The sequence below is a fragment of the Daphnia carinata genome, chromosome 9 (assembly GCF_022539665.2).
Source record: "Daphnia carinata strain CSIRO-1 chromosome 9, CSIRO_AGI_Dcar_HiC_V3, whole genome shotgun sequence".
NCBI lineage: Eukaryota > Metazoa > Arthropoda > Branchiopoda > Diplostraca > Daphniidae > Daphnia > Daphnia carinata.
Window position 1 is genome coordinate 7,273,130 of NC_081339.1, and position 60,948 is coordinate 7,334,077.

General features: G+C 40.9%; 9 protein-coding genes across 11 annotated transcripts; 5 read left to right on the forward strand and 4 right to left on the reverse strand.

The window, feature by feature from the left end:
- Nucleotides 1-9,190: 9,190 nt before the first annotated feature.
- LOC130700725 (myosin heavy chain, non-muscle-like) lies at nt 9,191-24,486 on the reverse strand. The gene is made up of 12 exons (XM_057522714.2): nt 24,114-24,486; nt 22,255-22,411; nt 17,803-17,942; nt 16,605-16,619; nt 16,034-16,126; nt 15,798-15,960; nt 12,351-15,715; nt 12,087-12,260; nt 10,919-11,970; nt 10,682-10,817; nt 10,364-10,585; nt 9,191-10,244 (listed from the first exon to the last, which is right to left on the reverse strand). The coding sequence occupies exons 1-12, from the start codon at nt 24,468-24,470 to the stop codon at nt 10,158-10,160; spliced, it is 5,961 nt and encodes a 1,986-aa protein (XP_057378697.1). The 5' UTR covers nt 24,471-24,486; the 3' UTR covers nt 9,191-10,157.
- A 1,196-nt stretch (nt 24,487-25,682) lies between these two features.
- On the reverse strand, nt 25,683-31,756 carry LOC130700711 (epsin-2-like). The gene is made up of 11 exons (XM_057522698.2): nt 31,621-31,756; nt 31,005-31,095; nt 30,675-30,932; nt 30,416-30,595; nt 29,750-29,994; nt 29,471-29,633; nt 29,071-29,109; nt 28,494-28,598; nt 28,132-28,258; nt 27,717-28,018; nt 25,683-27,567 (listed from the first exon to the last, which is right to left on the reverse strand). The coding sequence occupies exons 2-11, from the start codon at nt 31,065-31,067 to the stop codon at nt 27,250-27,252; spliced, it is 1,800 nt and encodes a 599-aa protein (XP_057378681.1). The 5' UTR covers nt 31,068-31,095; nt 31,621-31,756; the 3' UTR covers nt 25,683-27,249.
- Nucleotides 31,757-31,963: 207 nt separating this feature from the next.
- On the forward strand, nt 31,964-35,511 carry LOC130700710 (diacylglycerol lipase-beta-like). Of its 2 annotated transcripts, none has more exons than XM_057522697.2 (10): nt 31,964-32,329; nt 32,395-32,601; nt 32,674-32,984; nt 33,053-33,422; nt 33,485-33,667; nt 33,727-33,850; nt 33,917-34,420; nt 34,487-34,603; nt 34,700-34,833; nt 34,908-35,511. In XM_057522697.2, the coding sequence occupies exons 1-10, from the start codon at nt 32,235-32,237 to the stop codon at nt 35,086-35,088; spliced, it is 2,226 nt and encodes a 741-aa protein (XP_057378680.1). In that variant the 5' UTR covers nt 31,964-32,234; the 3' UTR covers nt 35,089-35,511. The 2 variants fall into 2 exon arrangements, with proteins under 2 accessions (XP_057378680.1, XP_059352894.1); XM_059496911.1 differs by having other exon boundaries at nt 31,965-32,329; nt 34,703-34,833.
- A 141-nt stretch (nt 35,512-35,652) lies between these two features.
- On the forward strand, nt 35,653-36,941 carry LOC130700722 (magnesium-dependent phosphatase 1-like). Its single transcript, XM_057522711.2, has 4 exons — nt 35,653-35,815; nt 35,886-36,103; nt 36,163-36,220; nt 36,280-36,941. Exons 2-4 carry the CDS (start codon nt 35,911-35,913, stop codon nt 36,704-36,706), a joined length of 678 nt encoding a protein of 225 aa, XP_057378694.1. The 5' UTR covers nt 35,653-35,815; nt 35,886-35,910; the 3' UTR covers nt 36,707-36,941.
- A 5,803-nt stretch (nt 36,942-42,744) lies between these two features.
- Nucleotides 42,745-49,622, forward strand: LOC130700712 (mucin-2-like). 2 transcript variants are annotated; one of them, XM_057522699.1, is made up of 7 exons: nt 42,745-42,768; nt 45,849-45,903; nt 47,431-47,739; nt 47,813-48,586; nt 48,652-48,827; nt 48,891-48,999; nt 49,067-49,622. In XM_057522699.1, the coding sequence occupies exons 1-7, from the start codon at nt 42,760-42,762 to the stop codon at nt 49,303-49,305; spliced, it is 1,671 nt and encodes a 556-aa protein (XP_057378682.1). In that variant the 5' UTR covers nt 42,745-42,759; the 3' UTR covers nt 49,306-49,622. The 2 variants fall into 2 exon arrangements, with proteins under 2 accessions (XP_057378682.1, XP_059352906.1); XM_059496923.1 differs by lacking the exon at nt 42,745-42,768 and adding an exon at nt 45,434-45,478.
- Nucleotides 49,623-50,943: 1,321 nt separating this feature from the next.
- Nucleotides 50,944-52,149, forward strand: LOC130700718 (uncharacterized). The gene is made up of 4 exons (XM_057522704.2): nt 50,944-50,983; nt 51,055-51,225; nt 51,286-51,710; nt 51,783-52,149. Exons 2-4 carry the CDS (start codon nt 51,055-51,057, stop codon nt 52,057-52,059), a joined length of 873 nt encoding a protein of 290 aa, XP_057378687.1. The 5' UTR covers nt 50,944-50,983; the 3' UTR covers nt 52,060-52,149.
- Nucleotides 52,150-52,520: 371 nt separating this feature from the next.
- LOC130700716 (uncharacterized) lies at nt 52,521-53,739 on the forward strand. The gene is made up of 3 exons (XM_057522702.1): nt 52,521-52,783; nt 52,844-53,253; nt 53,310-53,739. The coding sequence occupies exons 1-3, from the start codon at nt 52,535-52,537 to the stop codon at nt 53,599-53,601; spliced, it is 951 nt and encodes a 316-aa protein (XP_057378685.1). The 5' UTR covers nt 52,521-52,534; the 3' UTR covers nt 53,602-53,739.
- Nucleotides 53,740-55,458: 1,719 nt separating this feature from the next.
- On the reverse strand, nt 55,459-57,356 carry LOC130700796 (probable glutamate receptor). Its single transcript, XM_057522781.1, has 9 exons — nt 57,261-57,356; nt 57,103-57,197; nt 56,930-57,032; nt 56,701-56,859; nt 56,476-56,608; nt 56,188-56,414; nt 55,976-56,101; nt 55,767-55,915; nt 55,459-55,708 (listed from the first exon to the last, which is right to left on the reverse strand). Exons 1-9 carry the CDS (start codon nt 57,354-57,356, stop codon nt 55,459-55,461), a joined length of 1,338 nt encoding a protein of 445 aa, XP_057378764.1.
- Nucleotides 57,357-58,552: 1,196 nt separating this feature from the next.
- LOC130700835 (glutamate receptor ionotropic, delta-2-like) lies at nt 58,553-60,517 on the reverse strand. The gene is made up of 9 exons (XM_057522820.1): nt 60,410-60,517; nt 60,233-60,327; nt 60,028-60,118; nt 59,794-59,952; nt 59,572-59,710; nt 59,266-59,483; nt 59,074-59,199; nt 58,871-59,019; nt 58,553-58,799 (listed from the first exon to the last, which is right to left on the reverse strand). Exons 1-9 carry the CDS (start codon nt 60,515-60,517, stop codon nt 58,553-58,555), a joined length of 1,332 nt encoding a protein of 443 aa, XP_057378803.1.
- Between the last annotated feature and the right edge of the window lie 431 nt (nt 60,518-60,948).

The window sequence follows — 60,948 nt, forward strand, 5'->3', positions numbered from 1 at the left end:
TTTTCTTCTGACTCGGAATAAAAAAATGGAGAATTTCTTTTTTTTTTTTTTTTTTTTTTTTTGAAGCGGAGAAACGGGGGCGTTGGTATCCGTCGATATTTATTTGGATGCGTTTTGCAGTTCGCGAAATCGATTTCTGGAACGCAACTAGCGCGCTAAAACGTTGTGTTGGCAGGAGTGAACGAACCGAGTGCGACGAGCACACAATCGAAAATGCACGGAGCAAAATGCAAAAGATAAGCAGCGTACCATTAACCTCTGCGATCAAACGCCGGGTGAGTGGAGTGGCTCTTATTCGTTTTTGAAATTTGTTGACGGCATCGTTAGAAACATAAAAGAAAAATCAAAGTTTAAACCAACAACTCGTTTCCCACATTTTTTGTTTTGGTTTTTGTTTTTTTCTTCTTTGACTTCCTAAGAAACGCAAATGTTTTGAACGTCAATAACAAATTTGAAAGAGGAAAAAAAAAAAGGAGGAGGTGGAGGACGCACGGAAATACCGAAAAGCAGAAAAACTGGACAAAGAAGACGGACAGGTCCGCTTTTTTCTTAGTCGTTTTTGTTTTCGATACGTTTTTTAAATAAATTAAAAAAAAAAAAAAAAAAAAAAAAAGCAAATTGCTACCGAGCGTTTTAGAAAAGGCCAGCGTTTTTCAAATGCTAGTTGGTAGTATGCCCAGGCCCTCGTTTATGTATTTTTTTTTTCCTAGAACCTCGAAACGCATTTGAGCCATGCAGCCAAGTTATTTCGTTTGAGAGGAAAAGAACAAACATTTTTTTTTTTTTTTTTTTTATGTTTTAAGAAAAGGGTTGAAAAAAAAAAAAAAGGAAGGAAGGGCCACGGAATTATGTTGGGGGGGGGGGGGGGGGGGGGGGGGAGGGAGGGAGAAAAAAAAACCGGTATATTTTACTTGATGTGGTTACGTAATGCATTCAAAATTGATTTCTCGTAACTACACGGGCTGTGATTGCAGACGCACAATTCGTTGAATTGCAAAAAAAAAAAAAAAACAGACATTTTTTTCGCACCGAGTTGAAAGCAAAATCGCACGCATTTTTGGGACGTTTTTCGAAATTGAAATTCCCGCGCTAAAAAGGACGGATCGAAAGAACCCTCCTGAAATTCCCCGCATCAAAACAAAAAAATGTTGCATTCTACAACAGTTCAATTATTAATTCTTCTAGCAGAGAGAGAGAGAGAGAGAGAGAGAGAGAGGCAGTTTTTTTTTTTTATTACAGTTGTCTTGTTATTTATTTGGGTTATAATTATTCATTTCTTTATTTCTTGGGGGAACGATTTATAATATGGACGGCGGACGCGCGTTTTTTTCTGGCCGGTCCACACACGGGCCATAAACGAAACGAGTGAAAAATGGCGTGAGGGGAGGGGCTGGCCAGTTCCACGAAGATCGTTAAATTGAAGCTAAAAAACTGAGAAAACATACAGACAAGTCCAGCGGCTCTTGCTGTAACTATTTAAAAGAAAGATATAAAGATTTATATATTTGAAAAAAAAAATAAAAATAAAAGATTTGAGAATAGCAGTCCGGCCAGATTTAAAAGTCAGCTGACAGGTATTTTCTTTTTTTTTTTTGTTTTTAAAGCAAGAAAAGAAAAAAAACAAACAACAAAATCAATGTTTTAAAACATTTTAAAACAAAAAAGGCTGTGTAAATTCGTGAAATAAAAGAATGAGGGTGTGGGCAATGGATGATTGAGAAAAAATCGATTCAAAACATATTCAAGGCTGTGAAAAAAATCAATTTCGGTCAGATTTGGGCTGCTCAGGTGATTGCGTCATTTGCATAGACGTCAAAAAGAAATGACACACCTCAACTATTTGGCCGTCCTCACGGCTGGCCCATTTAAAAAGCCATTAAACATTCATTTTTGTTGTTGTTGTTATGTGTCTGTCCCCACTTAAGAACTATCTGATTTTGCTACAGACAATAATAGACGTTACGCTTTGTGTAGGGCTCCATTCCTAGAAGAACGTCTGTTGCTTGAATAAGTTATTGACCGAGAAGAAAAAGGGGATCATTATTTCGTACGTGCTTCGACAAACAGCACGAAATTCTATTAAACTATACATTTAAAAAAAAAAAAAAAAAAAGAAAAGAAAAATTAGGGCAATGGTCATAATGAGTTCAAAGAACATATGACAGTCAATATATCCGCCTACGCACATTTTCTCCCTCAGGATCTACTTCCTGGGTGTGTTGAACCTGTGAACTATACAATTGAAATGATACCAAATACGGGTCACTGTAGTACTTAAAATATTTAAAGGTCGTTCAACCTTTTCTTTTTTTTTTTTTTTTAAATGAGACGTTTTAAATCAGAAATTCCTTCGGGTGTTGTGTGCGCATGTACATCGTGCATTGACCCCCCTCCCTCTTCAAGCAAAATGAAATCTAACGTAAATTTACACTTACTGAGTTTTTAAATGTATATGAAATGTTTTTTTGTTTTTTTTTCTTTAACGGCATTAAAAATTGGTACGGATTGCAACCAAAATATTTTGCTAATGAGTCATTCATCTATTATTCATGAATGAGTGAAAATGGAGACTTGGAAGTTGACTCGTTAGACGTCGTCGCCGCTCGTTTCCGGTTTGCCCAACGCGCTAGAAACAGCCCAAAGAAAAAGAAAAAAACCAAATACGAAGTTTTGATCCAATGAAATCAGACAAGCAAACCATCCTTGCCGCATGGTTATGGCAGGTATTGCCATTTTTTTTTTTTTATGTTACCCTTTGATTATTACTCAAAATTGGCCCGAATTACAACAACAACAGCGGGTAGTTTTTGTATGGCCTTCGAAAACGAGTAGAGTTTGAAAGTTAGAAAACAAACCATCAAGATCTCGCTGCCATTTTCATTCAAAATTGTTGGATTTGTGAGGGACAAGTGCCACGTCTGATCGATCAAATCTGACAGCGCACAGGGGAAAATTTTGATCGGCATTTGAAACAGCTCACGCGTTCAAATGTAAACACAATCATTCCTTTCCCAATTCTTTTCTTTCTTTTTTTTTTCACGAAAATTTGTAGCGCCCATGTTGTCAAACATCTGCAATGACACCGACGAATTTCGGCAGGGAAAACCTTGAAACAAACATTTTTTTTTTCTTTTGTTTTGTTTTAGACGTACGAACACGTATAAGGACATCGTACGTGATGACGGTATTGCGTGTACCTCGAAGATTCGCCGAATTCGTGAAAGGAGAACGAAGGTGTTGGGTCATTTCAAAGTGGCACCCCCTGACGGGCAATCTTCCCTTGTTAGAATGCAATAATGTACAGCAAAAATTACATACGTCTTGTTTTGCGACGTACGGACATAAGAAACTGCAAACGCGTTTTTAAAACAAACGTCATTTAGAGTTAAATTCATTTTTTAAAAAGGAGATGGGGGAAATAAATTGGATATATTGCGCAGGTAGATTTCATTAATCGTTGATTGTTTGGTAACCTTTGGAATGGAGATAAAGATTTATAACCACGGGGTTATTGCTATGATTTCGTGCTAAAAATGGAGGCCATGATCTAAAAACTGTTTGTGACCTGTATGTTTGTAAAACGTTCGTAGAACTGATGCAACCATCGTGTTGCGTTTGAAACCCGGAAAAAAAAGGAATAACATGGCCAGATGGGATCATTTGAATATAATCATTCAGATTGTATACCTCTTATCTTTCGTGTTTTTTTTTTTAAACCTATACGGCTGAAAACCTACGACACAATCAGCTCATTTTCAGACATGACTGGGCCTGCCCGAAGCCTGTGACGCAAACTCGGTGCAACAGCAAACATCTTGTGTTTGGATTGTTGCATCAGTTTAAGGGCTGTTGCATTCGCTTTTTTTTTATCTCTACCACGGAAAATGATCAATTCTATTTATCGTGACTCGTAGAATTAAAGAGAAAAGATAAATTAACTTACGTATTCATCAAGGTGACTCCCGCAGTGTGCGCAAGTGAATCACGAACAAGTTGAAGGTTAAACGATTTGTTCTTTGTTTTTTTTTTCTTACTCGTTATTTATCTTTCTTATTATTATTACAACTATGAATAAAATGGAAATGATATTGAAAACAAAAGAAGAAAAAAAAACAAAAAACAAAAACAGGTTTGGTGTGGCCGCAATGGCTGTGCGATATGTGGCCGCGTGACGTCCCCATCGATCAATTTCGTTTTTCTTCGAAAAACTGTTCAACTTTTTTAAATTCAACAGTTGGAAAGGGACTAAACAAATAAAACAAAAATGCGCGTTTAAATCCCGAAGTCTTGTCGAGAAGAAAAATTGCGCAATATTCAAAATAGATTTGATTAGGCAACAGGTTCATTGTAGGACAGTATTATTAGCCAATTGGGAACGCATTCCCGGAACTTGTAAAAAAAAAAAAAAACGCGTGAAAAGAATTTGTATCGGAAACGGGAGCACAGCGTCAAGCCGAGAAAATCCGCCATTGGCACCGATTTTTTTACAACCGTAGTGGTCGCACTGATGGATGCATTTGGCCGGCGTGCCAACTCGTACAAATCGCATATTTACATAGAGAGGGGGGGGGGGTAGGGAGATTCAACTTGTATAATAAAAGCCCCACTGCCAAAAATGAAAAAGAAACGTCTGTCATGTCCTATGTCGCTTTCGCTTTTTCTTTTCAACGGATTTCGAAATATGCAAATTTTTTAAAGGGGGATGATCCATTTTTTATTTTTGCCTTCTTCCGCACGTGTGCGGGAAAAACGAGGTAAGATTCGGTACGTTCGTTTTTTGACATCGACTTCGACCACACGTCAATCAAATAATCTATTCATATGTTTAAGCGATACAATCACGTCATAACCCTCGTTTTCTACTTGTTAATGGCGCTGAATTTTATTTACTCAGCTGAGATCATCGATATTAAAGTCATGTTTTTTTCCCTTTACAATCCAACGAATCAATTGATTAGCCACGAGTTTAACGATCATTGTTTCGCTTGTTATTTATCTGCAGCGCTTCCCCGAAATGCAACATTTAAATTCATTGTAAAAAAAAAAAAAAAAAAGAAACGAAAGAAACGTGAATGCAAAAAAAAAAAAAAAAAAAAAAACAACCGCAAGAACAGGGCGTGGTCTTTTCTGATTCATAAAAAAGAAAAAAAAAGGAAGCGCAGGATTTTTTTTTTTTTAGTGACGGCCAAAAGAACGCACCTTAAACAAAAATAAATGACGTGCTTCCCAACATGCAGAAATCAAAAGGAAGGGGTGCAGCCTGTGGCGTTTCCTGCGTAAAAATACCCGAGAATCGTTCAACCGGCGGGAACTGAAAACCGCAATGATGAAATAGACATTGAAATAAATTGCCCTTACCTTGTAACACACGTAAAGAGCCTCGAGAAAAAATTCCTTATGAAACGCACACAAAAAAATCATAGCTGTTTTTTTTTTTTTTTTTGCTGTCCGATTACGTCATTTAGCGGGCACACACGCACAACTCATTCACGAACTTTAGTTTATCATAGTGTTTCATTAGTTTCCCTTTTTTTTTTTTTTTTGTTTCTTTAACGATGCCAATTGCACTTTTTCACTAGGACGCACTGAATTTTTCTCTTTGAAAGTTTCTCCTTTTTCGTGTGTGTTAACACACACACACACACTTAGATTGTAATCTTCTCCGCACTCCCATTTCTCTTCAACAGGGTTTTCTTTTTTTCCTGGAACGATCTGCGTATTCCGGGGAAAAACAAACCAAACTATTCGCCTATAAGCTTTTTTTTTTTTTTTCTTCTTCTTTCTTTTATTTTACGCTCTGTGTTTTTTTCCTGGAACTTTGGCGCTTGTCGTCGTTCTCCTTCCAACAAGTCATTTTGGCTCTCACTCCACCTTCTGTCTCGTTTTTCTTTCGCGTTTACCCTTAGCTCCGGCGCGTTCTGCGTTTGATATTTTTTAAGGTCGGATGTGTGTACAGGACCTTCTAATGATGCACGTAAAAACACAGATGCCACACTGTTACGTAGAGTATGCGTAATCGAGAAGAATGGCCATCCATCACCAACTGTCTCTATCCGATGCCCCTCTGCTGTTTACTTTGATTTATTCTTGAAAAAGAACTGGAACCCGACGTGGATACGGACAAGAAAAAGAGAAAGAAGGTTAGAAACCCGTTTTTCTCAATGATTTATTTATTTTCTTTTTTTTTTGGGGGGGGGGGGGGAGTTGGGGTTCGTAGAAAAAGGAAAAAAAAAAAAAAAAGATTCCACGCCCTGTGGCACGTGTAGATGTTCGTCCAGTCCACAAATTTTGATGTCCATTTCCCTTACATGTAGCGACCATGTCCTTGACGTTCGAATTCGAAATCAAACAAGGTCTTTTGCAAACAAAAACGCATTTCGAGTGCAGGGGTTTGGGTTCGAAAATGAATGTACGAAACTCAATTTTTCTCAAGTTCAGTGCACCACGACAAAGAGGGTCGAAACTGACATAAGAATTTCATTTGATTTTCATTTCGGACTGACTGTTTGAAAATGATAAGTTTGGATGGCCCCGAAGGCCGTTTGCAACCGGAGTCATTCCAATCATTGCAACACAGTTCTCGGGAAAAATGATTTCGGGGGACTAAAAGACCTTGTAAAAAAAAAAAAAAACAACAAAATAAAAGCACATTTGTTTTATTTTGGAAACATCCTTGCTGCCAATTTGCATCCGTACGCATAAAAACCTCGAATCGTTTCCAAAACGCTCCAGCTTTGAAATCCTGCGCGTACCCTCTATGTATTTGTTTTTTTTTTCTTCCTTTGATTATTGTGGAATTTATGCATCCCTATAAAGACAGACCAGTCGGACGAGTTTCTATCCCTTACCAAAAAAAACTAAAAATCGAAATCCCGTTTTTTTCAGTTGTTGCGTTCGTCATTGAAAAATGGATGTCTTCAACTGCGATGGTCATTAAGCCAAAGGATTGAATAATACGGCACCATTAATTGTGACACTGGTGGACATCCAATCTGCGCAAGGTTCGGCTCCGCGAAAATCAACCGCATTCCAAGAAAAACGTCACGCAATCGACAACAGGACGAGGACAAGTGCTCATGTAAGGAGCGTCTGATATACCATTCACTTTTTTTTTTTTTCTATCTTTGCGTTCAATTGAAAGAAAAAAAAAATGCAAATAATTGGCCCACCCCTCCATCGAATGAGAGATGAATTTGTTTTTTTAGAATTCAGTACAGACTTTCCTTTTTAAAATAAAAAAAATAAAAAAAAATGAAGTTCAATCTTTAGCCGTGCGTATCGATCTCTTCGATATCATTATTCCAGGTAAGTTTTTTCAATCGAAAACCAGGTGTGGGTTCCCAATAGAATCAACAAGTTCAACGACGAAAAAGGGGGGGGGAGGGATGTGGCCGTTCGGGCTAGTACCGAGAATTTTGATGTTGTATACGTCAGCCGAGCTCTCAAAGTGATTCGTAATCTTTTTCAGAAAGAAACGTGAGAAAGTTTTCATTAGAATTCGTTGAGAAACACTGGAATGAACAGTTAACGTTTGGCTGTAAGAAAAAAAAGAAAAATGAATAGAGGACAGCGTCGATGAAATGTGCGCAGCATCTGAGAATCCCGAGCTTCTCTTTTTTTTGAAGTTGATTTCTTTCTTGGAAATCGATTAAGAAATGAGAAACTGGAAATGTAAACCTCAAAAATTTGTTCATCCGTGGGACTCGACTCGGGTGGTTGTGTCAGTTAAGGGAGCGGCAAAACAGCAAACATTTATAGTGAAAAAAAAAAAAAAAAATTTAGTTTATGATAACGTCACGATTCATTGGAATTGATTTCTTTCTTTCTTTTTTTTCTACATTCATGTGACACCCACTTCCCTCTGCCGACAAAAATGATTAATACATTTTTGTTTTTTAATAAGAAAAAAGAGAGACGCCGAGCAAAGAGATTATCGCAGTTAAATTCAAGTTGACAGTTTTTTTTTTCTTCTTGGTATTTCCTCTTTCAAAAATGAATGTCTCTTCCATTTGAAATCCCAAGTCCAACTGATCTTTTTCTTTTATTCAGATGATTTCCTTGTCCTATAGACTCCCCACGTAAATCATTACCTTCCCCTAAAAAAAAAAAAAAAAAAAGGACAAGTCAGAAAAAGGGGACATTATGAAGTAAAGGAAGTAAGAAGAGAGTGGGGAGGGTTATAATTTCAAAAGAGAAACGTCCCTGCGTGGGGGGGGGGTTAAAAATTCTCCGAAAAGCGTTTCGAGCAACAACCACTACCTAGAAAACAAACATCAGTTACGTGGATATGTATATAAATAGCTTTTTTTTTTCCTGACTATCATGTCTGGACCGTTGATTATAAAGAAAAGGAAGTTATTCTGGAAAAACGAACTCCACCATGGGGGCATATGTCGAACGACGAGCGATTTGTCATTTCCTTTAACTGTCAGGCCGTTCAAGTTCGTTGCCTTCAGTGGAAAAGATAAATTAGTTTTTTTTTTTTCCGAAAATCTTCTTTTTCACAAGAAAAATAAAGATACTTGAAAAATGAACGCTGAAAGATAAATGACGTCATCTTTTTCCTGGTAAAAAAAAAAAAAAAAAAAAACTACATGAACGTCAAATTAAATAGTACACGTTGTGTGTAGCGCACAGATGAAACCGTTGGCTTTGAAACGTGTTGCAAGAGAGAAACACATTTCAATTTCGCCGAACGAAATCACGTACAAAGAAAATCATTTCGCCTTTCAAAATGATGATTGGTACATTCATCGATTCACTAGTTTGAGTTTTCTCTTTGTTTTCTTGTTTTTTTTTTATTTTCAGGAGACAGAGACGACAGGAACCAAAAAAAAAAAAAAATGGGGGGAGAGAAAGGAATGAAATTGATCACGAAAAAATTATTATTACCTTTTTTTTTTTAAGTTTTTGTGCTAAATATCTCTCTTGCTTATTAACTATCTGAATAAACAAAAACTAATGAAAGCAAAAAAAAAAAAAAAGATACCAAAGAAATAAAAAAAAAAAAATCCGATTGCGGGGCTTTAAAGTTTAAAGAGCCAAGCCAAAGATTTTGAGAGCGAATGGGAAATCAAAATGAAGGACAAAATTCAAACCACGCGCCAAATGATGGACATTCCCCCCACATCTTCAATGTCGCATCAGCTTGTTCGTTATCGAGGCCAAAAAAAAAATTAATGAAAAAAATAAGTAAAATGGAGGCTTTTCATTAATTAGCACAAAAGTGTAAACAAACAAAAAAGGAATTTAAAAAAAAATATTGGAATAAACAATCATCGCATCTCGTATGCAAATGGGGGGAAAGACACGAAGATGAAGGGCGGTTTCAAATAAAAAAAAAATAAAATAATTGAAAATACATTTTGGCAGCTGGAAACACACTCTGATCTTATCATCTAATAAGTCAACTGGATTTGTTTTGTTTGTTTGTTTTCGTTCAATTTCGCATTCTCAATATTTATTATCGTTTTTCTTTTTTAATTGCATGTTTTTTTTGCTTTTTTTTTTGTTTTTTTTTTCGATGTTGCTAAATCATTAAACAACAAAAAGTGTTTTTATTACTTCCTTCTTTTTTTTTTTCTCCTTTTTTCTTTTCGCTATTTCCGGATCAGCAAAAAATGGAGGGAAATCAAAGAATTTAATGTAAGGCCACACCGTGCGTTGTTTTTCTAAGTTGAACCTGCTTTCGTTACGCATCATTTTCTTATCGTGTGTTAATTCCAAGAAAGATTAAAAAAAAAAACAAAAAAAATGTTCAACCCCTCCCCAAAAAAATAATAATAATTGTTTTCGTCTAAATGGAGGATGCACGAGAAAAATAAACCACCCGTTAACATTTTAGAATTAGTTCAATCTTTTTTTTTTTTCTTTCTTTTTTCTTTTTTTCGTCATTCTTTTTTTTTAATCGTTTTTTTTTTTTCTTTTGGTTTTGGAATATAATTCAAGATGGAGAGGGGGGGGGGAATCGTATATAAGCAGAGGGGGATTATATCATAAAGGGATGGCCGGATTCCGGATTTTTCTCTCTTTTTTTTTTAAGGACTTCACGGTCGAATATGACGGAAGCAGGCGGAAGAGGAAGAGTAGGCAGAACATAGAAAAAAAAAAAATTTTTTTTTTATAAAATAAAAAATTGTTATCCTTTTTTTTTTTTTTTATTGCTTGGTGCCATCTTCTCCGTCAGTTTCCAGCGTGGATTCCGCATCGCCAATCATATACGACTCGTTAGTAGTAATCCCTTCCTGTAAATTCCCAGCCAATCAAGAAAAAATGGCCGTCAATAAATGTTTGCATTTTTCCCTCACTGAAAATGAAAAAAGGAAAAAAAAAAAAAAAAAAAAAGGGATGATGATGTTATTACCTGAACAGAACCGCGTTTGGTGGTACGGATAGTGGTAACCAGGACGCTGGACGAGGAGGCGACGCTGGGACCGCGTCGCATTTTGCTCTTGAGCGTCGTCAATTCGCGCGAGATGCTCTCCTGCGACTCGAGGGCGTCCTCAAAGTCGCGCTGGGCTTTGCGACGTTGAGCTTTCTCGCGACTCACCTCCTCTTCAGCTTCGTCCAGTTGGCGTTTGAGAGCCTGTCAAACGAGCGAGCAAACGATTGTAAATGGAACGCAACCCCAGAACACGACAATGGCGCAATGTTTCCACGTAAAATCAATTAGCGTCGATACCTTGACACGGCTCGTGGATTTCTCGACTTGCTCCTTGTACTGGTCAGCGTGTCGGCGTTCGTCCTCTAATTGGAGCAGCAGCTCTTTCAGGCGTTTCTCTAACTTGCGGTTGTTCTTCGATTGCAGCATTCTTTCCCTAAAAAAAACAAAACAAACAAAAAACAACAAAAGATCAAATCGAAAAATGATTAAATGCATTTCCGAGAAAAATGGAATGAAAATGAAACAAAAACAAACTTGGCTTCGTTCTCCAGTTGCTCTTCCAGGTTGGCCACTTTAGCCTCAAGGGCCGTGATCGTGGCCTTGGTCCGGGTCCTGGTCGACGTCTCCAATTCAGTCAACTTGGATTTGAGCTCCTTGTTCTGCTTCTCGAGCAGAGCGCGCTGATTCTCGATCTTGTGCGAGACGGAACGCTCCGATGTCAGCTCGGTCGTCAACTGCTCGAAGCTCAATTGAGCCTTGCGGTTGCGGTCCAGCAAGACTTCGCCGTTCGATTGCTCCTCCTCCAGCTCCTCCTCCAGCGATTGGATGCGGGCCTCCAGACGGCGCTTCTCGTCCGCCATCAGCGTTCCGCGGCTGTTGATCGTCGCCAATTCCTCCTGGAGCTCGTCGCGGTCGCCCTCGGCCGAGCGGCGGGCCCGTTCGGCCGCCGCCAGTTCCTCGTGCAACTGCATCAGCTCGGCCTCGAGCGATTTGATCTTCTTCTCACCCTCCTTGAGCTGGGCCACCAGCTCGTCGCGTCCGGCTCTGGCTTCCTCGGCGTCGCGCTGGAACTCCTTCACCTGCACTTGGAGCTTCTTGAGCTGTTTGAGAGCGTCTTCCTTGAGCTTGTTGGCCATCTCCAGATGGGCCTCCATGTCGCGCATGTCGCCCTCCAACTTCTTGCGGGCGGCCACAGAGGCGGCCCGCTGCTTCCGCTCGTCTTCCAGCTCGGCTTCCAGGTCGCGCAGTTGCTTGACAAGAGCTCGGCGCTTCTCCTCGCTCTGCTCCTCGCGGGCTTGAAGGTCGCGCTCAAATTGGGCTTTAAGGGCTTGCATGTTGACCTCGAGACGGAGTTTGGCATCTTCAGTCAACTGGAGCTCATCTTCCAGCTCCTCAATCTGCGTCTTTTGCTCGGCCAATTGAGACTCGAGAGCCCGTTTGGCGCGCTCCAGCTCGTGGACGTTCTTGTCGGCCGTTCCCTGCGTGTTGGCCAAATCGTCCAGCTCGCCCTGCAACTGGCGACGGATTCTCTCCAACTCGTCGATCTTGCCCAAGGCTTCTTCCAGTTCGCGATTCAGCGACAAGACCTATAGAAGGTACACACGTTTGCGAGGGATTCCAAGAAAAAACGATTACGTTATCAAATGGAAATAAAACAAAACTTGAATTCGTGGAACTGAACAAAACAAATGATTTTCTTCACCTTGGTCTCTTTCTCACGAGCTTCGCGTTCGGCATTGTCACGCTCGATGGCGTAACGTTCCGAAATGGTTTTCTCTTCCATGAGCACCTTATCAAAGTTGCGTTGTTTCTTCTCCAAGTCCAGCACCTTGGTCCGCTGCGATTCGAGCTCAACGGTCGTGTCTTCCAATTCAGCCTTTTTTTTTTTTAAATGAAAAGAATGACGTCATTTAATGTTAGTTTTTCATGAATCATCAAAAAATAAATAAAAAGTTTCAATATTTACTCCGAGCTTCTTGCGAGACTTGTCCAATTTGTCCAGGTTAGCCTGCAACTCTTCAATGTGCCTCTGGAGGGCGTCAATGTCCTTGATGGATTTCTTTTTGAGCTCGTCGAGTTGGATAGCGGCTTCACCTTCCTCTTCGGCCTTCTTCCTCACCTCAATCAATTGAATGTTGAGGCTGGTAATCTGCTTCTCCAGTTGACGTTTGGCTTCCTCCTCGTCTTCCAGTTGGTTCAGCAGCGATTCGCGCTCCGAATCGGCCTGGCGCAGTCTCGAACTGAGGGCTAGTTTCTGGCGGGTCTCCTCTTCCAAAAGAGTCGTCACTTCCGTCAACTGTTGCTCGATCGTCGTCTGAGACTTGAGGGCAATCGTCAATTTCGATTCGGCTTCAACCAACTGGACGGTGATCGTCTCGATCTCGTTCTGCAGACGGATGAGGCGCTCAGAGCCTTCGCCGCGACCGCGTTCAGCCTCGGCCAGACGGGCCTGAAGTTCGGAGAATTGCGACTCGAGCTGCTTGCGACGACGCTCGCCGTCCGTCTTGCTGGCCGTCAGGGTCTTGATTTCGTTGGCCATATCGGCGTTCTCAGCTTCCAGAGTGGCTTTGGCCTTCTCCAGGGCCATTTTGCTCTTCTTGACAACGTCCAGCTGTTCGTGGATCTTGGCCGTCTCCTCGCTGTGCTTGTGGCGCATCTCCTGGGCTTGCAGCTCGTGGGCCGCAGTGTCGTCTTCCAGGGCTTTCTTGAGAGCCGCCAATTCCTGTTCGCGCTTGGTCCTCAATTCTTGCTGGGCGGCCGTCGTGTCCAGGGAATCGAGGAGCTCGTTCTTCAGAGCTTCCAGCTCTTCATTGAGGTCGCGTTTCTGCTTCTCGGCTTTGGCGCGGGCAACTTTCTCGGCTTCCAAATCCTCCCCCAATTCAGTCAGCTGGGCTTCCAGCTCTCGGAGGGCTTTCTGGGCCACGGCCCGGTTGGCCGCCTCTTCGTCCACCTTCATCATGGCGTGCGTGAGTTCCTCCTCGCGTCGAGAGAGCTGGATCTGCATCTCCTCGATATAGGTCTTCTTCTCCGTCAGCTGGTCGCGGATGTCCGTCAGTTCAGTGTCCAGCTTGCGCTTGGAGCGCTCAAACTCTTGACGGGCTTGCTGCTCCTTGATGAGGCGCTCCTCCAAGTCACCGATGGTGGCTTCGTGCTTGGCCTTCAGTTTGCCCAAATGCTTGGCCTTTTCTTCTTCCTCGGCCAGCGCCTGGGAAATGTCGGCCGTCCGCTCCTCGAACAGCTTCTTCTCCTTCATGAATTTCTGCTGGAAATCTTCGGCCACGGCCAAATCCTCCTCCAGTTTCTTCTGGCGAGCTTCGACGTGCACCTTCTCCAGCTGGAGCTTCTGGCGGGCAGCTTCCTCCTCTTCCAGCTGCTCTTCGAGATCCTGGACAGTCATCTGGATCTTCTTCTTCTCTTCGTTGAGCTTGTGGCAGCGCTCTTCTTCCTCCTCGATACGGGCTTCCATATCGTGGAGGATGTCCTCCAGCTCTTGCTTCCGGGCGGCCAGACGGGCGCGCATCTCCTCGGCTTCGGCGCACAATTCCGTTTCGGCCTGGAGCTGTTCGGCCAAAATGTTCTTCTCTTCGATGATCTGCTGGTATTTGCGCTCCATGTCCTGGGCGGCCTTGACCTGGCCGTCCAGCTTGTCGCGGACCTGTCGCAGCTCATCCTCCTTCTGCGTCAACTTCTCTTCCTGCTTCGTCACCTGCAGAAGAGGCTTCACCTTGGTGTAGAGGCGCCACCACTGCCAGTTGCGCAGTTTCAGGTAAGCGGCGCAATTGCGCTGGATAATGCGGATGGCGTTCAACTGCTGGACGCGCTTCTGGAACATGCGGCGGGCCAGGCTGCCGCGGCAGTAAGCCTGGAAATTGACAATCAGATCGGTAATCTTGAAATCGCGCTCCTCCTCCAAATGGGCCAAGACTCCGGCGCGGAAGAAAATCTTCGACTGGCCGATACGGTACAAATTGGGGTCCAGCTCCAGAGAGAGGATCATCTTCTCGCAGGCCTTTTTGCCGTCCATGAAACCCTTGGGGATGACGTTGGGAGTCAGGAGCTCGTAGCGCTGACGGAATTCTTGGAATGGGATGCGGTTGGGGAAACCCTGGCGACAGATGCGGATGCCTTCCAAGACACCGTTGCAGCGGAGCTGGTCGAGGACCAGAGGCGCCTCAATCTTGCCGGCCCTCTTCTCGTGATTGGGAATGATACAGCGGACGAAATTGGGGTTCGTGTTGCGCAACGTGGCCATCAGCTTCGTCAGCTGCTCCTTGTAGAGCTGAGAGACGGTGCGGAACATGCCCTTGCGGGTGCGCGAGCCGAAAGTCGTGTCCGTCATGGCCTGCTGGGCCATACCGACAATCTCGGCATCTTTCCAGATCTGGACGATAAACGGATCTTGCGATGCCTGCAGCAGCTGGACAATGTTCTCGTTCAACGGGTCCATGTTCTTCATAAGCCAGAGGGCGGCGGAGTAGTCCACTTTGCCGGCGTAGTGGATAACGGCGAAATCGGCAACGCCGCGGAAGTCCGTCTTCATAAATTTCGGGTGTCCAGCGTGCGAGTTGAGCAGCTTCTCGACGAACGACTTGTCCGTGGCTTTGGGGAACCAACACTCCTCGTCCAGCAGGGCCATGATGCCCATAGGCTTCTCGATGAGGTCGATGGTCGGTTGAAGATCCAAACCGAAATCGATAAATTTCCACTCGATGCCTTCGCGTTGGTATTCCTCCTGTTCCAGGATGAACATGGTGTGGTTGAAGAGCTGCTGGAGCTTCTCGTTCGTGTAGTTGATGCAGAGCTGCTCGAACGAGTTGAGCTCAAAGATTTCGAAACCGGCCATATCGAGGATGCCGATGAATGAAGCGCCCTGGCGTTTGGTCCTGTCCAGGGAGCGGTTGATGCGGGTGACCAACCAGCGGAACATGCGCTCGTAGCAAGCCTTGGAAATAGCCTCGACGGAAAATTCCACCTGCTCTTTGGTCTGCGCCTTTGTGACGAAATCACGGCCGACTTTGATGCGAGGCTTGAGGAAAGCCTTCGTCATTTCAGTGACGTTCATGCCCAGCAAATGGGCGATTTTCTGGGCGACAGTGTTGTCGGGCAGAGTGGCCTGATCGGAATTGCGCTCCTGCTTGAATTTCATGTTGCCGAAGAGAAGGGTGGCCGATACAATGCGGAAAATCGGCGACAGGTCCTCGGGGTTAAGACCCATGATGAACATCGACTTGCAAGTCTGCTGGAATTCGGCGACATCGTCGACGCCTGCAACTGGAAGATTACCAGTAGACAAGAAAGAGTAGGTTTTCGGGTCCTCCAAGATGTATTCCTCTGTGGCAGCCAAACAAACAATTTTCAATTAGTTCAAAACGAAATATTGAATGCATTTATTTAAAAAAATTATGTTTTATACTTCGCTGATCGGGAGTGGCGCCGGCCAACAGCTGGTAGAAAATGTGGAAGGCACGTTCGTCTTTGGCCTGACGAATGGAACGCGATTTCTCCAAGAGGTACGTCTCGATATTGGCACCAGCGATGTAGCCCGAAGCGTCAAAGTTGATCCGGATAAACTTGCCCTAAATAAGGACAAAATGCAATTTCAACTTTTCAATTGAAATGTAAACACACGTCTGACTAAAAAAAACTTACGAAGCGAGATGAATTATCGTTCTTGACAGTTTTGGCGTTACCAAATGCCTCAAGGATCGGATTGGCTTGCAATAGTTGTTGTTCCAGTTCGCCCTGTTTACACGAGACAGAAAACAAAACAAAAACGAAAATCCATCAATCCATTTGGGTAATTGCCTTCGAACGAAGAAAAGCTAAAATAATAATTTTAAAAAAACTAAATTTTGGAAAAAAGAACAATATGCCCATTCAACTGCCACCTCGTCAAAAACACAAACATTATGAAAAGAAAAAAAAAAAAAAAAAGCTTCCATTCATTTTGTTTTCCCGTTTTAAATGGAAATTAATGAATTTAAAGCATGAAAAAAAGTTCCGAGCAGTTTGTGAATGAGCACAGAGTAAATAAAAAATAAAGAGCATTTTTTTTTTTTTTTTGGCGTGAGGAAGGCAGAAAAAAAAGGAAGGAAGCTAAGTAATAAATGTGCGTGTCAAAACAAAAACAAGAAACGCCACGAAAAGTATTGAACTTTAAAAAGGAAAAATCAACAATAAATTTGAAAGAATAAAAAGAGTATCGAGAAAGGCCACTTACGATATTAAACGCTTCCTGGATATAGTTTTTTTTTTTATGGGCAAAAAAAAAAATATATATATGTAAATATAATTCAGGCGTGAAGGTGTGTGATTTGGCGTGAAAGAGGACAGAGAAAAAGGTAAAAACAAAAAAAAAACAAAAAAAAAACGAGATTAGATGATACCAAAAAACATGTAAATAAAATAAATAAAAGAGGATCGTCCCCGCCCCATAATGTACATAATCCGACCGCTCCATGCAACAGATGTAGAGAACAGATATTACAATGTATATATTACATAAAAAAAAAAAAAAAAAAAAAAAAAAAAGAAAATATTTTTAGAAAATAAAGATCGAAAGGTTTGCGGCTGTTTTTTTTTTTCTTCTCCTTAAAGCAAATAGAAAGATCAATCTTTATGCGGAAAACAAACAACATCTTCTTGAAAACCACTTGAATAAAATATTTTCTTCTAAAACAACTTAACATAAACATATCCAAACAGAATTGAAAGCTTCGTACGAGTTCTTTTAGACTCCCTCCCACCTTCCCTCATTCAAACATTGCCTTTTTAGAGTTTTTTTTTTTTTTTTTTTTTTTGCATAATTCATTGATGTGCCTATATCTATGTAAATTTAGTTGTTTTGTTTGTTTTTTTTTCAGGGCAAAGACTTTAACCGACAAATACAACGAAACAAAAAGAAAGTGCAAAAAATGACTGCTCTATAAGGACAGCTATATTGTTACACATTCTAGAATCGTATGGTAATCGTTTTTGCATTATTCATGAGCTTGTCGATCTGGCAATATAGACGAATTTAATTACAATAATTTCAAAATTATTATTTTTTTTTTTCTTTTGCCTTTCTAAGTTGAAGAGGTTGAACTTCTACGTTTCACGCAAATCGATTTCACGTCATAAAAAATCTTTCTCTCTTGTTCTAAATCTGTCTGTCAAAATTACATCCATCACTCACGCAGTAGAAACATTGACTGATTTCTCAATCTGCCCGAGTGATTATTTCGACATTTTATCCATGTTAATTTTTTTTTTTTTTTTTTTTCATGTCTTTGTCTTCCCCACAACCCGCGTTCCCTAAACGTGAATCATCGTTTGGCAAAGGCTATACAACTCTCCCCCCTTTTGAAAATGTTCTGGCTTAATTCCACAAATCTTATGAATATTTAACAGCAACAAAAAATTCGTTTCAATATTACCGTGATGTCCTTGTGAGCGACAGTTGTGGTCTTGGGTTTAGACGCGGCCACGTACGCCAAATACTGGATCACTTTTTTCGTGTTCTCCGTTTTTCCAGCTCCAGATTCACCCGTGCACAAGATGGACTGGTCCTCACGATCTGTGCGTGCAGCGCCACGTCAAAAAAAAAAAATAATAATAAATGAATGCATGAATAACCGAACAATTTTTTGAGGGGCTTTGTGACGTGGCACGTCTGACACCATTTGTTCCAAAACATGAAAAATCGAACCAGTTTTTAATTTCCCGTCTCTGATTTCCAGGACTATAATCATAAGGATATTGATTTAAAATGCCAATCTTTCTTTTTTAAATGCATACCATTTAAATTATGTTCATTTTTTTCCCCCTTTCTTCTATCCGGTCCGTTGGAATAGACGAGAGAGAGAGAGAGTTCCCAACATAATCGCCCACGGCTATGAATTTTTTCTACCTTTAAAAAAAAAAAACTAAACGCGGGAGAGTTGAGCAGTTTGTGATCACAAGAAGAGGAACGAAGCTATTGGCCTCGACCAAGGACGTCCCGACCCGTTTGCCTTAAAAGGACAAGCACGACGGCGACGACGATCGACTGCGAGGCCATGCCACAGATTTTCGCTGTTCCACACAACAAAAAAAAAAAAAAAAAATAAAATGTAATGCGCGGCGCAGCCAAACGTTGCGCTTTGTCGACATCGTTCAATTGGCAAAGAAAAGTATAGTTGCCGAATATCAAGATAACGCTCACGAAATCCCGCACGCACATTTTCAAAAAAAAAAAATAAGGAGATTGCTATCAAAAATCAGATTTTGTGTGTGTTGTTGTTGTGGCCATTTTTTTTTTTTTTTTTTAGTAACGAAAGCGATTGGGCAAAGTCATTGGCAGACGGGAGGTCCGAACAGCAACAACAACAACGAAAAGGCGTCTATAATAGTTTTGACAGTTTAAAATGACCTCGACGACCTTTTATTTACGACTGTACCCGTAAACAGGCGGGGGCATAACATCAGCTGGGCACCAACAAAAGAGATGATCCGAGGCGGATTGAGAGAGTCACGGACAATGGTGTCAGTCTTTATAAGGGCGCCGATTGCATACCAAAAAAAAAAAAAAAAAAAAAATGTTGATGGTCGATTAAGTGTGTAAATAATTCGGGATAAAAAGAGAGAGGCAACCAAAAAAAAAAAAAAAAAACCCCATAAAAAAAAAAAAAATACGCCAAAAAAAAAGGGGGTCGCGGCCGGTCGTGACTGAAACCTTCACGAACCATCTCTCTCTCTCTCTCTCTGCTTGCTTTCTCCTTAAGCCGTTACGTGTGTTCTACGCGATTAATCCGTCTGGTTTTCGGCTTCTAAAGGTAAAAATAAAAAAGAATTTCGGCCCAAGCTGGTAAGAAAACAGACGAAACAAAGGGTTAAATGATAAGGAAACAGCCATTGACACGATCCGCTGATTGCGTCACATCGAACCCTATCGGTCAGAGACATCCGATAGCCCATCCGGATGGAAATCGAGGTCTATACGGCCGGAAAACGAACCAGATGGTCCTCCGAAAAATTTACACGCACCGTCAGGTAGGGGAAAATTCTCTCGTTTCGACAAGGTAACAACCACATCGAAAGAAGAAGAGATAAAAGCGAATAATCAAAGCTGAGCGCGTGCGCCATCAACAAACCGGCCCCGAAAATCGTTGGATTAAAAAACAATTTTACGAAGAAGGAAAAAAAAAAAAAAAAAGAGACAGGGATTTGTCCTTGTCATTTTTTTGTTTCTTTTCCAATGAAAAAAAAAAAAATTTTTTAAAACAAAAAAAAAAAAAAAAACGAGTTTTGTTAGATTTTTTTTTGGAAAAGAAAATCGGTGGCTAGTAGAATCATCATCAGCGTCATTCCAACACGATCTCCGGCTGAGAGAGAAAGTTTGTTCAGATCAAACACACGCGCAAAAATGCAATGAATCAAACGAGCTACTTAAAAACATTCCAAAAACAAGTGACGGCCGATTGTCCTTAAATGGATATTTTTCACGCAAAAAAAAAAAAAAAAAAAAAAAAGGAAATCTAGACGAGAGAATAAAAATTGCTGGAAACACGGTGCAACGTTCAAACCGGATGTTGAACAGCTTTGCATTTAACGACATCCGACAGAGAAGGGTGTGTGACACACCTGTAAAATGCCTTTCCTCACAGGCCACCCACAACGTACACATGACACACAGTGTAAACGTTTGGCTACTAAGTACATGTTGACGTCATCCATTTCATCCTATTTAGCAGTGATTTTTTTTTTAATAAAAAAAAAGTCTGCAAACGCCTACACGCAGAGTCCATAATAGCCCGCATTTGTTCATTGCCCTCGTCGTTGCTATGGAAACGTTGATACGTAAAAAAAAAAAGTTATTTCGGGAAAGTGATGAAACCGCCACCTGAGCCACCATGTGATTCTACCTCCTCGCCACCCTCCCCCCCCCCGATTGTGTTTGAATTTTCAATCTACCGCAATGAAAGCCATAGAACGGAAATTCCCTACTCTCAGATAACGCGTTGCGAAACATCCCTTTTGATTCTCATCGCAACGCTCTTTCATTTTTGAATTTCGGATAAAACGGGAATCGACCTCGATTTCCTATTCAAGTTCCTTCTCCCTCCCCCCATTGCACTTGTATGCTGACAAATGCCATGACGATGGAAGAAAGAAAAAAAAGGATTGAAATAGAAGTGCTTTTCGTCGCCGCGCAACAGCGTTCCCTCCTCCTATAGATTCTAATTGACGTCATACTCGACGGTGTCCAGATGTCTAGCGGCCAGATTCCCGCTATACTTAACATACTTGCCGCATAAGAAAAGAAATATATATATATAAAAAAAAAGAAATTCGAAATAAATCTCAAATCATTTTTCTGTTTAAGTGTGTGCCATGCATCCTCCTCGTCATATTTCACGCTCGAGAGGGCCTCCCCGCACTAAAAAACTGTAGGAGCGTCTGCTGGCTTTAATGTCATTGAAGAAATCGTATTGCATGGAAATCAAAACGAAATGTTTTCTTTTATTAAAGATAACCTTTTTTTTTTTTTTCTTTCAAAAGAAAATCATTTCCATGTAAAGAAAAATAAAATTACAAATTGACCTCGAGAGATGACATAAGGGCGGAGATGTGGGAGAATACGCGATGATTCATGGCTCCCAAAAGAAGAAGTAAACCCAACAATCGAAAAAAAAAAAAAAAACGAATCTCAAAATGTAAAAACGCAATCGCTACAAACTTGGCAACCGATTTTGGTCTATCTACACAAATTTGTTTTGACCCCTTGTAGTTTTTTTTAACAATGACTAAGACCGTTTTTTTTTTTTCAGTGTATAATGGGGAGTTCAACCGATCGCTTCTATTAAATGGACGAACGCACAAACGAAAAAGAGGAACCGGCTGTTCCACCCAAAAACTCGGATATTATAGAGACCCAACCATTTTTTTTTTTTTTTAAAGTAACACAAACATCTCGTGACCAAATTTGGATGTGTTGCAATGTCGTTCCACCCCGTTGATATCCTCCTAAACGGACACAAAACTGCTGACCGCAATAAGACATTCTTCTTTTGGACTTGGATGTTGTTCTTCTAGCAAAGCAAAAAAAATCATTCGACTCCCACGCCCCTTTTTTGCGGCCAAGAAAATCTGACAAGTGTCTCCTTCGTGATTCATCCCCGAATTGTCTTTTCGAAACTCTTCGTCTTCCCACACCCAAAAAAGGATTTCAGATTTTTTTCGTCGCCAGAAACGGACAAACTGCTGGTACTAAAAACGGGGGGGACACAACAACGAAAAAGGCCTTTCTTATTTCCCCCCTATTTTATTTCGCATGAAATCAATACCTGAAAAAAAAAAAGCAACCTAAAAAAAACATAATGGCTGCAAATTAATACTGCCACTATATTCACCTAACGTCTCGTCTGAAACGAACCGTTAAAAGAAATGCATGACCAACAAAAGCGCTTACAACGGGTCGCTGTACACCTCCTAACAGGACACAAAAATTATTATTATTATTATTATTATTGTGTATACGTTTAAGGAGAGAGCCAAGCATTCCCAAACGCACAAATCTATCAAATGCCTACTCTCTCCACTGCTGCTCGTCGACGTCTTTTACGAAAAAAAAAAAATAAGAGCCAAAGAAGAAGAAGAAGAAGAAGAAAAGAAATAAAGTCTATAAAATGGCAATTGACTCGTATAGTCTATATAAGGACCGGCTGGCTCCTTCGGAATGGAAGTTTCTACGGACCAGCGGCTTGTCACCATATATGGCCGGGTTTTACGTTACCCCAAAAAGAGCAGCCTTGGCTTTTCTACTTCTTTCTCTGCCAACAACACAGCGTTCTTTTTTTTTTCTCTCTCTTATTCAGGACGCACGAAAGAAATACGAAAAAGACGCATACCTTGCAGCATGGACCTGTAGGCCGAATCGGTGATGGCAAAGACGTGCGGAGGCACTTCGTGTCGCTTCTTGCCCTTGTACAAATCAATGATCTTCTCCGTGTAGATCGGCAGTCTCTTGTAGGGGTTGACTACCACGCAAAACAATCCGGAATATGTCTGCAATCATCATTATCCCAGCAAAAAAAAAAAAACAAATCGTTTGTTAGTTACGCATGATACAAACAACTTACAGTAAAAAAAAAAAACATAACATTTCTAAAGAGAATTGATAACACTTTTACAAGCAAAAGCACTTACTACCCTTTTGAAATGATTCGTTTTCTATAATACCAAGAAAGAAAAAGAAAATGATGTTCCGCGATGAAAGGCATCTCTCATCATTCGACCCTATAAAACTCGGTCGTGAGAGATTCTCTTCTCTGCACCCGAGGCAATTCCCGCAACTCGAAACGCTCTCATTTGTACACACACACATTCCAGCTCTATCTTTATTAACCTTCTTTCTCTTTTCTCGCCCAGTTCACTCGATTGTTTCTTTTTTTTTTTTTTTCTCCAGTTTCTGTTCTTTCTTCGTGCGTTAAGAAGAAGCAACTCCCCACTTCAAATCCACCCCCAAGAGTCGCACAGTGTGTGTGAGAGAATGAAAGAAATATACTGGAGGTCTTTGATGCGTTGTATATGTAATTGCCAGGTTCAAGTACTCCATTTTCTTTTGTACACGACGATTGAGGTTGTTGCTGTTTACTTGTTTTTCTTCTAGGGCAAAAAGAGAGAGTGAGTGAAAGAAGCACAGCTCTTCTGAAGCGTTGGAATAAGATTTTTTTTTTCTTTCTGAAGAGAAAGAAAAGAAGTCAGGACACGGCGAACGGTTCTCTAAAGAAGAAGTGAATAAAAAGGAAGAGAAAGTCCCAGACAGAAAAAAAGAGAGAGAAGGGAGTCCTTTGCGGCTTTTGGTCAGGTTGCGTTAGCGTCGGCCCTTATTTGGTGAGATATTTCTCCGTCGTTTCCCTTATATACATATACCAGGTCCTGAGCCGCCAGAAAGGGCCTCCACCTCACCTCCTCTCCCCCCCCTTTACACGACCATAAACGCTCGTGCGTTCAAAACTGGGACCAAACGGAGACCCCACGAGACCTCTCTCTCTACGACGTGTAGTGCAAAACGGGAAAAAAAACTTGTAGTCCCAGTTTTTTTGTTTAAAACCCTATCATTATACAGTGTATGTATGTCGGGAAAAAAAAGAAATGTTGAAAAATTATTGAGACACAAAGTCGGATCAAAGAGGGGAAAAAAAAGCTGACTGAATCAAGAACAAAGATCAGGACCACCCAACCCAACGTGAATATATGTGACGACTTTAAAAAACGATTTCTCTACAGATAGGTATGAAGCATGATTTCTGACTGAGAGTACAAAACTATCCGTGATCGGTTGTCAACGATTTTTTTTTCCCCTTCCTTTTGTTTGTTACTTTCCGCGCCAGAATTTCTATTCTCTTTTGGCCGAATGTCCTTCGGCATATCTCTATCCCTCGTTATCGTTCGTGAGTCACATGCAAGTTTTTTCTCTTGTTTTTCCTCTGTCCCTTGAAGCAGGGTGTGTCGGAAGGGAGCTTGACGTTTAGTCAAAAGGAAATACACAAAAAATGGGGAATTCGACTGGATATGTGCCTGTGCATTACTTTTGGAAGTTGAAAAACAGGTTGCCACTGACGGAATCTCGGAAGCTATTAGCTCGGCGTCAGGAGGGAGTAAAAAAAAAAGGTGATGACAAGAGATGGGGTGTGGCACTAGAGCTAGTGATGGCTTAGTTAGAATTTCACCGTAAAAAGTGCTGGTGGTAAGTAAGTGTGCTCACGTAGATAAGTCCAGAGTAATATCTCTCTTTGATGTTGTGGAGGACTGATGCCTCGTTGAGGCAGGTCAGCTCAGCCATGTCTTCCACCTTGTCAAACTTGGGCGGGTTCATCTTCTGCAAGTCGTCTTTGGGAACGTGGCAGCGTTTGCCAGTCTCCATGATTTCAACTTCCACTTCATCTCCCCTCTCTCCCTTGATGGAGGCAGAGACGAATCCAAAGTTTTCGTGTGGAATCCAAACCAGCCTCTTCTGGGTCCATTCCGCCTGGGTTGTTGGGTCATTGAAGGCATTCCGGTCCACCACCAGGTATTTAAAGTCGGGATCGTTGCGATCCAGGCGGGAGTCGGCGTCCGCCATTTTGTGTTGGGGGTCGAATGAGGAAAGAAATAAGGAAATAAAAGAAGAGGAGAGGGATTTCGAAAGGAGAGACCCGTCAGCAGTCCCACACGCGCAGCCTCCTCACCACAATGGAATGCCGGGTACTGTTCGAAACAGAGAGAGAAAAAGTGAAAAGCGTGAGACAAAGTCAGTACAACAACTCTCGAATGCAACAGTTTCGTGAGTCAATGTAAAGATTCTTTTTAAATTTCGGTTAGCAACTCACTTCTGTCGCGTTTACACTCGGACAGAGCTGTCAAACTGCAAAATTCTTAGGGGGGAGGGGGATTCACTCTCCAACTTTGGTGTGGGGGGGGGGGGGATAAGGCACTCGATTTTTTCTTTTCCTATTTGACGAGTACAGAGTATCCCCAAGTAAGAGAATACCCACACCCCAAGCTCTCAAGTTCTCCTATGGTGTGTGTACGGCGCGCCGTTGTCAAACTCTTGAACTGCTCCAAACGGAATCGCTCGCCACTCTGCCTGGCACCAGTGCGCCCGAGACTTTTCAAACGCTACTCTAGCGCCAGAGTTGGTAACTACTTTCGCCTCGCGGGCAGTTTGACGTAGACTCACGTCTTCCCCTCCTCCGACAATCAAGACAGACAGCAAAATCTCGTTTTTTTATCGATACCATTCCTTTTTTTTGGTGGGGATCGCCTTTTAGAGAGAAAAGAAATAAAAAAGAAAATAAATTAAAGTTAGACGATGACACCAAATGATGAATGTTCTGGAATGTGAACAATTGGATCGATGAGATGTCGTTGTCCAAAAGGAACTTCTCACCTCAATCTCAACCCGATACTTGTACCGGTTACGACAGGCAGCATTACACATCCTCTTTTTCGCCATCTCACATATTGCGTTACAGTAAGACCGACGCATTATCATTCTCTTTTGCTTTTTCCTTTTTTGATTCAGTTTTTTTTTCTTTTTGTTTTTCGGTGTCGTGAAATATCTCATGTCTTGGTTACGACCGCAATCGCGAATACACTAAAGTTTCCGGTGTCTCAGACACACGTGATTCTGAGAGCAGCAGTATGCGGCGTTGACAAGCGTGCATCAAATCAATCAGCTAAAGTTTATACAAAAATCATGTTTTTATTTGGCTCGCTTCAAATGAATGTTTTGGTTTCAATAAAAATTTTTTTTTTTTTTTCTCTCAATTAATGACGAAATTTTTAAATAGATACGGAGATAACGAACAGTTTATTATATTTATGATGCATGGTTGGTGGGAGGTTGTACCGGCGGGAGGAAGGGAAACAAGATCTTTTCATGTGTGGGTAGGCCAGATAGATAAGGTATCATAAAAGTGTAAAATAAAATGGGGGAAAGATAAAAGTGTATATGTACACATTAACTTTTTTTTTATACGATAATAAGTTTTCACAAACTAATTGATGAACCCCCTTCCCAACCAAAAAAAAAAAACATTTGCATAAAAAAGAAAATGTCTCGGGATTGGAGATCACGATCTGTGTCGTGCTTCGCGTGTTATTCTACTTTACTTTTTCTTTTTTTTGCAAACCCAAGAAAACAGTTCCGTATCCGCCAAAAAATACGAAACAGAAAAGAAAAAAAAAAACGGTAACAATACAAATCAAGAAATGCATTTTTTTCCCATTCTTTAACATCTAGTCCCTCATTAGCTTTTAGTGTTATTTCCTATTCTAAACAAGAAAGGAAAGAAAATGGGGTTAAATAATTCATTCATTACAAGGTTGTGAATAACACAAAAGAAAAATGAAGAATTTAACGACTGTAAAATTTAAAAGATAAAGTGGGGGGGGGGGGGGGGATTCTTATAATTGTTTTTTTTTTTCCCGTGTCATAAGGCATGGACTGTGTTAACCAAACGAGCAGACCGTGTACAGATTATCTTTTTCTTCTCTTTCTTTCATCTGAATTTTCTTTTTTTATCATTTTCATACTTTGTATCCGAGGCACTCAATAAACTGCAGTCACAAAGATACGGGTTACTTGTGATAACTGCCAACACGTACAGTAATATTTAAAAAAAAAAAATGTTTTTTTTTCTTTTTCTTTTTCCTCCAAATATGTAAAGACGAGAAAGAGAAGACGGACGTAAAATATACGAGGAAAGACACTATGTAGAGATAGAAATGAAGAAGACGGGTGGCAAAATAAACTACTTTGGTAGGTGGGGTTTCAGGGACAGGGTGTTTTTTTTTTACCTTTACCACACGGCTTGTACACGTATAAATTAAAAAAGATGGTAAAAGATTAGGCTCTTCAAACCCCCAAAAAAAAAAGGAAAAACGGAGGAAAAAAAAAAGAAATCAACGACAAACAAGACAGCGGTTAACATATAATATTCGCTGGTTGAATCCATTGTGAAGACAAGTGGGGACCAAAAGAAAAAAATAAACAAGGTGTGTAAATTATAAAGCAAAAATCAAAATAAACTAAAGTGGAGAGGATGTGTGAAAAAAAAATCATTACAGGATGCTTGAGAGGAGCGTTCTCTCTTTTTAATTCAATTTTGGATTTCGAAGAAAAACAAATGAATCAAATGAAAAAAAAAAAAATTCAATCGAAATCAAATAGAAATAAAGATTAAATTTTTAGCTGTTTGTTTTTATCTCTTGATGTTTTGTCCATTTGATGTGTATGATCAAAGTATTGTTTTTTGAATTTCCTGCCGTATCATTCCTTTTTTTTTCCCCATCTAAATCCTCTTTTTTTTTGTAATCCATTATCTTAGTGATGTTCTATTGTATAGGTTTTGTTATTTTCAGGCGAGGAATGGGTTGAAGGTGGGCGACGTAACGCCCGAACCAGACTGCATCATGGGAGGTGAAGGGCCCCATACACCGGCAGCGGGCGCTGGTTGGAGCACGCCGGTCATGGGCTGCAATTGTTGGAGCTGTTGCGGCGCATTCATCGCCACTTGTTGTTGTTGCGGAGCGCCCAAAACGCCAAAATTCTGCTGGTGACGCAGCTCGTTGATGCTAGGTCGCGGGGCGGGTTGCTGTTGGAACGGATTCGGTTGGCCGGCGACTCCTAGAGCAAATGGGTTAGCGGCAGGAGCCACGACGGGCTTAGTCGGCACCTGAAATGTCGTAAACAACAAAAATTAATTCAAAAAAAAAAAAGAAAGAAAAGAAATAGAAGACAAAAATAGAAACGAGAAAAGAGAAATAAAACCAAATGAAACGCAACAAGAATCAGAGATGAAAGACAAAAAAGGGGCATAATTACGTGATAAGACTTTACCAAGTTTTCCAGGTTTACTAAATTGGAATTAGGACCAAGGAAGCTTTCAGGCGATTTTTTGGGTTTAGCTCCGCCCGACGAGTTATCGCCGGCCGTCAGGGCGCTTTCCATTCCGGTCAAATCGAATGGAGAACCAGCTCCGTTGGAGCGGCCCATCGGCGAGGCCGCTTGAGCGCGGTTGGTCAACAGGTCAAAGTCGTCCACTTCGGCGGCAGCTCCGGCGGGTGACCATGGGTCGTTGGCCGAAGCGGCCGTACGGACGGGCGGTTGCGGGCTCCACGGATCTTCTATTGCAATTTCCACCCGGCGAAATAAAATAGAAATAAATGAGATAGAAAAAAACGGGACGCACGTTAAGAGCGCTATCAACGTCAAATTTCGCTACAATTTACGATATTACCTCCTGTTGGTTTCGACGGCGTTGGTGCCCACGGATCGTTCACCATCTGGCCCAAATTAGCGCTAGTGGCTGCTGCTGGCGCTGCTGGCCTGGCAGCCTGCGCAACTGGACTACCCCATGCATCAACCTGCTTTTTATTTCATTAATGAGTTAGCAACGTAAGGAAGAGAATTGAAAGAATTCTTTTTTTTTTTTTTTACAGATAAATCTAGTTCAAATGCTTTGATAGAAACTCCGTGTGTTGCAACAAGAAAGATGGCCAAATCAGGACAAACCAAAGGGAGAAAGAGAAAAGCTCATTTTGAGTTCGTGAAACAACAAGCAAATAACAAATATTTTGTTTTTGAAAAATAAATGGGGACCTGGGAAGGAGAAGCAGCTGCTACGGGCATGCCCCAGGCATCCGTCGTTGCCGTCGCTCCGACAGTTGCCGCCCCTCCTGCTGGCGTCAGGAAATCCGATTTCACCTACACATACATAGCCGGACAATGTGTAGTGCATACAAACATTTTTTTTTTTTGCCTTCCTTTCTTTCATCAATTTTTTTCTTCCCTCCCTAAAGCGTCACAAAAAGCTCCACAAACATAACGAAAAAGAAATAAACAAATAGAGAAAAGCTAAATCAATAGAAGAGAGGATGGATAGGTCGGCTTTTAAAGTGAAAGAAATTTGAAAGCAAAAGGAAACACAAGCGCTCTATTTCCATGATGTAGTCAAATGGCCACGCACGCACATTTCTCGTTAGGTTTTCTCCACGCTGGGTGGTAAATACAAGCGATCACATTTCCCAATGACCGGACCTAAACTACAAGCTTTTTTGTACGCCACCGCCCACCTACAACAATTCCAACACTACGAAAAAAAAACAAAAAAAAACACGTAGCTAAACCAAATTGATTCTAATGATTGTAATCATTGGTTACACATGGTTAGTCATACCATTGAATTAGCATGCCAGTAGTCGTGAAGATCCAAACTCTTTCGGGAGACGGACATGCCATGCAGTCGTGCACAAGAAGAAAGAAAAGCATTTAAAGACGTGCAGTTGAATCCCATTTATACAAACACCCCAGGTGAAAACGCTTTAAAAGAAATAATAATAAAAGAAATCCGAAGTCGTAACCTTTTTTGGCACACATCGACATCCGGTCAGTCAATGTCCAAAAAGAAAAAAAAAAGAACGTGGACAGAAAAGGACTGAGATGTTGGTCGTAAGGATCACCTGGAAAAGGATTGAAGCTCAGAGAGGGGACAAGCGAAATGAACCTTTTCCCAAAATGGCGTGCAGTTTCCAAAAAACAAAGCAAAGTTTTTCTTTCCGAAAAGACAGATGACTAACCTTGGGCCTTGGTGGCATGACGGGAACCGGGGGTTCGGATGGATGGGCTGGAGTACCCCAGGGATCGACCCATCCGGCCGCAGCATCGTTGACACTGACGTCCAACAAATCAAGCAGGTGACTTTGCTGCTGTTGCTGCGCTCCTGGCTGCAATGGACGGCTCCTGTGGAGCACAAACAAAAAGATAAAAACCAATTAATGAAACGTTATTTATTTTATTGTGGTAATTTCAGTCAGGCTGAAATAGACCACGAAACGAATGGAAGAAAATGGCAATACCCAACACCAGCTTCTTGGCTCTGCGAGATGGCCAAGGCCAGGCGGACATCGTCGGAGCGTCTTTTTTCTTCCTCCTTTTCAGCCTCCTCTCGCGACATGGCCAAAGCCAATTGCAATTGCAATTCTTCTTCGCCGGCCGTCTGAGGACGGGCCAGGTCCAAATCCGTTGGGGCCACAGCCGGCCTTGCTCTTGAAGCTAATCCGGTTGGATCCGATCCGAAACTTTCCGAAGGCGATCCCATAAACTGAAACACATTAAAAGATGAAATATAAATACACCGAAATTGGGTTGTTAAGAGTCATTGAGAAATGGAAATCAAACAATGTGAAAAGAACACGTTAACACTAAAGGAATGGAACAAACATGTGAAAAAGGGATACACAAAATCCACGTGCTTCAATGGGGTTACAATCTCATGCTGCAGAGAAATATAACAAACACCGACGAATGAGGCGAGCCATGACCCACTTACATCCCATCGCATCGTAGGACTTGAGGGCGACATCAGCTCCTGGAGACGGTACACACATATCCCCAATTTAAAGCACGCACGCATACAAAATCATTAATTCACGCCGCGAAATTGGAGATTAAAAAAAAACGGATTGGGTAACGAGGAGAAAACTAATTTTTAAAAAAATATATATCCATTGGAAATATCTTACATTTGAATCGGAACCGGTGCCGAAACCGGTGGTCTGCTGAGCAAAGCGTTCGCGAGCTTTTAGGGCCTTGATCCGTTCGTTCTTTAAACGTTCATCGTCTTTAAGTAGGGCTTCCAGCGCCTTGGACTTTTCTCGCACATGAATTCCTTGGTCTTTGCCCTCCTCATAGTATTGAAAATCCTGCAGGAAAAAGAAAATTAATAAAGGGGAAATGCATTAGCCCGCACGGGTATAGTTGTAGGTAAAAAATCCTACTCACCCTTAGTGTGTGAATTGCAAAGATGTTTTCTTTGCACTGCTGCGCCACTTTTTCGTTGCCCGTTTTGACTAAATAGTCTAAAAGCACCAGGGCTTTATAGACGTGACGGTAGTTTTTGCCGTGATCGTTTAATCTTTTCCAGATCATCTGCATGATCTCAGAGAAGGCCACGACATTGTAGGTCAAGTCCGAGATTTCGGACATTAGTGAACTTGGAGGACCCCATGGATCGTTGCTGGTTGCTTCTCGCACCTTGACCTGAAAAAAACGACCATTCGGTTTTATGTTACATGGTGACAAATGCCAAAGTAAACATGAATGTCCTTTTACCTGTGCATCAGTGTAATTGTGAGCAATATTTTTGATGTTCCTTCGAATCCCTGACACGTTCATTGGTGTAGTTGTGTTGGCTGTTCACTTCCTGGGTAAAAAGAAGTACTGAGTCAGACACTGTTATTATAGCACTTGATGGTTTTCCTACAACAAACAGGATTACAATGCCTGCTGACGGGTCAAGGTTAGGTAATTTTCTGATAATACTAAAGGTTGGCAAATGCAAACTTAACGTCAAAAAACAATACCATATAGTTTTAGAGAACTTCTGAAAGCCATTCTTTCAGAACAATTAGAAATGTTTCAATGAGTGGAACAACCGCTAAAGAGTCAATGAACTTGTCAAGCTTCAACACTTTTGTAACCAAAGTAATATCCCAAAGCCAATCAATGGAAATTTCCATTTGCAGCCTTTATCTCAAGGACAGGTGACTTAAAAAATAATTCTTATCAGAACTGGCGGATACGCCGCATATGGACACATAACTTCTAGAAAAATGTACTATATGTCTACATACTCGGGACGTCATCGCAAAACCGATTCGATCATGTTTAAGCAGCCTTTATAAACAAGCATTTATTCACCATGACAACAAAACCTTATTCTACTTACCAAATTATAAAAGATTATCGGCTGGGCGACGCAAACTAAAAAATATGATATTTCAATAAGTAAATAGAAAACTGACACAAGACTCTACACCCCTCTGGCACTCACTGAATGACAAAAAAACCTATACCTATAGCTATCAAAAGCTGTTGCCAGATCTAGAAATGCTTCTACATAAAATGCGTGTTTAAATAAAAATAACTTTACAAATTTGCATCGATAAACACTTATTTCATCAGAATATTCGTTTTTATTATCCAATTATTTTATTCCTCATTGATATCGTTCTAATTAATTTTAGTCGTTTTGTTATAACTAGTTACCCAATCATTTAATGAATTGCAGAGAGCAGACGGCTTGTTGACTTGTTATTTGGAGGAAGTGTCAAAGTCGAATTGGAGCAAAGACGTTGATGACTGTATACGAAAATCTTAAGTTTTTCCATTATCAAAACGTCTCATTGTATGCATCATCATTAGTAAACCGTTTTCGGTCGATTTAAGTTTTGCCATTACTCAGATGGGCGTCTCAGTTCCGTGGTAGCTGTGCAACAGTGGGACGAAATGTGTCGCTGACACACTTGTTAATTCATTTTCTTTACGCAAAACTGAAACAGTATGCCTGGATTAGTGGCCTTCGGTCGAAGATGGGAAATCGGCTCGGATGATTTAGTTTTGCCTTGCTTAGTGGAGAGCTTCACACGGATGCTTTGGTAATCATGGTATGGTGAAGAATACCAAACAGGCACTGAATTTAAATGTTTGTGCTCCATTTCAGGTTCTTTGTCACTGTAGTCATATGGATGTATCATGCCCCGTACCTATACTGTGAAGATGGACAAATCCTACAGATGTATCTAGGTGGTGTACTCTTCATATTAATCATTATTTTGATGGCCAATACCTTCCTCATCAAGCATAGCATGAGAGGGGCCATCATGGATGTCAGGGCAAGAAAATATGTCCCAACCATTCTCTATATCAGGTAAAATTTTGGCTTTTGAAAAATTCTAATAATCTGCACTTAACCCTTTTCTTCTTCATTTTCATATTTCAGAATAATTCTAGGTGTTCCAGAAATAGCTTGGACAGTTGTTGGCTCGGTTGGAGTGTTCAAACCCAATAACAGTTGTATCCAATCAGAAATAACCCTTCATGTTGTACAAGGGCTGGTCATATTCAACTGGATCTTGGTTTCCCTCTTTTTTGTTGGGGTAATGCTTGTCTTTGATCCTCTGGGCCACCACTATACCAGCAGCCCGGGCACCGATATAGTCGATGCGCGTTCACCATTAGAAGTTGGTTTCGAGCAAAGGACAAGAATATGGGAATGGCGATGCAAATTTCTGTGTTGCTCATGTTGTTCCAGTAAGAAAACAACTCAGTGGATACCCCAAGAGATTCGTTAAAAAAAATTTTTTTTCCTTGCTCAACAGGTGCGTGCTGTTCGCGATCTGGTGACAATTCAAGCGTCAACGACGCATTTAGCGATGTGGCCGAAGTGCTCACTACCCTTTTCCACGATCTGGATCTGGTTCCATCTGACATCGCAGCTGGACTGTTATTGCTCCACTTGCGAACTAAGCGGGGGAGAGAAGAGGTACGCCTTCGTCGAATGTCAAATCAAATCCGACGGCCCATTACCGAACCTCCTCGTCCATCAGCCAATAACGTACTTACATCCAGTCCGACAGCCGATGCGGCATCTCGAGCCGAGTTCAGCCCTTCGGCATTATCCGTTCCACCTTCTGCCGCATGCAGTCCCAACGTCGCCACGGGTACCATGCACCATCTGGGAAGCATCATGTACTCCTTTTTTTCTTCCAGCTTTACCGGATAAAATGTAATATAATTCCAACATTCTTTAGGGAGGAATCGCCATTAGCTGTCATGCGCTCCCACGAAGCCTACGACTGGATGAATCCGTTTACGGCTCACGTTTACATGAAGTACGCTTTGGGATCCTACGGATGGATGTGGTACTTAGCAGGAGGTTGCTGGAAAGGCCTCTGCACTTTGAAAAAGGAGCTCGTCTGTTTCTCTTGCTTTAGGTATTGGTATATTAAAGATATTTTTAAATGCCTTAACCCGTTATGTAAATTGGTTGTAGGCAAACATCGTCAAGACAGATGGATGATAACTGTTGCCACTGTAATTTAGCAGCACTCAAAACAGTGACCCAACTTGAAGAAAAGGACATCGTTTGCGTCTCGTTTCATAATAGCATTTATGAAGTACATATCTATTGAATTTATTTCATTCTTGCAAGTCCACACAATCAAACATTTCAACCCTTTCAGGTTCCTTACTTTGTTGCGCTAGATCATCAAACATCGTCGGTAGTTGTAGCCATCCGGGGTACACTTTCTGGCCACGACGCTCTTACAGATCTGGCTGCCATGACTGATCCCATTTCAGTGGAAGGACTGCCTGTCGGTTGGACTGCCCATCGTGGCATGTTACAATCAGCCAACTTTGTCCTGAGACAACTCGAAAGCAAAGAAATACTGAAACGGACTTTTACGCAATATCCAAACTACCACTTGGTCATCACTGGCCACTCTCTAGGAGCTGGGGCGGCAGTTCTACTCTCGATTTTGCTCAAACCCAGCTATCCCCGAGTGCGGTGTTTCGCATTTTCGCCGCCCGGTGGACTGTTGTCACTTGCAGCTGCTCGCTTCACCGAAACATTCTGCATGTCTGTCATTATCGGAGATGATCTTGTACCTCGTCTCAGTCTTTCCACGTTGGAGTTGCTCAAGCGACAAATGATTGCCGAGCTAGAAGCTTGTCGTCATCCGAAGGTATCTTAATTCCCAACAATGCCCTCCCCTGATTAATGATGCTTAAAGAATGTCGTTTATTCCAAGTATCGCATATTTCTCCGTGGCTGTTGGGAGGTCGTTTTTGGAAGGCCCGGCTCTTACCAGCAACCAGAAACAACTCATCCATTACTTAGCGAGACACCAAACAATAATTTGTCATATGTAGGCATTTTCGTTTTCAATTTGAAAGCTTTGCATGTTTGTCCGCGTCTGCTTTTTTTTTTATTTTCAACTCGTTCTGATCTTTATCATTCGAAGCAGGACTCGTTTAGCGAACAACCACCTCGTTTTCAATCTCCTTCGAATCGTTCTTGTTCAGTAGACGTCACACAACAACTTTACCTGCCTGGGCGAATTCTCCAAGTGGAAGAACGCGAACATGTTGATTCCGGGTACAATCTAATAGTTCATTATTCGGGAATTTCGGCTAAAACGTGTTCGTGTTTTTTTTTTTCTGTTAATTTAGAACTTACATGCACCCGACGATGTACGAGGCTCGCTGGATGCAGCGCGAAGATTATAACCAGATTCTCGTCACTCCGAGGATGTTAAAGGACCATACCCCGGACTCAGTTTGTCGTGTCCTTCAAGGCTTGTCAGCTCAGTACGAGTCTTCCTTGAGTGCTGTTGAAACTCATGAGGGCTAAAAAAGTCTAAAATGCCATCTACGTCATACGGGTTCAACCTGCCACCAGCCTCGCTTCGAACTTTCAAATTATAGTCACCTTTTTGTTGATTTCTTACGTCATTCCTTTTTTTTTTTGTTATTCCTGAATTACGAATTCTTCAATGCTCCCAATGATCTTAATGGCCTCTGCCAATCTTGGTCATTTCTATTTTTTTTTTTTTGTGTATGTAAAAACTAGTGATACCAGATCTGTATTATCTGGTACATGGGCTATAGATTGAATCAACTTTGCCTTTTGCCTGTCAGCTTTTAACTCCCGTGTCCTTAGCGAACTTTACCATATCTATTTTTGTTTAAAGAAAACAGGCTTCAAGAGTGGGTTAGACGTTGTTACATTTTGCCAAATTACCTTGTCAATATAAAACGAATCTATCCGCTGGGACGTCGAGAGCCTTTGTGGGCCAAGAATAACTTTATATTTGGCGTCGCAAAATGATGAAGTGTATGGGCGGGCTTCGTGAATGCCAACTGCCAATAGGTTTAAATATAGAAACGAGAAGAACGTAATGTAAACGAGGTACGAGACGAATGAGAAAGTTGATTTTCTCGAGAATGCAACTCTGGCAGGGAGGGTTCTTGTTATTGTTGAATTTCCTGATGGAATAGTCTGCTTGTGGCTGCCAAAAGTTTTTGACTTGTGACGCGTAGTAATGGATTAATGCCGCAGTGGCGAAGGGCTGTGTCAGGTCAGTTATTCCACTTCCGAAGTATCAGTGATCAGTATAAATGTTACACGCCATTCTGTTCTAACAACAGTGCAACAGGTTTTTTATAAAACATCATGAGCCTCAGCCGTCAACCTTCAACCCTATCGTCTGGATCCCACCGTAAAGCTTCGATTGGATCTCTCAACCGTAAGTCATCTACTGAATCAACAGAATCTGCCCGAAGACATTCAGGCGGGTCGCATAATGGACCTATCGCACTTATGGAAAATATATCAGTCCTTCCAAAGCTGATTGTATTTGATTTGGGTATACGATACTTTATAAAATGACTGTTCTCACAATAATTAATTCTATTTTGTTTCAAGACTATACTTTATGGCCACTTTGGATTGAGATGTACAATGCACCATTTCACTTGGAGAGGTTTGGCAAAATCAAACTGTTTAGTTAAACCAAAAATAATGTTTTAATATTCAAAACAGCCATAGGAATGAACCCCAAGCCAGGGACAAAGGTGGAAGGATAGTAAATCCTTACCCAGAAGTCAAAGAGATCTTGGTTGAGCTGAAACAATCAGGCATAGAGCTAGGAGTTGCTTCTCGAACACCAGAAATCAAAGGAGCAAGGAAACTGATGGAGACTCTCGACTGGGATAAATACATATCTTTTAAAGAGATTTACCCAGGATGCAAGACTACACATTTTGAAAACCTTTCCAAACATTCTCGTATTCCATATAGTGAAATGTTATTCTTTGACGATGAAGATCGCAACATTAAAGACATTACCGGCATAGGCGTTGTTTGTGTTCTAGTGGACGACCGCGGTGTTACCAGAAAAACGGTAAGGGATGGATTGCTGAAATTTCAAAGAGAACGAAGCGATGCCAAAGAGGTTGAGAGCAAGTGATGCAACAATGTCATATGTTCTAACAAGCGTAAAGCAGTGCAACAAATACCGTGCAGTTCACTAAATGTGTATGTTATTTACTTTGTTTTTGCTTTAAAAGCATCGCTATATTTAAAGCGCTTATGTCGCTTTCATATCCCAGTTAACTTTGTTATCACAGCATTTATATAGTTGCACTTCAGTTTTTACTTTCCAAAACAAATGCAAATACAGAAAATACGAAAACAGCACCAAATTGTAATCATCCAACCATATTTGTGTTGGAAATTTGGCTCAACAATAGCAAGCCCCACCAGCATCACCATATTTTTCTGCTCTATGCCTGCTCCTCATATATAGTCAGAATAGAAGATGAACGCCCGATGAGGAATTGCGCATGCAGGCGGTGAGTGGTTTTACCAGATTCCTATTGTTAATGCCCAAGAGTTGAAGGCCGCACAGAAAATCGGAGGCGCCAGCAGGACTACACCGCCTACCATTTTTTTTTTTTCATTTTATTGTTCTCAAATCCGCGATTGGCATCAATAGAAATGAAAAAACATCTTCGTTCACGTACTAGAATATGATAAAACGATTGTCTTTGGCTCAACCAGCAGACGTTGCGTCGATCTTCATTCACCCTTGAATACATTAAAGCAATATCAGTTGCGCAAATAGAATCACATACCCATTCATTCTCGTTAACAATTTGACCTCACTCCATGAAACTGACAGTTTTCGACTGGCATTGCTTATTATTAATACAAAAAACATCGAGCGCTCCCTATTGGGACCGGACGTGAATCAGGTAGAATTTTGCTTGAGGGTTAAATTATTTTTCGCTCGATATCCACGTACGCAACTTACCAGACGAGTGATGCATTTCTCAATGTTTGATACTTCAAAAAAAAAAGCTGATTGTTCCCATCGAACTGGTTTGATTACGGAATCGGAAATCCTTTTCGCAGTACGAAAACAAGGCGGACATCGTTTTGATTCAATCTCGCTTCAGTTTCTTGTAATGAACAATGACAATGCTGGTTTTGCATGTACGTGTCGTCTTGACAGGTTTAATTATGAAAAGACAACTGTAACAATGAGCTTTTGTTCTGATGAGTTTTTTTGGTCGGCGTGAGATAACCGTAACATCTGCGAGGTGAGAAACATCGCGGCGTTATTGCTTTGCAATCATTCGAAATATATTCGTGCATTTAAGAAAAAGAACACATTGTTACCATTTCTCTTTGGTCATCGTGGGAGGTCAAAGCCGACAAATACCTCGAATTCAAATTTCAATTTCACGATTGCAATTTCAAATACTTTTTTCTTTTTTGGGTTATTCCAGATCAGCTTGGCCTTCGCAGTTTAGATGGCAAAGATTACACACGGGTGGGTGGTAGGGACATTTTTAACCATTCGAAGAATTAAAACAAAAAAGGAAAAACAAACGCGTGTGAAAATAAAAATGCGATAGCGAATTGTTTCAAACCCACATATCGCTTCTACGCATTCTTCGAACGTGAATCGTTTTGTCAACAAAACAAAAGACGATCGTTGACCCTATTCGTCTTCCTCTATACGTCACGCTCTTCACTGACTTCCGGCTCTTGTCGTCTGCGATCCGCATAACTCTACTACCGGTAAACTTGCACAACAATGTCGGCTAGGTCAGTGGAGGTCATTATCGTCTCAGCATACTCATTAGCAGTCGATTAATAAACGAGCTTCCGCCTCAGGATGTTTTTGCTTTCAAAGGTGCGGCTGCTGGCATCTCTAGAATTTAACGATGTTTTGCGTGATGCGGAATAGTTTTCCAAACATCAACCGTATGCAGAGTTCAATGGAAACAACAACTGCCAACACCTATTGAAATGTCGAACACACACACAAAAAAGAATAAACACGCGAAAAAAAACTCGTTCAAATGAATTTTGTGCTCATGGACTATTCCCGGCTTGTGTATTGGCTCTGATCCAGCCGATCCGCCAACACACGACAGCTCAGGCCGACTACAGACAACCTCATGTCTCGACAGCTCTTGGAAAGCCTTTCTTCGAATGAATGCAATAATTAGGATTTTTACGCTTGGAATCAAAACGCAAAATTGTAACGGACATTGTTCACCTTGACCACCGAGTGACTCAGAAATGCAATCAAAAATGGGCACGGCTTCCGGGCGTGCATGACCTTATTGCGACACGGGTGGCATTTAATGGGGAGTATCTGATGATAGCTGTTGTGTGTTTTGTAAACATTTGTGCAGTTATCAGTGTGACAACTTCGAATCCGGGATGAGACACAGAGAACTATAACCTGAAACTCGCGACATGCATTTTGGAAATCTTCTTTCACGAATGTGACGCAATCCTTCCATGAATATGTATCAGGATTTGTCTTTTGTCTCTCTGGGTTTGAACAGCATCTTGACAGGTTGAAGTTTTTTTTCAAATCTTTCATTTCATCGATGCCTTCCATTGAAAGCTTTCGTGATGCAACGCACGTTCTGCACGATTTGTCAGAATCAAATCAAGTTTAGACGAACGCAGGCAAACGTATAGGGTAGGTCAATGCTCTTTTCACGCATCTTGAATGACCCTCCACGTTTCTTTTCTTGTTTTCATACCGGCATGTGAGAATGATTGTTTTTTTGTGTTTTAAATAAAATTAAAAATAAATGAAATGCGGCCAAACTTGAAATGAGCAATTGGCAGTCGACACGTGCAGCGTAGAAAATGCAAGGCCCCCCCCTTTTTTTTTCTGAACACGGTATATAAAAAAAACGAGATGTGTTGCATGACGGATCGTTGTTGTTCCAAGTTCAAGTTCAACAGAAGATAACGGGTTTTTTGCGCCTCTATCACGCCTACAACGATAGCGCAATTTGGCACGCGGCCTGGACATTTTCCAGTTGCCATCAGTCAGCATTCGATTGAGGCGATACCCCACTTACGTCGAAAACATCTTACTTTTTTTTTTTTTAAATTCATCAACGGACATGAGAAGATTGATAAAAAAAAACTAGGAAAAATCAAGGTCTACAGGTGGAATGCAAAATGAGAGATTGGCGTGCAATCGAGATCGTTAGAGAATGACAGCATGGACACTGTCACGCTTGTCCATTCTGCTGTTCGATTTTTTTGTGCTTTTTACAAACACCTCGTCTAGAAAAGCGTGACATGTAAAGGCGATGGCCGATGCGTGTTTACCTGGTGATCTAGTCCACCAAGCTGCGGCTGTCCAGCTTATCTTTTAATTTTCAACGGAAATAAAAAAAAGTGACATGGCAAGTGCCTTGGCGCTAAAGAAGAGAAGAATGAAATATACGTAAAAAAATACTATCCTGCTATCGGAAGGGTAACATAAAAAAAACCAATAGTGCATTTGCAACAACACCTTGGATTGGGGCGGTGGTGTTCAGGTGATTGCGTTACCTGAGGAGCTCAACAATTTCAGTAGATACGTTGGGAGGAGTTTTACGTATCGAACTGTCAACAAAAAAAAAAGTACTAACGTAAGAATAATATGAATTTTCTTGAAGGACGATTCGTACGTCGTTCACACACAAAGAGAGATAACGATGATACTAAGTATTTTGCCAAAAAAACTGGTTGGAAAATGAAAAAAAAAACGTACGTACGGAGTACACCCTGTTTAAGCGACAGATGTTTATCTGTAAGCCAGTTTTCCTATTGTTCCATAAATTCCACTTGCATTGAACATTGCAGCTAAAAACGAAGCTACTCTTTTGATCGAGATTATAAACAAGGTCAACGGGTCTCATTTGTCCGCTTGGCATATTTTCCATATTTGCATGTGCTAACCATCTAAGGATTTTTTATTCATCGCAAAGCAACTTAGAGTAATAGGCTAGTAAGTTCATACTGTATATCATTTTCGATGCGTGAAAAAAGCATGAATTTTGTTTGCGCTCACGAGTCCGATCGTTAGTTCGCATCGATTCGTAATGCCAAGATAATTGCGAACATCGACGTTCATATTGCGATATGATTGATGGCCAACATCTTCTTCCCAAAACAGCAGATGCTGTTGGCCGTTCTGAAACGAGTTTATTGCGCACGAGTTTCTTATGTACCTCATCTCTTTTTTGTAAAAAAAACCGAAAGATGAATGTCTAACGAACAACACCCTTCCCGCAGGGCTTTTTAGACCTTGTACATTTCGCATCATTTAATTCCCTTCGATTTGACGGACATTCGTCACTCGTCATCAACAAATTTGAACTTGGAATTGAAACAAGATCCACGTAAGTTTCCGGTTAAAACGCCCTTTTTTCGATGCAAATTAGTAATGGATCCATTAATTTTTCCCCATTAAAGAACAGCAAAGTTGGAATGGTGGAAAACGACCCAAAAGCCAAGTTCGATGACTCTACGCAAACGACGTTTGTGATTCAATTATTTTTACGTAACGCCAAAAAAAAACATTAATGTCCGTTTTGGTTCTCATCATCTAAAGAAGAGTACAAGAAAAAAGGTTTGTGAACCGTTAAGAGGATTCTATATCGCAAATGAAATTGATAAATTGCTCATACCACTTACGAGTCGTTTCTCTAATGCAGTTTTATAATGGCAAAAACAGATAGTGTTTTCGTGTTCGGCAAGGTCGCACCGCTCATTTGCGTCCAAACCAAACCAGAAAAAACAAATCAAACAAATGATGCATGGGAAAAACGGGGATGATGCACGCCGAACGCGATCCCGAATCTACGAGAAGACAAACAAATTAATAGCACGACGATGCAAACAAGACAAAGAATTGATTAATGATAGGGCAACAAGCGAAACGGGTTGACAGTTTGGGAAGCCCTGACGCTTTGTCGGATTCTCTTGTCACGCGTGATTCTATTCACGAATGTGAATCGTACGTTTCTTTTTCATATTCCCGCCGATTTTGTCAAGAATACAAAACGTTTTGATCGCCTAGCAAAAAAAAAAATAAAAGGCACATAGTTTTTGAATGTTATGCGTCTTGAGATGTTTCGCTCGGCGAGTGTCACGCGTAAGTTTGGAAACTAAATTCCTGCGGGAAAAATACTGTCGGGATGCGCAAGTGGAGATCATTTTGATAGATGATATGTTTCATTGAGTACGAGCTGTAAATCTAAGTTGTTTTTTTTTTTTGGTTGTTTTACATTCTTGCCATTTTTTAAAATATGATTTGCGAGATATTTCAGTCGGTCTCAGGAAATTCCAAAAACTCGAATAGGATTTCCTTCGGGGAGAAATGACACTGACCTTCAATTTTTTGTTCCAGTGGTGAAGATTGAAAAAAAACAAGTAAACTGCATTAATACTAGCATTATTAAAAATATGCAAAAATATTGGAAGGGCGAGCTGTTTCGAAAACGAAGGCCGGAATTGCTGATGGTTTCCGTTTACTGACCATGCGCTTTTATGTGAATCTTTTGTCCGCGTTTCAACATAATTTTAATGGATTTTCCGTCCACAGGTCATTTTTGCGTCTTCAACAAGCTCACCAACATTGACTCGTATTCCTGTTTTGTTTGTTGTGACGTAGAGCTGCCCCACCTTTTTTGGGGGGGAGAGAGAGGGATGATAAATAAGGACAAGTCCCTTAAAGTTCACGTATTTCTTGTTATCTTTTTACCGAACAAAACCAACCTGAACAAGCTAACTTATTTTTCTTTTTTTTTTTTGTATCCCTTTTAACTTTTATTTTTGCGTTATCTGCCTCTCACAGGTTTTTTTTTTGTCCAAGTTAATAGTGAAATTTGATGTTTCGTTGTATCCTATCAGGGCACACACACACAAAAAAAAAAAAAGGGAAGAAGAAGTAAAAGGGGATGGGCTTCACCACAAACGTACACACACTGCGGGACGAGTGTTATTATATAAAGAGAGATACGAAGCTCCGGAGTACTGTCGAATCAACTCAGTTCTTCGGACGACACAGCGCCGCAACCACCTGTAAACACCACCCGTTTTTTGCTTTGCAGCCGGTTGTCGAGTTTTTGCTCATCCCCTTTTGCATTTTTTTTTGATCCGGTCCCCAATATTCGTGCTTGTGTTAAAAGCATCAACTGATCTGAAAAAATGGCAAAGGTAAATCATTTTTTGTTTAATACAATTAAACTTTAAGTTTTTTTTAATAATTTCTATGGACGGGCAAGGCAATCGATCCGTTCACGATGCGCTAGAATAACTATGTCCTTGATTGTGCGCCCTTGTACAGTTAACCGTACTTTGCCCATAGTTAGTTAATTGCACGTATTCGTTAAACTGCTTTAATTAATCAGAATACTGATATTGCAAATGCAAATGATCTTGTTCCCGCTACGATGAATGCTCATTAGCAAATCTAATGAATGGCCAATCGCTAAGAACTTCAGACTTGTATTTACAACGAACTCTTATTTTTTGTGCTTTTAAAGCTGACCATCGTGTAATTCATTGCGTCTGATTGGGAATCCCTTTTCTTATTGTGCAAGCGCGTGTAAATATCGTAGCTTAATTGTTTCCCCCTTTTTTTGTGTGTGTGTCTGTGGCTTTACACCGCCTTTTGTTTGGTTAACACATTAAACCAGTACCCCGGAATCGAAGGGAAATGCCAACGGCAAAGCGTGCACCATTTTTCTTCATTTCACTTTTCATCGACATTTGTAGAGTCTCGTAGAGTCTACGAAAATAGAAAAGAAAAAAAAATCGTTAGATAAAAAGCCAATTGCATTTGATGACGTAAATCGTTTAACGGCTATAAGAGAATAGAGCTATCCCCACTGTGAGAGTTCGAAAAAAAAGGCCTAGTGAATAACAATTAGGGGGGAGGAGTGCAATAAATGGTTCTTTTCTCATTTCATTTTTCTTGTGGTCTCTGCCTTTTTCCTTCTCACTTACATCGAGAAAAAGAAAATTTTTTTCGAAAATTCCTACCCCAACCCTCTTGAGTTTTAGGTCTATATCTATTTGAATAGGAACAGGTATTTTTCTTTTTTTTCTCATGGCGGTCAATGTCAAGGTCCTGTTCAATGAACTTTCGTTTTCTCTCTTTTTACGTCGGTATTCTTTTGATGCATTACGATTTCTTCACTGTCATAACATGAAAACGTAAGAAAAATGGCTTTTCCTTTAATTGGCTAATGATTACCTATCTGTCGGTGTAACTCTTTGGCAATTGCATGTCGTCTTCAGAAAAGAAAAGCGAGAAATGGAGAACAATTCACTACGGTTCGGGTGAATATCCCCCCCCCCCCCCCCCCAAATGGCATTACCATAAATTACAAAAAACCATATTTTTCTTTCCCCTCTTTTCAAATTTCAAACACAAAATAACAGGTCAAGGTATCATCCCTTAATTTTTGAGGCCCCTCTATTCTTATTTATTTGTTTAGTTAATGATACGTTTTGCGGGGGTAATCTACCGGATGCCCTTGTACCTGATGAGTGTTATGGGTCACGTCATCTGACGAACCGCACTTGACTTAATTACGTTGGCTACCAAGTAATTAGCGATGCAAGTCGTCTTCTCCATAGCTCTCCTGATTGCGTACGTGATTGATGTTTGAGCGTTTTCTTTTGTTTTCCAAACGAAATTTCGTGCGCAAACTGAGTCACGCGATTTCAAAAAGAAAACGGGAATCGTTCCAGCAAATGTTGCGCATCCTTTTTTTTTTTTTTTTTTTATTATCCAAACGGCCACTGTCTGGATGTTGTTTCGCCACGCGTCTGCAACGGCCAGACGTGATGTGTCAATCACGCAGATCTTTGACGCAAAATCTGATCAAAAAATCGTTTCACGTTATAGTGTGGGGTGGAAGTGGTGATTGCACGCCATGCAAACGCACACGACACTCTCGGATACGCCATAAACAGAAAGCAATCATATATATATATATTTTTTTATTGCAACTTGCACCTTCAGGTCGTATAATATGCAAATATAGAAGAAGGCAAGAAATAAAGGAAGGTGATTTTCTAACGTTTTCCATTTCATTTTTCTGCCATGAAAAAAAAAAACAGCAGCTTAATATCCTGTGGCGTCGTTGAATATATTAGTCTTTGCAATTTATTTGTGGAAGGAAAAAAAAAAAAAAAACAAGTTTCAAGATCATTTGAATATCGTCCGACCCTTACCGGTTCATTGGCACAGATCCAGCCTCGCCCATTGACTCATAGTTCGGTCGTGCTGGCAGCTACTAGCGGAACACAAGGGACTTTTCTTTCCAACATTCCGAGATAAAACTGGACGTTTTATTGCACACACGAAAGGCTTTCAGACTTTTTTTTTTTTGGCAATCAGCCTCCTATTTTTCAAACGAAAAATGCATAGATTTAAAAAATACAGTTTAAGGTCATTGAACGTTGGTTAAAGCTGCAGTTAACAAACAAATGCACGAACATGTTGCATTCTTCTGTTTCTATGTTTGGAACCTAAATTTGTTTTTTGTTTTTTAAAGCATCTGTTGCGCTTTTCTTTTGTTTCTTTGAAATTCTTGGTTATCTGTCGTCAAGGGCACAGTCGTCCATCATCGCACATCCTTTTTTTTCAAACTTGTTGCATCGGTGTATTCGTAACAATGAAGATGTTTTTCGTCACAGTAGGATCGTAGTGTTTCCCCCCCCCTCTTATTTCGTCATATGCATATCAAGTATGTCTATTCAAATTCTGTTCACGGGCTACCGAACCCTCTAGTTGTTGCCTCTTCTACCGCAATAATCGAGAGTTCCAGAACGCAAAGGAGTAAGAGATATCTCCTTTATTCCTAAACTAATGTCCGCTAGTCATCGACGAGCCATAATCAACATAACTTTGTTGGTTCCCAAATAATATCACTCTTTTTTTTTTTTTTACCTGTATTTCTTGATTGATGGTGCAACGACTTTCCGCGGGGCTGTTGTTTTCCTTGTTACGGGAATCTAACATTAACTGTCATTTTCTTTCCCCCCCCCCTTTTTTTTTTGTTGGGGCGTATTTTAAGACTTTCATGGTCTTTGCGGTTATTAGCCGACAGGTTTTGGAAGGCTACGGTCCGCTCTGACCACTTCCGGCCGTAAAGCGTTTGGCACAAGTCGATGGTAAAAAAGAAAAGGGGCGATCGTTATGTACAAAAGAGAGTCTTCTTCTTTCTTCACAGTCCTTGATGACGTTGTGATTATTTTTGATAAAGTATCTATTTGATTTCCAGATGGCGTCTACCCTCTTATTCGCCGTGTTGGCGGTGCTTCTCCACTCCAATTCAGGTGAGAACATGAATTTCTTTCTAGTTGATTAAAGAATGCATAACAGGAAATGTTGAATTTGCTTTTGTTTCGCAAGGTCCGCTTTATTTCATTCTTTAAAAATAAAGATGTTATGTCCTATTCAAGGCGTTATGCTTCCGTGCGTGACTGCTACCTGTAAAAAAAAAAGTACTGCATTTTAACTCTGTAATTCAACGTATTATTTTAAAGGCCGGCAAAGAATTTTGTCCACTAGTTGAAGAACCGATCGTTTTTATACGTTCCTATATAAAATATGCCAAGTTGCGTTACAAACGAGTATCGGTTTTATCCAAAGTGAAACGCACGCATCAAAACGTAGTCCAGGAGCTGCTTATTGCGGTCATACCAAACCACCTCCTGTACATACATATATTAATTTTTTTTTTATAGAGTTAAAACTCGTTCACATTCGATTGATTGGCGAATCGTTTTCAAGTTTTACGATATTCGTTTTTTTTATGTGTATGGGTTATTTAATCATCCGATACAAGTTGCCAAAACTTGTTTATGTAACTCGTCAGACATGAGTAGATACCCCCTTCTTTTTTTCTTAACGTATCCTAGCATCCGGGTAAAGGTGCGGCAACAATAGCAGTTTACAAAGTCACGTACGATTACCAAAGCGTAACACTAAAAAAAAAATAATAAATTTGGAAAAAAAACAAACCTAGACTACCTTGAATGAACGATAATCAGGCTAGTAACAAACATTATATTCACAGACTGTAGACACGTATTGCTTGGACTTGTGTGAACGAAAAGAGAATTTTCAGTTAGAGGAATGAAAACCAGTTTGACACGTTCTGTTAGATCGCTCTCTTTTTGTGTCCCGCACGACATTTATGGAATGAAACGAGAAATGTACAGAGAAAGAAGAAGACTGGAACGGCGAAATACAAAAACCCAAAAATGAACCGCCCGTGTTTGCCAAAAAAGGAAAGACAAACTTCACTGTGTGGTTCGTTTTTTTGAATGTCAGTCAAGTTCAATAACGCGAGTGAATTAATTACGAAAGTATTTGAACTCAACTGAAAAACAAATGGCGGAGCTTCGTTGTTATTTTCCGTGAACGATGCGATGGGGGCAAGGTCAGTTGGTATGTTTTACTTAAAAACATTGCGCATCCAACCGGTCTGGAAAATCCTTTTTCTTTCTGACTGCCAATGTTATTCAAATGATTTCCTCATCAATTATTCATAAGAAGATTCCCTCCTCACTTTTTTTTCCTCCTTTATTTGCGAAAATAATTTGTTTTGCTTAAGCGCCGATAGGTCTTCTCTTTATTACAGTCCAAAGACGCTGTTTATATATATGTGTCCTTGCCAACGCAAACAGCAATAAAGAAAAACGATCGTGCACGTCCGTTGACTTTGCCATGCCGACCTTGTTTCTTTCACGTAGCAGCGTGACAAATAAATCCAGCCCTTTTTTTAAAAAACATTTCAACTGCTAAATCGGGTAACATTGCCATTTGCAATTAATACTGTTATTTTTGCGGTGTTCCAGCTACTGGTAATCAACCGTCGTTTCGCCAACATCGGCGATTGTTGAAGACCTACAGCGCGTCCGGAAGACAAGGCCCACCGCCGTTCGAGTGCGTGAAATCGGGTTTCTTTGGCGACGCGAAAGATTGCGCCCGTTTCTATCGCTGCGTCGATTTCTTCGGCGAAGAGAAACAATTTACGCTGTTTGAGTTTATCTGCGGTGAGGCCACCATTTTCGACGAGGCCTTGTCCGTCTGTAATCACCCGGCTTGGGTTGATCCAAGACCCCCATGCTGGGCCACTACTCCATGGTTGGACGCAGCCGCTACAGGTAAAAATCCGCAATTGCTTTTCATATTTCAAGTGTTCAAATTTCAATCAATTAAAATATATATATATATCAGATGGAAATGGAACTGCTCCGGTAACTTCGATTCCCGTGACCGCTGGAACGAGTTCAGAAGCTTCTGTTACGACGATCTCCTCTGTTGAGAGCACAACCGCCACCGCTGGATTGACATCACCTTCGCCTAGCGTTGAATCGAGCACTTCCGTAGTTGAATCAACGTCTCCATCCGGCCAGGAAACGACCGTTGCATCAGAGACGAGTGTGGCAGGATCGAGCACAACGATGGTCGAAGAAACCCAGACGACAGCTACATCGGCTCCTCTTGTTCAGCCCACTGAATCCAGCAGCCCTTCCGCACCAGTGGAAGCATCGACTACCGTCGCACCGGAGACATCCAGCGCTACGTCAGTCCCGGAGACATCCAGCGCTACGTCAGCCCCGGAGGTACCAAGTACCACAATCGTTCCAGAAGTGATGACCGAACCATCAAGTGCTGCACCTGTTCAGGAGGTTTCATCTACTACCGTTCCATCAACGGCCAGCCCTGAAGTCGCGATTGAAACGACATCCGCTAAGCCCGAAGCCACTACCATGGCGGTCGTCACTAGCGCACCGACTGAGGCCAGCACAGCTTCGCCCATCGTTTCCCCACCAACAACGGACGCCCCGTTCAGACTGACGTGCAACGACGACAAGTTCCATCGCCATCCGTTGCGTTGCGATCTTTACTATAAATGCGTCTGGACTGATTTATCATTCAGCGTTGACCTGAGGGCTTGCTCACCTGGTTTGCATTTCGATGAAGCTTCAGCCACTTGCAGAATTCCAGGTAACACATTGCAAAATTGTTGTTCATTTTTGTCCTGATGAAATAAAAACGTTTTTTGAACGCAGGTAGGACAACGCCCTGCGTGTTTGCCACGTTCCCCGTGACTGTAACTACTGAATCTACAACAACAACAACGACTGAGCCTTCAACAACAACAACGACAGTCGAACCTTCTACCACCACCACACCATCTACGACAACAGTAGCCGTTGTATCTTCTTCTCCTTCAGTTCAGTACACGGTAAATGGATTAAACTTTAGGAAAGCCTTAAGGCTAGTAATTAATGTTGAATGTTTGATGCAGTTGGCTGCCGGAAGCCTTTACGATTGCAAGAAGCCTGGACATTATCCTTACCAATTGGACTGTGTCCGATTCTATCGGTGTTTCGAAGTCGAGCCAACCGTTCTGAAAGGTATTGTTCAATCGTATAAAATATGAAAGATAATCATTTAAAAACAAAAATGGGTTTCTTGTTTTAGGATTGTTGTACCGTTGCCCAGAAGGATACGGTTATTCGACAGTGACGGAACGATGCGAGAAACAGGAGACTCTGCCCGTCTGCGATCGCACCGGCATCCGCTTGCCGATGAACTTCCCTGTGCCACTCATTCCGCTGGACGATACGACCATCGTCCAACTGGAGGACTTTGACAAGTTCTTCAGCAATCCCAATTACTTTTACACTCCCCGTCGCAAGTTCAAGCTCCGTCGCTATTAAAAACTTGATAGCATAGAAAAAGAAAACGATGAAGAACCTCTTTGATCAAACCCAGTGCCTTAATGTCAAATGTTTTTTGTTTGACATCACCAAGTATTTTGTTTTTGTTTCATTTTTTAAATCATACTCGAAAAAAAAAATAGTGGGATGGAGAGGATCGATTCTCCAATTTGTCTGTCTGTGTTTTCTCTCCTTCTCTTCCAATTAGTTTGAGTTGAGATCTCGGGATTTTTTGTGTGGGGGGACCGTGTAAAAGGTGGTTGAAAAAAAAAACAAACAAACAATAAATACAGTGACAATCTCGTCGTTCAATTCACGCTCTGATAAACTTGTTTTATTATCTTTTTTTTTTTGCCATGTGTCCACTGAAGCATTTCAACTTTCATTGGTCGTTTAGAATGATAGAGTGGTCACTGGCAATTGGTCTTGTTTTGCGGTGCCATTCTCGTTTATTGCCTGAAAAATATAATGATGATAATTACAAAGATAATCACGGTGACAATTTTAAGCTGCTAATGGAACAACATTGTTTACACACAAACGTATTTCGTTGATCAAGCGATGCAACAGGTTCTTTTAAAAAAGAAAAAAAGAAAAAACGTGATATCGGATAAAACTAAAGACGGTTTAGGGTACGACTGGAGTCATTGCCCGTTTGAATGCCACGCCCTTCGAAATGTTGTTTATACTGTCAGTGGAGGGAGATCCATCTCGAAACGGACCAACCTTTTGCTTGTTTCTTTGCCGCTGGACACGGCGTGACCTTCCGGCGCTGAACGATAGCCAACCGTCGCTAACAACTGATTGTAATTTCTAGACTTCTCGATGCTGGAACACGTTTCCCGCATTTCACTCGGCAATAAATCTGTCGGCAATGTTTTGACTCATCTCTGTACAAGCGGCATGTGTATGTGTTATTGACGTTTACATATTGCAAATAGGAAAAGAACTTCTGCTGGTAGGTAGATCATGATTTTTTTAAATTTAAATTTGCTTGGTTTTTTTGCACCTTAAATTGCCACTATGTAAACAAAATGATCGTCGTATATGGACATTATCGAAGATGTTAAAGTTGGCGACGTCCTTGTCGTCAAAGTGATGCTAGAAATTGCTTCAAGCGCTCGCTGTTTTAATGGTCAAGAATATTCTATCAAATGCAAATGAGATGGGTCGTCACTATTCGATTACCATCTCGTTCCATCTACTGACAAATTCCTTAGACAGGCAATAATAAAAAAAGGGGGAAAACCGATGCCTTGCGTGATCGCCTCCCATAAAATGAATATGTAAAAGAAGCCCACGCATTTGCATCTGCTGCAAGTGATTTGTCTCTTTTGGAACGTCTGATAGTATTCAACTCTATTGGATAGGTCTTCATAATTAAATTAAATCCTTTTGTTTGAATTATGTAGAATCCCTTTACAAAAGAAAAACGTGTCGGTGGACCTGTCACGGTTTGTTTGTACTCCCTTCGAAATGTCCGCAGCGATTCTGTTCCAGCGATAAAAGCCTGTGACCGATTCGACCGTTGTTGATGAGATCACGTGCGTTGTTCCATGCCCAGTTCAACAAGTGAAGCACATAGACCTACCGAATATAAAAGGGCCAGTCGTAAAACCATAGCAACCAGCACTTGTGTGTCTGCAGCTGTTGGCGTTCACGCAATCGTTTTCACAAGGTACGTACATCTGATCAAAGAGATTGAGCACATTAAATCGTTAACGTTTAAAATCCTATTGTGTGTTTCAGATGAAATTGGCTTTGATTTGCCTATCGATTTTCCTGACTGTTTCGTGTTCCCAGCAACGTTTAAATAAAAGATTAACATGGCCCATCTCCTATTATTCACCAAGAACGTTTTATCCATGGCCGTATTCATTAGAAGAATTTCCTCTGGACTCTTTAAACCCATCCACCTTAGTATTTTGCCTATGTTTAAATGATAATACAATAGATATTATGATTTCGTATCATTTTCAGGTAGCGGATGAAGCGTTCCAGTTGGACAATGACGGTGCTAAAAGTGATCAAGATTGGCTAACGTTGGATGCTGTTCAATCACGATCTGCTAATCGTTTCCGACCAAAACTCTCCAATTTAAATCAATATCCTGTGTCACAGCAGAGGCGTTTCTTTGGCGCTTTCAATCCATTTTTCGGCAACAACAATAATCTGTTCTCCTCTTTTGCTCCGCAAAGCTCAACTCTGGTGACTATCACTGCTTCGGTCACGCTAACAACGGCCGTGATCAGTACCTGCATTCCAAATACGCAATTCTCAGTTGGAGCTGCCAATCTCGTCTGCGCCAGAAGGCGACGTCACGTTGCTGAGGTGATGGATCCATTGGACGATATCGATCCCAACTCATTCCTTCACACTCAAGTATCTCCCACACAAGTTCGAACGTGTGTCCAGCTACATATTTATGTTGAATTAGAATAGCTCATTGTTTAAAATTTTTAAAAATTATTATTCAGAGTTGAAACGACTGAAATTCCGCTGGCCAATATCGAACGTGAACGACGTCAAGCAGATTTCCAGGGCATCGTATCATCTAAAGAGGATGTCGAATCTCTTGATAATGATAGCAAAGACCAGGCTTTGATTAATCAGCGTCAAAATCGAGCCTTTACCGTGACGTTCTCAACGACGACAACCAGCTACTTCTTCACGTCGACTGTCGTGAGGAAGACATTGAACCTGGCCGCATCAACTGCTCTTTCTTGCGTCCCAGTTGGTTATCTCGTGTGCTAAGACGTTCCAATGTAAACCTTGATGATTTTGCATTTGATTTAACTTTGTTTCATGGTGTTATGGGTATCCACTTTGTACTCATTGCCTATTTATAACACAATACATGCATGCAACAATAATAAATAAATTTCACATTTGATTTCGAATTGCTTTGATACATTTGCTTTTAAAATAAGCTGTTTAGAAGAATTCACACAACCTTCGGTTTGGAGCGGCGATGTTTAACGATCGGAAACTGCACGAAAGGGAAATGCGAAGTGGGTGGGCGTTCTCGACTGGAACATCGTTCGATTCGGTTTTTATGAGTTACATTTCGTCGATGTAAAATATTATTTTCGTAACGTGGGGAATGAAGCGTTCGTTTTTCTTTGTCGAGTTGGGAAAAAAAAAGCCGGAAGTTGGAACATATAAGAAGATCGTTGCGTGTGAATGAATTCGTCAGTTCTTGTTAGATGCTTCATTCATTTGTTTTGACATGAAGTATCTAGTTCTCGTTCTCTTCGTGGCTCTTGTAGCTGGCAATGTTTACCATCAGCCATTTTCACCTCAATTAAAGCCATCATGGCAGATTGCATCGTCTCCGGCCTACCACCCTTTCTTAACTCGTTTATATTATCGTCCAACCCAACCCAAGGATTGCGGACAACATCAAGATTATTTTTCATTCTTCGATTATTTCCCTTTCTATCCTTACGTTACCAACATTCAACAAGGACTTCCTTCGGTATGATGTACAATTTATAGTTTAATTTATACATTCAAAAAAAATTGTATTGGAATTTAGGGACAGCAGCGATCACCTGCAGCAAAGAAAAACGACAGAGATCCATCACAAGATTGGCAAAAGGTTTTGAAACAACGTTCGCGTTGGAATCAAAAGTTTTTCTTGCTCGATAACGAAGCTCAAACGGTTCACGCTCTTCGCCCTTTCAATCCGCTTGAGATGTTCAGCTATCAAATCAATCAAATCAAACCGTCTGCGCCTCTGACTCGTCCCGTCTTTGCTAGACGCACGGTCTTACTGACAGTTACAGAGACTGTTAGGCATATAGATATACAAATTTGCATACCGTCCACTTTGTTCACTGCTCCGAGTAATCCAACTGAATGTCCGACCTATAATCGGACGATACGTCATTTAACAAGCTACGATGATTTGCTTCAAGGTGAAAACATCGTCCCATCGTCCCCCAGGTATTTATTTTTAAATAAATGAACCTTGCGTGTGTTTTCATTTGATTTTTGAACAGTCTTGTGATGCCGACGATTTTGAATATTCAATCAAAACCATCTCCTGTTTATTCAATTGAATCTTCCAAAGATGAGGATCTCAACGAAGATCGAGGTTTGGTTTATTACGAGATGGAAGAGTTAGCAAGGAAAGACAGGGCCATGTTTCCGTCGCCAACTACAAAGATCGAGACCGTTGTGGCCACCGAAACTTCTATCGAGACACGAGCTGTAATACCATTGCATCTACCGACAAATGCTACAGCAGGCCAGCTCATTTGCGTACCGCCCGGCCTCGTCGTTTGCGCATGAATCAATTGCTCGTGAAGGAGCAGTTTTTAAGCTGTGCTTCTCTATTTTTATCACATGCTGTTACTTTCCGTTATTCAGTCAAAACGCTGCGTGGCATTTATGTTTGTATCCACACGTTATTGGAATTACACAGCGCTTGAGTAGTAGAAATGAACGTTACCTTATTGCGATGAGACTCGATAGCAGAAAGTGAACATAATGTCCATCATTTCACAACACGATAGGGAATTTTGGCTATTCTTAGAAAGCCAAATGGTGCGGTAACTGTAAACAGTTCCAAAAATAACGGCCTCTTCGTTATGGTATCACCTAAAAGTCGTGTTTGTTACCTGGCAAAATGACAGGTTGACGATCTTGCCGTTTATGATTTTCGGTTTTCAAGGGCCAGTGATTTAAGCGTGTCCATAAGGATGTCATTCTTTCGAGTACAAGGAAATGCACGCTATATGAAAGAGTCCTGGAACGAAAGGGCTACCGCGCGTGTTATTACCTGCGTTCTAATTGATTTACACGTAGTGCCTCTCTGTTTAAGGAAGTCAAATGCCCGTGATCCTTCCTTCACAGAGTAAATGCAAAAGAATTCCATATCGGGCGAGCTGATATAACTAATGTTGATTGAAACTGTACGTATAGACATGCCTGACTTGCCTTCCTACTGGTACCACTACCGTTCACGCAAAGGTATCAAATATGTGAGTTTTAAATGTCTACCTGATAATGAGAAGAAACAACAGTCTCTCCGCACCATAAACTAACACACGGGGTAAGTTAGCTGAGTCACAGCATATCTATCTACGTATAGCGTGCTAATAAGCCGTACGTTGTGAACCTATATCGGGTTTGGCAGAATATAGCTTTTTAAAACTACTCGCAGTCAACACGCATTGCAATGATGTCACTGACATTTGACAAAGATACTCTGTACCCTATCCTGCTTTTTTTCTAACGATTACTTGTCAAGCCCTTGATATCAGCTGGTAAATCGCAATTTCATTGAATGATTCTTTAATGTCAGTTTCATCACAGACGAAATCGTGCGGGAGGACGTGCTGTTTTTCTCTTCTTATAGATCTTCTAATAATAGACGACATGGGCGTTTCTCTTCAAAGTCTTTTCAAGATGCCAACTTGCCGGGCATGTCCAGTGCAAAAAAAGAAAAACATTTTGAATTTTTAACGTTTTCGCTTCCTCACCCTACCCCCTCAAACTGTGTTTGGTTTTCAGTTAAGATTGCCTCAAGTGGTTAGTAACCGAACAGAAAATTTCTTTTCTGTTTCATAGGGGAAGGGGTTCGTTAGTTTCTCATCTCTCCCCACCTACGTCGTGTTTTCGTTTTTCGAAAATCTTTTGGTCGTTTCCGCTGTTTACTTGAAGAAAAAATTCGTGACGTTCGTAGTAGCTTTTGGCGGCCGTTTGATGTCAGTCAAGCCGATCAACTGTCCCTTTCGTTTTCAAAGTGATTGAAAATGTAGAACTTTTTAGCCACGTCGGTGATTCATTTAAAGGGTAAGTAAAGTAACTGAAATCTTTATTAGTTATGCCCACTCCGTCTGGAGTCCTTGTGTAAGCGGTATCACGTACGGCAGCGTATAACAGCTTACATAGTTCAGTAAAAAAACAAGAGTTATTTGTAGAATGTCCGAAATTAGATCGTAAGTAGTTCACGCGCGTTATAGTACCCTTCATATGCGTTTCCGCACTAAATTTGAGTTCATTGATCTTTGTATTTATTTCATTTTTCAATTATGCATATATTTTACGTATTTTACTGCCAATAAAAAGACTGTGGGATCTCAACTAGAATGTGATTTCATATCGTACGATCATTTCCTTATTAAAGTAACTTTACCACTAAAATCAAACACTCCAACAAGGGAACTGGCATTTGCCAACGATCAGCTCGCATATAAACGCAACAAAACAGCAAAGAAACAGATAGGCAAACGTGCGGAAAATACCGCGGAGATCGTAAAGAGTCAATGGGGACGTTGAACGATCCCGTTTGCTGCTTCTCAATTTGCGTTCGTTAATATAACACCTAGAAGCGAACGTATCGTAACTGTTGTCCAAATAGTCTGACAGGCCGGCCTGCCTTAACAACAGCAATCTAAAGGGATAGCGAATTAAATGAGGAAAAATTTAATTCAAATGAAATTGAAATTTACAGTCGATCAATCGCGGCAGTGTAGGGACTATCTTTTTGGAGGAACAAACAGTTTGTTCTGTCGTTCACAATTTTCGGGAGGATAGTGGCGCGACATACTCTGTGTCTCTTGAAGTCCTTTTGTATTTCAGAATCCGCTAAAAGATTAGACTTGAAACCATAAAAGGTCAATTCAAATTTGAAGCTACAATCGTTCATAATTATTTATACCATGATTATAACATTGTTTGGATTGCTTAACAAGACATCGACGAATTCACTCGATGATGGAATGAGTAGCATCGGATTATTATTTATACGATTATATACCTTTTGAAATATTGGGTAACTCGAATCCTGTCGATGCGAAATTGATTAAGATTAAAAATTACTAAACTTAATCAATAAATGAACATTGCTGGAATAACAATAATTTTTGAAACCTCAAATTCGGCCTGTGTGCTCGATTCTTTAATGATGAGTGGCTGAATGTTTTCCTTTTCCACCACGTCTTCGATAGAACGAACGACGAATTCATATCTAGGACTGGTTATCATTGATGTAACGATCCCGCAGAACGAGTAAGACACCACCAGCAACGCGAGAAGGACAGAGCCTTGGATCAAGCGTGAAGGCGATGAATATTGTGAGTATTGTCTCAAATATCCTCCTAGTCGCGTAAGACAAAAATGAATGCCATGATTAGGATACAACTTAATTGAACATTAAACCTTGTCCCAAGCTAACTGCTATGATAAACATCAGTATTGTTGGTAGGTCCCGTTCGCCTTTTTTTTGGACGAGAGCCACAATCCAAATTGCTAAACATCCGGTCGAAAACGATAGGATCATCGTGATCCATGTCTGTATGGAAATTGAAGAAAAATATTACTACAAGTTTTGAAATTAATTGAGCATATTCTTTTATTTCAGATTTATTTTATGATAACACTTACCGCAAGATCGAAAGCATAAAGGTAAGCTGCTGCATTGGTATCTTGCTGCGGATAGGGAACTACAATCGATATGTCATCAAGGATAATTGGTACGCTAACGTCAACAACCAAATGCCTGGAATGAAACGATGGACCAAATGAAATGGACATGTCCACTTCCTTGAAACGGGAAAACTTAAAGTTATTATTCATCCAATGAAAACTGGGGAATAAGAAAAAAGATGTGTACGTCGCGCACAAGTTGGCCCAGCACTCCCGTCCAGGAGCCATTGCCCTTGGTTTCGTCAGGTGATCCCAATTGCGGAACATCCGGAGGAACGTAAATCTCATACCTGTTTTGAGTACGAAAAATAAGCAATAAACCCAGGTATTGGACTGAAAACAAAAGCAATCATCTGTTACGTGAAGTTCAGGTATTGCGAGAGTATGTCGAGCAGGTAATATTCAATCATTCCGATTTTATTGACGGACACGCCAGATATGTTAGCGAGAGGATTCTGTGTTATTAAGGTTATCACTTACTATTGAAACCAAATCTATTTTTGCAAGGATTAGCTTACGAAAAAAGATGCGATGCGGAGATGGTTATTGATTTTGCGGCAGGAGCACGGAACAACTGACATAATTACAAGGCCAATCCAAAGAACGGTCCTCATCTTGTGCCGGCCATCAACGAACACGAGTCTTCGTCGGTACTCTCGTTACATTTGGTGCTGTATAAATACCCAACTTAAACATTGTTTTTTTTTTTTTTTAGGATAACTTGCTCGTGTCCGTCATGCGCAATAGCTTTGTTTACATCTCGTCGGCTGTCTTGTGAAGCTTCTCTTGATGGGACAAGAGAATGTTATTGAAGATGCTTGAACTTTAAGATCTTGTGATGTCTCGAATGTTGCTCTACACAAATCCTGCAATGTGTCGTAAATATAGATGAACTTTTGGGCGTGCTCTCTTCGTGCTATCCAAGAGGCTACGTTATTTGACAGGTAACTCCGAAAAAAAACCTTTCTAAATTTCTCAAAAGACGTGTGATTGGCAGTTCTTCGCCGTTTGCCTCTCTAAACACGCCAATTTTGCCAAGTCTGTAATTAGTAAATCAATAATGTATCCCCACAAATCCATTACGGCAATCCTAGTCGCAATATGACGATGCAAAATCGAATCTTCCGGCGATTGTTTCTATGCGACCGTTCCATTATTATGTCAGTTATGTGTCGAAGTGAATTTCGTTAAGTTAAATAGCATGCGATGTTCTGTTTGCGTAATATTTTTCGGTTGTTTATTTGGTGCTTTCTACGTTTTTTTTACCTAAAAAAAAAGATCGCCCACCCTCCACTTCTACCTGTATCTACGCACCTGCAGCTGCGGAGATTTTAGAGTTGTGGAACACAAAATGCGGAAAGGAAGGTAGAAATCCTTTTTCCTTTCTTTTGGTACATATTTTTCTATCCCCTCCTTATCTCCTTGATTGAAAAATTCGAATGTTGCCCTATTTTCAGCTCCATTGCAGTTAGAATCTCAGTCGCGTACGGATGTGCCATTTCGTCATTCGTACAGTGTTCTAAGTCATATCCAGCGCAAACAAAATTTTAACTCTTTCATTCCCCCTTTATCGCGTCGGCCTTTTTTTGTATCCCATGTCTGTTTCGATAGTTCTGAAGAGGTGTAATTGAGTGCGTACCGCTGTGCTGCGCCCGGCCGCGGATGGATAGCCGATGTGTTGATGCAGGGCTATTGCTTTCCTATCCGTACATGTACAAGTGTGTGAGACTCCATAAGGTAAAAATGTACTACAATTTGTCAACGTCATTAAGTTTACATGGCTACCCTTTGTTAAACTCTAAAGCTTTAGTTAAACGATTATGGGTCTTGATCGAGAGCGGTTCCAATGATGGTATAAAATTTCTAGTAGAAATACGATTAGTGATAGACAACATCCACCAGCCAAAATGTAGAAAGCTGCATTGAGTTGATCGTATCTTAGCGCAGTTGGCACAGTTGAACGGGTCGATAACGAAGAGACTACACACGCTGGTAAAGATGGCGAGTGTCGCACTTCTATTTGACGTGCAATTCCGGCTTGTAGGAGACGTAAATTTCTATGAAATATACGAACACACATTTAAAATAGCCTTTTAAAAATAGCGCATTATTCGAATTGTTAAAATACTCGTCGTTAAAGGCCGTTGTTAGTGAACTGTGCTTCTGAAGAAAAAGTCCGTTGTTCCGAGTCACTAGCTTATCAGGTAGTAAAATTGCGCGACATTTCCCTGCTCTTTTACGGTCATTTTCAATGTTCCATCTCGCATTCGTGTCGCCCTTTTGAAAGCAATTGTAGTAAACTAAAATAAAACTGTTCATTTAATCATATACTCCAATAAAGATGCGATTCTTTTGTTCCGCTACGAGATCGACGATCCCATTCGAATCACGGAGCAAAAGTTCTGGATACTCTTGCCAACGGTTAGCTATTTCCTGGAACGAAGCGATCGGTGACAACTGGAAAAGGTTATGTTACATTTACGTTATTCAATCGGTTGTGTTCAATGAAGCTAAAGTTTTCACCATAAACTCTTCCTGAACGCTGGATTCCTTCACGACGAATGGCAAGATCTCTTCATTGGCTGCAGCGTCTTCGAGAGAATTAATGACGAATCGATGTTTAGGTGCAGTTAATCTAGAAATAAGCGTCCCTGTGTAAGCGTACGTTAGCACAACCAGCGCTAAGAGCCAGAATCCCAAAACCATTCGAAAAACCGTAGATTTTTGCACCAGATATCCTCCTGTGAATGCATAACAAAGATATCGAACAGCAAATAGGGCAAGTTAAATGAGCGTTAAATGGAATTTGTTTTAAAGCGAAGAGTTTACCTTGTGAAAACGTGACACCAAGGATGTAGAGAATCAATAACCCTCCGTTGATTTCATCGTCTCTATCGTACTGAAAATGATTCACGAACCAAAGTGCCAATGCCACAATCGCCAAAGAAATTGCAATAAGCATCCACGTCTAGGTTTGCGTAAGAAAAATTGGAATTAATTCTCTGTTGTCGGGAAGTGTAGGGATATTTTGAAATTGAAATGGTATGTTACAAAAAGAGAAAAAATGGACACAAGCCCGCTAGCGTCGATCCCCAATTCAGGATAAGGAATCATGATGGCTACGTGGTCTCGGAAGATCCCGACAGTGGCATCGAAAGATAAAAATCTTGGGTAACTAACAGGTCCAAATGAAATCGTCATGTCAGCTTCCTATCGTTTCGTAGAAAAACATTTCTGAATGTGCGATGCTATAATCATTTGTATTTAAATGACAGTGATGTTTACCTTTCTGGCGAGTTTGCCGAGGACACCAGACCAACTATCATTTCCAGGAAGTCCAAATTGCAAGACATCGTTTGAAACTATAATGTCATACCTGATGGGATTAAATGGTACGTATGTTAAATGATAAAACTATGTGTAGGCAAGTACTAAATCATTTCATTTCTAGTACGACACGGATGCGGATGTGATTTACATAATCGCTTACGTGAAATTCATTTTTTTGGACAACGTTTCCAGCAGTTCCTTTTCCATTAAGCCTTTGCTGTTGGTTGATATGTTTTCAATATTACCAAGCGGATTCTAGATAAATCGAGTAAGTAAATAAACAAAATTGCGTTAATAGTTATAATAATAAGAAAATAGTGACTGTTTGTCTACTAACGTAAAACGTAGCTATTTGGAGATGCTTGTTGATGTTGAGACATTCGACTAAGGTTTTCGCAATTTGCATTAGGTACACAACAGCCAACTTAAACGTCCATCCTTCCATCTTGAATGCCGCAAGAGTTCCAGACTGCGCTACGTTAACAGGTATCTTGACTCGATTCAATGAATGTGCCAAACAATCAGCGCTTAACGATGGGCTTCTTCTACGATTGAATGCTTGCCAGCTAGTAAATACTGATTACAAACACAAAGAGACTAACGTATTTATAGAGACGCATGTGTTCATGAAGAATGGAAGCCCATAGTAAGTTCCACTTGCGTTACGTGAACTATTACGCATTTCCGGGGTGAATGACCAATACCACCCTTAAAGTAGAACAGGTTAAGCAGTGCGTATACCTATATCTTTCTATTTATATTAATGATGCTTACCTTTTTCACGGACCATATAGACTTTTACTTATGTATTCGTAACCTAAATTTGAGTTGGGTGTAAAGTTCCTTGCGTGAGAGCCTCGAACTTTCACTATAGAT

What these genes read in the sequence shown, in the direction of transcription:
- LOC130700796 (XM_057522781.1), bottom strand. Translation starts at nt 57,356, where the DNA reads ATGAGGACCGTTCTTTGGATTGGCCTTGTAATTATGTCAGTTGTTCCG. An exon ending in TCCGCATCGCATCTTTTTTC is followed by an intron (nt 57,198 to 57,260) that starts GTAAGCTAATCC and finishes TTAATAACACAG; the next exon opens with AATCCTCTCGCTAACATATC. An exon ending in GCACACAGGCCGAATTTGAG is followed by an intron (nt 56,102 to 56,187) that starts GTTTCAAAAATT and finishes TCGCATCGACAG; the next exon opens with GATTCGAGTTACCCAATATT.
- LOC130700711 (XM_057522698.2), bottom strand. Translation starts at nt 31,067, where the DNA reads ATGAACGTGTCAGGGATTCGAAGGAACATCAAAAATATTGCTCACAAT. An exon ending in TCATGCCACCAAGGCCCAAG is followed by an intron (nt 29,110 to 29,470) that starts GTTAGTCATCTG and finishes GTCTCCCGAAAG; the next exon opens with AGTTTGGATCTTCACGACTA. An exon ending in GCCGTCGAAACCAACAGGAG is followed by an intron (nt 28,019 to 28,131) that starts GTAATATCGTAA and finishes AAATTGCAATAG; the next exon opens with AAGATCCGTGGAGCCCGCAA.
- LOC130700710 (XM_057522697.2), top strand. Translation starts at nt 32,235, where the DNA reads ATGCCTGGATTAGTGGCCTTCGGTCGAAGATGGGAAATCGGCTCGGAT. An exon ending in AGCTTCACACGGATGCTTTG is followed by an intron (nt 32,330 to 32,394) that starts GTAATCATGGTA and finishes GCTCCATTTCAG; the next exon opens with GTTCTTTGTCACTGTAGTCA. An exon ending in TTCATAATAGCATTTATGAA is followed by an intron (nt 33,851 to 33,916) that starts GTACATATCTAT and finishes CAACCCTTTCAG; the next exon opens with GTTCCTTACTTTGTTGCGCT.
- LOC130700712 (XM_059496923.1), top strand. Translation starts at nt 45,434, where the DNA reads ATGTCCGCTAGTCATCGACGAGCCATAATCAACATAACTTTGTTG. An exon ending in TAATCAACATAACTTTGTTG is followed by an intron (nt 45,479 to 45,848) that starts GTTCCCAAATAA and finishes TTTGATTTCCAG; the next exon opens with ATGGCGTCTACCCTCTTATT. An exon ending in CTCCTTCAGTTCAGTACACG is followed by an intron (nt 48,828 to 48,890) that starts GTAAATGGATTA and finishes TGTTTGATGCAG; the next exon opens with TTGGCTGCCGGAAGCCTTTA.
- LOC130700835 (XM_057522820.1), bottom strand. Translation starts at nt 60,517, where the DNA reads ATGGAAGGATGGACGTTTAAGTTGGCTGTTGTGTACCTAATGCAAATT. An exon ending in TCCAAATAGCTACGTTTTAC is followed by an intron (nt 60,328 to 60,409) that starts GTTAGTAGACAA and finishes CGATTTATCTAG; the next exon opens with AATCCGCTTGGTAATATTGA. An exon ending in TCCAAAAAAATGAATTTCAC is followed by an intron (nt 60,119 to 60,232) that starts GTAAGCGATTAT and finishes TAATCCCATCAG; the next exon opens with GTATGACATTATAGTTTCAA.
- LOC130700716 (XM_057522702.1), top strand. Translation starts at nt 52,535, where the DNA reads ATGAAGTATCTAGTTCTCGTTCTCTTCGTGGCTCTTGTAGCTGGCAAT. An exon ending in TTCAACAAGGACTTCCTTCG is followed by an intron (nt 52,784 to 52,843) that starts GTATGATGTACA and finishes ATTGGAATTTAG; the next exon opens with GGACAGCAGCGATCACCTGC. An exon ending in ATCGTCCCATCGTCCCCCAG is followed by an intron (nt 53,254 to 53,309) that starts GTATTTATTTTT and finishes ATTTTTGAACAG; the next exon opens with TCTTGTGATGCCGACGATTT.
- LOC130700718 (XM_057522704.2), top strand. Translation starts at nt 51,055, where the DNA reads ATGAAATTGGCTTTGATTTGCCTATCGATTTTCCTGACTGTTTCGTGT. An exon ending in CTTTAAACCCATCCACCTTA is followed by an intron (nt 51,226 to 51,285) that starts GTATTTTGCCTA and finishes TATCATTTTCAG; the next exon opens with GTAGCGGATGAAGCGTTCCA. An exon ending in TCTCCCACACAAGTTCGAAC is followed by an intron (nt 51,711 to 51,782) that starts GTGTGTCCAGCT and finishes ATTATTATTCAG; the next exon opens with AGTTGAAACGACTGAAATTC.
- LOC130700722 (XM_057522711.2), top strand. Translation starts at nt 35,911, where the DNA reads ATGAGCCTCAGCCGTCAACCTTCAACCCTATCGTCTGGATCCCACCGT. An exon ending in GCTGATTGTATTTGATTTGG is followed by an intron (nt 36,104 to 36,162) that starts GTATACGATACT and finishes TTTTGTTTCAAG; the next exon opens with ACTATACTTTATGGCCACTT. An exon ending in GCACCATTTCACTTGGAGAG is followed by an intron (nt 36,221 to 36,279) that starts GTTTGGCAAAAT and finishes TATTCAAAACAG; the next exon opens with CCATAGGAATGAACCCCAAG.
- LOC130700725 (XM_057522714.2), bottom strand. Translation starts at nt 24,470, where the DNA reads ATGGCGGACGCCGACTCCCGCCTGGATCGCAACGATCCCGACTTTAAA. An exon ending in CGCCACTCCCGATCAGCGAA is followed by an intron (nt 15,716 to 15,797) that starts GTATAAAACATA and finishes TGGCTGCCACAG; the next exon opens with AGGAATACATCTTGGAGGAC. An exon ending in AGTCTCGCAAGAAGCTCGGA is followed by an intron (nt 12,261 to 12,350) that starts GTAAATATTGAA and finishes AAAAAAAAAAAG; the next exon opens with GCTGAATTGGAAGACACGAC.